The sequence below is a fragment of the Henckelia pumila genome, chromosome 3 (genome assembly GCF_033568475.1).
Source record: "Henckelia pumila isolate YLH828 chromosome 3, ASM3356847v2, whole genome shotgun sequence".
Classification (NCBI taxonomy): Eukaryota; Viridiplantae; Streptophyta; class Magnoliopsida; order Lamiales; family Gesneriaceae; genus Henckelia; species Henckelia pumila.
Window position 1 is genome coordinate 91,343,507 of NC_133122.1, and position 72,089 is coordinate 91,415,595.

The window sequence follows — 72,089 nt, forward strand, 5'->3', positions numbered from 1 at the left end:
CGTATGTGGCTTGCTAAGTGTCAGCACTAAAACATGGACATTCCTACATCATTACCTCTACTGATGATTTCTTGAGGTATGTGTATGTGTATTTGATGAAACATAAGTCTGAAGCATTTGAAAAGATCAAAGAATTCAGATACGAAGTAGTGAAAAAATTAGGAAAAAATATTAAAACACTCTTATCTGATCGAGGTGGAGAATATTTGAGTACTGAATATTTGGACTATCTAAAATAAAAATGAGATTCTCTCACAGTGGACTCCACCAGCAACACCACAATTGAATGATATTTCTGAATGGTGCAATCGAACTTTGATGGACATAGTTCGATCGATGGGATTTATTGAATTGCTGACATCTTTTTGGGGCTTTGCGCTTGAAATTGCAGCAATGTTGTTGAATAATGTTCATACAAAGACATTGGATAAAACACCATATGAGATATAGATAGGAAAACCTCCAAATATTCTTACCTAAGAATATGAGGATGTCCTGCTTACATGAAACAGATAGTGAGAGAAAAATTGGATAGTAGATCTATTTTGTGCTATTTTGTGGTATATCCAAAGAACTCCATTGGATGTCATTTATATCATCCCAAAGAAACAAAGATGTTTATTTCAAGAAATGCCACCTTTTTAGATAAGGAGTTTCTATTAGATAGAAATGGTGAATGATTTAACTTGAGGAAATTCGAGACACACCCAAGACTGTAGAAGTCGAACTTGATCCCCAACAACCAGTGGTTGAAGTAAACACACCCAGAAGGTCTGATAGGATCATCAAACTGCGTGCTGGATATTCACTTCTTCATGAGAAAGGACATGATGAGCCTAGTGATGGATGTGATCCGAGAAATTTCAAAGAAGCTATATCAGATGCTGAATCATCTAAATGGCTTGAAGAAATGTAGACCAAGATGGAATCCATGTAATCGAACCAAGTGTGGACAATAGTAGATCCACCTGAGAAAATTGTTTCCATAGGATGCAAATGAATTTACGAGAGAAAACTTTGGGCAGATGAGAAGGTATTGACCTTCAAAGCGAGACTATTAGAAAAAAAGGCTATACTCAAAGACATGGAGTTGAATATGAGGAAACCTTTTCACTAGTTGCTATGTTCAAGTCCATCGACGACCCCTGCTCCCAGACCCTAGTCACCGACCATACACTGATTAAACTCCTGGATAACGTGCAAACCTGCCGCATCAAATGAGGTGTCCATGATAACAACACAGACGTGAGTGCTAACGCTTTGAACGAAAAATATGAGTACACAAGTATATATGATGCATTCAAGATGAAATATGAATGCTATGGTACACTAGGTCAAGATCTTGAATATCATGGTAAAAAACATAGGTGTATCCAGAATGTGCACGCTGCTCCGATGATCCAGTGGATTCCACACATACTGAACTCGATCTTGGAATATCATTGCCCTGAGTAAACCACTGATAGTTGAATTTTGTATGCATTAGTTTGTGAATTTTTTATGTCTATTTTATGTGCATTCATATTTTTTTATGTGTTTTTATGTGTTTTAGTTTATGTATGTGTATTTTACTCTCCGGGTTAATTTTGTAGAAAAATTGATTTTTGAAGAGTGAATTACGGAGCAGCCTTGATCGAAAAATCATATTTAATTTTAGAGAGATCCAAATCCTATCTCTACCCTTCATAATGAAGTTCAAGATTTTTTTAAAGCTGCTGTCCAAATTTCAGCTCGATCCGATGGCTAGATCTCGAGATATGAATTTTTCAAACTCGTCGCTCGCAGTAGAAATTTTGTACTGCGTGCGAGAATCAAGGTCGCCCGCACGCGAATAAGAGTTTCAGAACTCTGTTCTTTTGTTCTGCATGCGCGCGAGGCCTATTCCGTGTGCGCGCGTGTTTCGGCGTCAATTTTGTTCCGAAAAGTCCTATTTTGTGAAGGAAATTAATTGGTACAAGTTCCAGACCATATAAATAGAATATATATCATATTTTTGAGGGTTCGGAAGTTCCAGAACGCAGACAACGCAAGGAAGACGGCTACAAGGCTTGGGAGAGAAGATTTCTCTTTTCTTTTCTTCTTCTTTTTATTTTTGAATTATTAATTTTAATTATTGAGTAGTTTATTTTCAACCAAGACGGCGTGATTGAGCCGAACAAATTTATGTAGAAAACTTGGAAGTTTGTTTGGGATTTTTCAGAGTTGATTTTATTTTATTGATTGCCAGATTTATATTTGTCTTGTGAATAGTCTGATCAACTGTTTGCTTGCATGTTAATCGATTCCAAGTCGACAGAGGAGGTATTGACTTTGATCACTTTGATAATCAACATATTGTAAAACCGACTAGAAATAGAATTCGGTTTCAGTGTGCGGTTTGGGTGTAAATTGAATTTTTATAAATATTTAATGCATTCAAATTTGATTAGAATTACGAAAGATTATTTCATCAATATTTGAATAGGTTTGATTGTTCTAGAAATAGTCCTTTGGTAGGAGAATTCCCGTGAATTAAGATTAAATCTGAGTCCTGAATCGACTACATGTTACATGATTTGTTCGGTAACTACGTGTGTCTTGGTTGTCTCATTTTAATTAAATTTTATTTTCAGCTATTTTAATTATTATTTCTTAAGCAGTTTTTATTATAAATTCTTATTTTATTTAAATCAAATTGCTTTTTATTATTTTGTCTAGATTAAGTAAAATAATTAATTCTTGAGAATTGACAACAGTCCCTGTGAGATCGATACTTGGACTTTCAGTCCACTTTACTATTACTTGACCTGGTACGCTTGCCAGTAGATTCATATCACACCGATTTAGTCGGTCAAGTTTTTGGCGCCGTTGCCGGGGACTGTTTAGTTAATATTAGGATAGATTATTTGCTTGAGACTAGACTTTTTTTTCCCTTCTATCTTTTCGTTCATTTTGTTTTTTTTAATTTTAATTTTGATTTTTTTTTTTACTTGTGAAGTACTTGGAGATGGATCATCGACATGTGTTCACAAGATTTGGCCAACAATACTCAGAGCCATTCTATGCTGTTTGGGGGAGATTCAATGAATTGGCAATAATTTTCGATGTCATCAGTTTTCGAGCTACACCCTAACTCAGATTTTTTATGGTGGTTTAGATGAGATAACAAGATGTTGGGTAGATGATAGAGCTTTTGCAACTGGCAGTCACTTGTTCAACAGAGATGAAAACAATGCGATGCACTTGTTAAATGACATGGCAGATTTTGACTAACATTGACATTGTGATCCTTTACTGCAGGGTTGGAGTCAGCAATATCCTCCAGATATCAACTCTAAAAATTTTGCGAACCAACCACCTGAGCATCAAGAAGAGTGTATAGGGCGTCATGAGGATCATGTGGCTCAGTTGGAGAATATTGTGCGACAACAGACAGAGATAAATCAGTTCTTGGAAAGCCACATCAACTCTTTGAGTCTTCTGGATGAGCAGATTGCGCTTCTTAGAGAACCAATATTTGAGATCTGCCAAGAGAATGAAATAATTCTTGAAGTGACATAATTTTTGAGGAATCTTCTTGTGAGGATGAGCTAGAAGTGACAGTGGAGGATGAGGAGAAGGAAATATTCAAGGTGAAAGATTTGACCTCGTCAATGGACTTTACATGCACACCACTTGAAGATCCATTCTTTCCATTGACGCCACCTCCAACATATTACATCTTCAATGAAATTCAGCCTAGATTCGGAGTCTCCCTCCATAATAATCAGTTTCTGCCGAGTGTTGTTGGACCGACAAGCTTAAACTGCATATATCACACCAAGCTTGAGGGCATACACAATCAAGACCCATACGTAGAGTCGTATGATTCTTACTATGGGCGGCAGCCGCTCTTTGATGGTTGCTACTGCACAGTCGGACATTAGACTATAAATTTAGCGCCGACTGGGAGGCAACCCAGTGTTCTTTCCCTTGTTTTTTATTTTATTTTATTTTTGGTTTTTGTTTTTGTTTATTTAATTTTTACTTCTTTCTCATTCAAGTTTTCCGAGCCTGCCGATATACACAGTCTGCTGCTGCTGTCCCAGCTGATACTGTTAAGAAGGAAGAGGATGAATCGAAAACCAGGGAAGTTTTATTTTTGTTCTCATTGTGTTTTTGTTCGTCTTTACATTTGTGTGTTTGTTATGCATTCGGTTCATTGTTCTGAAGCATTGAGGGCAATGCTTTGGATAAGTATGGGGGTAGACTAGTTTATTGTATTGTTTGTTATGTTTGTGTTGCATCTGTCATGTTTTGTGTTTGTTTGCATATAGTTTATTTTTGTTGTTGTTTGTTTAGTCTTGCATGAGTAGGATGAGTCATAATAGCCAATGATGATGAATTTTATTTGAAAAAATTGGTTTTTTGAAAAAAAATTTCTCTTAACTTGACATGAGAAACTGTAGGTTGAACCGTGAATATTTATAAGCACTTGTGTTAGACCAGTGGACTGTAGCGAAAGATTTGATGAAGTTTCTGTCTGTTTGACCATTGCACGGCGATAGGTGGTTTGTGGATCTTGATTGTGTTCTATGAATTTTGATGAGGCTCTAGTTTATACTTATGATCTTGGGCGCACCTAGAAAAAAAAAATTCAACTCCATCCAGGCCTTGAAAGGATTGTAATCCTAAAAGATTTAATTCATGGATAAGTATGCGAATTAAATGGGGTTGATACTCCATTCGGGCTATAGACGAGGGGATTAGAAAAGAAATAAATTTTTGTATCCTAGCCAGTTATAGCTAAGTCAGTGGGTAATTATTGGGGCTAAAGCAATACCGGGTGCAAAATTCGTAGGTGCGTAATTCATTATCTCAAGGGAGGTGGGTTTAGTCTAGAAGTCGTTGGAAGGAATGGACACTTGAAGAGTGAAAATTGCACTGATTTGTCATAGGTCGCTAAGCAGTTTTGAGACGAATTATGTCTAAGTTGTATGAAACTAGAATGACAGTTCACACACACACGTTCACGTTAAACAGAAGGTATATTATGAAAAGTTGAGAGCGTGTGTGATTTTGTTTTGTGATTGAACTTCTCGGAGGTTGTGCACATTCATGATTCGTCCTCACTTATGTTTTTGTTTGCATGTTGTTTTTGCATGTCTTGCACGAGGGCGAGCAAGGTTTAAGTATGAGGGTGTTGATAAGTGCATTTTTTATGCATTAGTTTGTGATATTTTTATGTCTATTTTATGTGCATTAATATTGTTTTTATGTGTTTTTATGTGTTTTAGTTTATGTGTGTGTATTTTACTCTCCGGGTTAATTTTGTAGGAAAATTGATTTTTGAAGAATGAATTACGGAGCAGCCTTGATCGAAAAATCATATTTCATTTTAGAAAGATACAAATCCAATCTCTACCGTTCAGAATTTATTTCAAGATGTTTTAACGCCGTTGTCCAAATTTCAGCTCGATCCGCCAACTAGATCTTGAGATATTAATTTTTCAATCTCGTCGCTCGCAGCAAAAATTTTGTACTGCGCGCGCGCAAGAATCAAGCTCACCCGCACGCGAATAAGAGTTTCAGAACTCTGTTCTTTTGTTCTGCACGCACGCGAATCCTATTCCGCACGCGCGCGCATGTTTTGGCGTCAGTTTTGTTCCGAAAAGTCCTATTTTGTGAAGAAAATTAATTGGTACAAGTTTCGGGCCATATAAATAAAAGATATATCATATTTTTGAGGGTTCGGATGTTCTAGAATGCAGACAACACAAGGAAAGCGGCTACAAGACTTGGGAGAGAAGATTTCTCTTTTATTTTCTTCTTCTTTTTATTTTTGAATTATTAATTTTAATTATTGAGTAGTTTATTTTCAACCAAGACGGCGTGATTGGGCCGAACAAATTTATGTAGAAAACTTGGATGTTTGTTTGGGATTTTTCAGAGTTGATTTTATTTTATTGATTGTCAGATTTATATTTGTCTTGTGAATAGTCTGATCAATTGTTTGCTTGCATGTTAATCGATTCCAAGTCGATAGAGGAGGTATTGATTTTGATCACTTTGATAATCAACATATTGTAAAACCGACTAGAAATAGAATTCGGTTTCAGTGTGCGGTTTGGGTGTAAACTGAATTTTCATAAATATTTAATGCATTCAAATTTGATTAGAATTACGAAAGATTATTTCATCAATATTTGAATAGGTTTGATTGTTCTATAAATAGTCCTTTGAACAAATTAGGAGAATTCCCGTGAATTAAGATTAAATCTAAGTCCTGAATCGACTACATGTTACATGATTTGTTCGGTACCTACGTGTGTCTTGGTTGTCTCGTTTTAATTAAATTTTATTTTCAGCTATTTTAATTATTATTTCTTAAGCAGTTTTTATTATAAATTCTTATTTTATTAAAATCAAATTGATTTTTATTATTTTCTCTAGATTAAGTAAAATAATTAATTCTTGAGAATTGACAACAGTTTATGTGGGATCGATACTTGAACTTTCAGTCCACTTTACTATTACTTGACCTGATACGCTTGCTAGTAGATTCATATCACACCGATTTAGCCGGTCAACCACACATGCTTCCTCTTTTTTCAATAGGTGTCACACGGTACCCGATCTTACAATGAAAACCCAAGGACTGAGCGACCCTAGAAACAACTGGCTATCTCGAAAGAAAAACAAGTTCAATATGTTATGCCAATTCCGCATACAAATCATGAACAACAATATCATGCATCTCATGAAGGATAATAATGCAACACATAATAATGCAGCACATAAACATGTATACTCAGCTGACTTTTTCAGTCAGTACTTACGTACCTCAACTCACTGGCCTAGCAAAAAAAAAAGGCTACAATCCAAGCATACAAGTCAAGACAATGCCATATACTATAACTTATCTAAAAGCCTTAACTAGACTACTAGCTACTCTCAATAGCTACTAAGAGTCTAGATTTATACATGCGTCCGTCGTGAGCCCGCTGATGTCAAAGCCCCTGACCTAAGAACAGCTTCGCTACAAGCCCCATAGCACCTTCTTATCGCCCGCCCTCAAGAATACGACTAGAAACCATTAAAATATATACTGAATCAAGATACACACACACAAAACACACATGCATGGGTTTGGAAGCTCTGATCTTAGGTTCAGAAGCACAAAACATACATGAATTCTAAGTCTCGTAAAATCAGTGATCGGAAGCTCTGATCTCAACTTCGGAAGCTCCGATCATCTTTGGAAGATCCGAACTCCCACTTTAGACATTCCGAACTCTTGCATGCATCTACGTGTCCAAATCCTTTCGACGCCTCAGTAGTGTGCATGACCTAACTCTTTGGAAGCTTCGATCCTAGGTTTAGAAGTTCCAAACTCGACCCTCAGCTTCCGAAATCCAGTTTTTCTCCGAACAGTTTGGATCAACCGATCTCGACAAGCTTGTAGTTTGGATCTTTTGAACTACTCGGGTCTTTGATACCTTTCGAACCATTTTTGGAAGTGCTGAATCCGATTTTATACTTATTTTTACCCAAATAAGGAATTCTTAATCATTTTTAACCATTTAAACATGCTTAGTAAATTTAATTACTCAAAATAGAAATCGGGTTACTAAATTCTCCTCATCTTAAGAGATTTCTTCCTCGAAATCATGTTTAGATCGTACTTGAGAATGTACTGAAACACTTAATAGTTATAACACAACCTTAAATTGCTTATCGTGTACAAACAATCTTAAGTCCTCTTCTAGCTATTTTAGTTCTTTATTCAGTCACGAGATTAAATAAGAGAACAACCTGGTTTCGTAATACCTGAGCTTTTCTCGATTCAATATACAAACCAATCTCTTACTTCAGTGACAACTAATTACAAATCCAACTAGGAAATCGAAGATTTTGAGACCATAATCTAGGTCATTGACAATTAACCAACATTGGGGTCATCGGAGGAGAAGATGTGACTGATACAACCTCTAATGAACATCTTTTAGAATTGACACTAATACCTCCAATGAACATCTTTTAAATTCATCATGAACTAATTTCTTAGTCTAGAGGGTAGACGGATCTTGACTTTAACCCATGATTTTGATATTTTGATTTAAATATTTGTTTCTTTGTACAATTTATTTGTGTTTTCTTCTTTTTAATTCTTTCAATTTATTTTCCATAGATTTAATGATTTATTATTTAGAATTCATCACTCGGGAGAGGGGATTTTGAGTACGACATACGAATATATGTTGTTGTTGTTTATATTATCCAGAAGGAATATAACTTCATTGAAGTCATTAGAAGAATTATTGTTTTATGTAACAGATTTAATATTCAAACATTGACAAGAATATTGAGTTTAATATTTGAGACTTCTACTATCACATGGGAGATGGATTAGAAAATAATATGGATTTTTTGCTAATAAACTAGAAGAATTTATAATTAAGAAATCAAAAGGGATTAATCATGGTGGATAATATAGTGAATTCGAATCTCTAGAATTTGTCTCTCATTGTTTAATCATCTTGCGAACTCATCGATAGTTAATTTTATTTACTATAAGTGGATCGAGCTTTTCTTGCACTGTAAAATCTAAAAATAAATATGACTTTCATTCTCGAAATAATCGCAAGTGCACGATTCAAGTTATAATATAATGTATGAGTACGAGTATCGTCCACGGAGACTGTGTTGAAAATTCCTACTTTAATATTCCACTTTATCACACTTTAACGAAAATTTGAGTTTTGTTTCTACCAATCTAATATTAGCAAGTAATTAATTGCTAAATCAATAAAAATCAGGGATAACTCTTCAAAGGATTAAATTCAAATGTTTAAATAATATGTTAAGATTTTGGTTCACCTTCCCCTATTTGACTCTGATAATCAATTCCAACAATTGACTCATGTTTTTTACAAGATTCCCTAAATTATTAACACAATCTTTCAAGTTATGCTAAACTAATTCAATGCTATGAAATAATTAAATGTTTTCAATTATTTATCATAGATGATTGCATGAACGTTTCTTGGAATCCCTTAGCTTTCTACCTATTGAACTATCACTATCAACATGTATCCAATTTCATATGTTTATGTAAATTGTAGATCCATGAATTATGTTATTTTTTCCTATCATAAATTTTTCTTTCGAAATAAATCACAATATAAAATACTGAAGAAGTTAGCTACGCTCCAACAATTCAAATCAAACCAATAACATAATTAAACACTTGTCAAAAATTGAAAATCAATATTCAAGAGTCAAAAGTCGGGGTTGGATTCCCTAATCTTAACAAAATAAGTTTAGCTACGCATCAAATCCATAACAAACATCAAAATTTAGAAATATTACTAAAAATTAACTAAAGGAAGTTTTAGAACACGAAGAAACGCTGCCCGCAGTTTCTTTGCTTTTCCTCTGTGCGTCTCTCGATCCTCTCTAATTTGCAGCCGTCAAAATTTGGGATTGGATTCCCTAAATATCAACAAAATAAGTTTAGATACGCATCAAATCCATAACAAACATCAAAATTCAGAAATATTACTAAAAATTAACTAAAAGAAGTTTTAGAACACGAAGAAACGCTGCCCGCAGATTCTTTGCTTTTCCTCCGTGCGTCTCTCGATCCTCTCTAATTTGCAGCCGTCAAAATTTGGGGTTGGATTCCCTAAATATCAACAAAATAAGTTTAGATACGCATCAAATCCATAACAAACATCAAAATTCAGAAATATTACTAAAAATTAATTAAAAGAAGTTTTAGAACACGAAGAAATGTTGCCCGCAGATTCTTCGCTTTTCCTCCGTGCGTCTCTCTCTCTTCTCTGATTTGTAGCCATAAAAAATTGGGGTTGGATTCCATAAATCTCAAAAAAATAAATTTAGCTACGCATCAAATCCATAGCAAACATCAAAATTCAAAAATAGTACTAAAAATTAACTAAAAGAAGTTTTAGAACACGAAGAAATGCCGCCCGCAGATTCTTTGCTTTTCCTCCGGGCGTCTCTCGCTTCTCTCTGATTTGCAGCCGTCAAAAGTTGCGTTTTAAACCCTATTCTCGACTATTTTATGTGCCAAGAGTCCTCACATCCCATCTTTCCTTACTTAATTTCCGAAATAATTTTTCTTCCCGAAAACACGTATCGCGCCTAGGCGAAAATAATTCCCACCTAGGCGGGAAAACTTATGTCCCAGCGTTCTATTTTTCCAACAAATCGCGCCTAGTCGGAAATAATTCCCGCTTAGGCGTGAAAACTTCTGCCCAGCTTCTATTTATTTCTTCTTATCCTGCATAGGCGGTAAAAATAACATGCCTAGGCGGAAAAATTCTGCCCAAAACTCCAAAATAGCACTTCCCGTGCTCTGATTTCGTCTTTTTCCTGCCAAAAGTCTTAAATGCATTAGTGGATACCATAATGCTCAAAAACTCAAATTTTAGACGAAAATACGGAATAGTAAAAAATCACATGCTCAGTAAGGCCAAAAATATTCTAACTTAGCATGCATTTTTGTGTTATATCATAAGTTTTAGTTAATTAGTTTCAAATCATTTTCGTTGATCTAAATAGGATTGATATTTTTATTAGTTTCAAATATATAATAATATTATTTGATTAATTCTCTGTGAGATCTGCTAAGACTTACTTCTCAGAATATATACAACTTGACAACGTACGCTTGCAGACGAAAAACACGCAACATGAGGTCCTGGGAAAAGAGCTGATGACAGACGCAAATATAAATCTGGACTCTTAGTAGCAATTGGGAGCAGACATTAGTTTAGTTAAGGTTTTTAGATAAATTATAGTAATGTGGTGCTCACTTGACTTGTAGGCTTGGACTTTAGTCTCTTGTACACCTAAAACAGTGAGTCAAGGTACGTAAATATTGACTGCGTTATCCAACTGAGTATGAATATTTATGCGTTGTATGAATATTTATGTGTTGTATTATTACATTTCATATTATTTGTATATATTGTCATGATTATGTATGCGACATTTCATACCATGTTACGACTATTATCCTTTAGAGATAGCTATTTTTGTAGGTGTCTCAGCCATAATTTTTCTTGTATTATTGGGTGCCATGTCACACCAATTTTATAGATAGGGCAACGTGTGCGGTGACCCAAATTGGTGACAGTCCAAGATTGAGGTCAGTATGTGTTGGCACCAACTGTATCCTTGAGTGCAACGTGCACATACTAGTGGCGTCTTCGATCTGAGCATGATGTTTCAGATTTTGATCTCTGGTTACCAGATCATTCATGTTTCATGTTAAATTCATGCATAGACCTATATATATTCATATTTACGCAATGGGTGTTAGTCTCTCACGTCCCTGATTTTATCATGGACAACCCATGTAGTAGCTCGATTTCTAATTAATTTAATCAACAACCTAAATATGCTCAATTAGACAAAACATGATTAAGGGGCTCCCAATTGGAATTAAAGAGTTAAAAATCGGATTCAAAACGATCAAAAATGGTTCCGAGGACTTCAAGTTATTGAACAGTTCGGAAGTTCCGAAGAGCAATTCGGAACCAACAATGTACTTCAAAGAAAGATGGTGAGTTCGGAAGCTCCGAACTCACGATCGAAAGGTCCGATCACCTCCGGATAAGAAATTATGGGCTTTCTGATTGGTGAATTTACGTGAGATAGATCGGATGTTCCGAACCCCAGTTCGGAAGGTCCAAACTCCGTCGGCAATAGTGTGTTATCCAATCAAGGACATGCGTTCGGTGTCTAGAGATCGGATCCGAACGTAGGATCAGTAGTTCCGATAGTTGCCTATAAATAGGGGCCGAGGAATTCAATTTCCATCGCCAATTCATAATTATCTCTCTCGTTTCTTGTTTATTTGGAAGTCTTCCAGATGTCATCTTGAGGGCCATTCGATAGCGAGACGCTACCAAGATCGTAGCGGAGTTGTCCTTGAGTTTCAGGTCATATCCATCAAAGGGATGATGATGAATGCAAGTATAAAGTCTAGATTTTGATTAGCTTCTGTGAGTAGCTATTAGTATAGCTAAGGCTTTTAGTAAGCAATAAGTGACATGGTGATTATCTGCTTATAGACTTAGACTAGAGAGCCAGTGTTTCTAGGTTGCTTGTATTGAGGTATGAACTTACTGTCTGAGATATCCTGGTTGAGTATGCATGTTCTTTGTTTTCATATTAATATGACATGGCTTATGTGCAAATGTTATGTCACGATTATTATGTTGCATGCATTTATCATGTTGATCATGTACCTTGACATTACATGTAGTGGGGTCGCTCAACTACGAGGTCTTGAGTGGATGGTTGGACCCGTTTGGTTACGGGATCAGGTAACCTATATCCACATTTCTATTCTGGTGTGTGAGCCAACTCCTGATACGATGGCTCTGCGTACTACATACTATGACGCCTTTGTTGAGCAGTGTTTTTACTTTGATTGGTTTTCGATACCCGTTCATTTGCATTAACATTCATAGCATATGTATACTCATATTTTCGTATTGAGTGTTGCTATCTCATGTCCTCGGTTTTTGGTTTCGGACACCCCATTCTACGGGGCAGGGCTTAGGTTGGACGGATGGGGAGGTAGCGATCGTTGAGTTGCTGCAGTGCTGTGAGTTGTTCCATATCAGGTTTCCGTTTGTGGATTTCAGTATTACCCATCGATTGGGTTTGGTAACACTCATTTCAGTTGATTACGATACTGGTTGTATTTCGCTGGTTGGCTTGTTGAATAGTTTTAGTTTCCGTTGGTTATTAATTGAATTATTTTTCTTTAGGATATTTATTGCATGCTTAAACTTGATTAGTAGATGATTTCGGAGCGGTTCACTACACCCCATTCAACGAGGCAGTTCGCAGGATACTCATGATTTGGATCAATGATTAGTCGGTGACCAGAGCCTGGGAGCGAATGATACCGTAGGTGTTAGCTTAAGTTTATTTGTTTTTTTTTTAATTCCCTTGGGTTGTATAATTTATTTTCAATTTTCAATTTTTTTTCGTTGTCACATTAGTAGGTGATTCTGGTCGGGTGATTACACAAAATAACTTTTTGGTCCATTAACTTTCGCTATTATGGGTTTTGATCCACAACATTTTATAAGTCATTTGGTTTCTTGTAACCCTCGGATTTGACGACTGTCCCTACGATATCAACACGAGTCTTTCCAACGTTCTTATGTCCTCACTCACATGCACCCTGAGAAAATTCTCATGGGAGCACCCATCCTATATTCTCCAAGTCAAACAAGCTTAACTTTTGAGTTCTCACGTGATGAGCTCTTGAAAAGAAGATTCAACTTCTTGATATGAGTAGTACATATCAAATATTTTATGTACTCCTTATCAACCGTGCAGTTTCATACTTACACAGGCTCAGAATCCCTCTCATTCCGATACGAGATCGATTTATTCATGTTCACCTTCGCCTAGAAGCTTGCCAGGAGCCGCTCTTTGTCTGTTCAACCTCTTGGTACCAGTTGATCACTTCCCTCCAACTTGTCAGCCTCGGATGTACAGTTTTGGTGCAATATCTTTCATCTTTTTAAGATTTTATCATATCATTGATGTGCCGAATAGTTATGTGACACTTGAAAATGTTTATATGTGATTGTAAATTATTTAATTTCCATGTCACACGTCAGTAACAATTCCAAAATGGCAAAAGATTTAGTATATCAAAACTAAAATTTAAAATTTAATGGAACAAAAGCTTAAAAGAGCTAGCGCTCGACTTAGGGATACTTAGCCTTGTCGATCTGAGCTAGCCATCCCCTACCTCACCTCTGCTCACCATTAACGAGGCAAGGAGGGCCGGTCAGCCATCTTTATATATTGGAAAAAACCCCAACCTAGCTGCCACATGTTGCAGGTTAGGTGAGTTAACTCTCTAAAAAAAGTTTCGAAAAAAATAAATAATTTGGCAAAAATAGAAAAAAATACATAAACAATGATAAATAATACACAAATTTAAAAATTTATTAACCGTACATAAATAATAATAAATAATATAATTTTTCAAAGCTAACCATCTATATATAAACTATTAGAAATCACATAAATCATTTAAAACTTGTGAATTATATATTTACGTCATTTCAAATAATATAAATCATTCAACAAAATTCGATCATCACATATCACACAGTACAAACTATATTTATATTTTGTGTCGGACACGTACAATTTTCATGTCCACTTCAATACAATAATTATATATACATAGTTTCCTCGTGAATTTAATGTATGACAATGCATATTTAAATATATTTATTTATTATTTATAGGTAGATAATATACATTGAATGTTTATGTTCATATATTAAGGGCAATATTTCGACGTTATAAAAAGACATCACCAAAACATATTGGCCACTGTGCTATCATGTCTGCTCCAACAATACCTTTCTTCCTCCTCGTAATCACAATGTTCCTCTTCATCAACTCGAGTAAGTATATTATTTGACCCAACCCGACTCGACCCGTGTTGGAACTTATAAACCTCTAAATTTCTTGATGTTTTCTGAATCCTAAGAGTCATGTATTGTTTTCTTGAATATTCCAGGGGCTGATGGAGTCATCCCGTTCACTTACACCGGGTCCACCGGCCCGAACAGCTGGGGGCACCTGAGCCCGAACTTCTCCTTGTGCGGGACTGGGAAGTTTCAGTCTCCCATCAATATTTTGACAGATAAAGTGGTCGTCAACAAGAATCTGAAGCCATTGATCAGATTTTATGGCTCCGCAAATGTTACTTTGGTTAACAACCAATACAACGTTGGGGTTAGTTATAATAATATTAATTTCGCTTAATTAAATGAAATAAGCCTTGGTTATTATTACAAGTAAAATATATTAATAATACAGAAACCTGAATTATATTCTACCTATGCATGTCATTAACAAAGTGGGTATGTATTATCATATATATATTTTGATGCAGGTTCGTTATCCCGACCATTCGGGAGGGATAATTGTGGACGAGAAGATGTATACTTTGAAGCAAATGCACTGGCATGCCCCCTCCGAGCACAGAATTAATGGCCAACGGTACATATAATCTATAGATCAATTTACTTTGTTTTACTTTATTTGTCTCAAATATATATTTTTTTATATATATAAAAAAAAATTGGAAAGCCAATTTATATACATCCTTAGTATTTTATCTCTGGCTGTGTTGTTAAATATTTAATTAATATGGTATAGTAATAAAACCGAGAAAAAAAATTAAATGCGACTAAATATAAAAAGTTGACTATATAACAGAACAATAAAAAAAAGAAAAGAAACCTATATAATTGGGACGATGTAATAAATATTTTTATGAAACATCGGCGGATCGATTCATGCATGTTCTAAGATTGAAAATGGGTGGTCAAAAACTCTCTCGATAGATAATTTCTTATGGTGCTCTCATTTCCAAGCTGGGAAATTTTAAAAATCTCCGGTAAATTGGACTATTTGTGATTTTGATCTTCTAATGAATCATAATTTGGTCTTAGTATAATAATTACTTTTCGCACATCTTGCTCAAGTTTTGTTAGATTGTCAAACATGTCTGTGTCATATCGTCATTAATTTCGGTGAGAACAATTCAAATATTAAAAAAATCAATTTATATTATTGTCGATCTTCGGACAAAAATTTAACCAAAAGTTTATGGAGATCAGTTTACAAAACCAATTTTAGAATTTTCTCTTTTTATGTATAAATATAAATATAAATATATATTCTGTATATATATATATATATTCTGACTCTTAACATACTCTTTGAGTTCATAGAGATCAATTTATAAAACCAATTTTTGAATTTTCTCTCGTCGTCATATATAAATATATATTATTTTTTTTCTTACTTTAACATATCGTTTTTCAACTTTAATTTGAGCATACTTTTTTTTTTTTTTTTGAGAAAGATAATTTGAGCATACTCTTAAAAAAAGAGTATGTTAAAAGTAAGAAAAAACTAATATGTCTCATTGAGAAGGATATTTTTTAATTTTTGTGAACTCTAAGCATCGATTTTGCTGACATAACTCAACGCTAAAAACTAGCTCTAGGGGAAGGGTTGTCCAATCCCATATATTGGATTTTCAGGATATTTACTCAATCGATATGGGACACAACTAACAAACCAACACACCTCTCTCATGCCTAGGAATAAAACGACTAGAGCATGGACACATTAACGGGCAAGAGCGTATCCAGAGAATTTAAAACTGGTGGGCAAACTTTGTCTCCATGTACACTTAATAGACATATAAAAGCAATATGCAGCATATTAATATATATTACCTCGAGTAAACAAAAATGAAAAGTATAAAAAATATACAATAAAAATATATTAAAATCCTATTTAAGTCGTATCCTACTATTCTTCAAAATATCAATTTGGCCGGAAATTGCATATTTCACCTAATTTTCGGCCATCTTCACATTTTCGACCACCGAGATTGAATTTGTATTGTATGATATATCATTGGATTCGCAATTTTGAGACGTTTCTACCGTAAAAAGTTTTAGACAATCGAAGTTGTTTTGGGTACGGGTGCACGTGGATCCCCCGCACCATAGGGTGCGTGAGATCAAAAGAGTAGCCCACTTTTGCCCCAATGAATATACGCCTTGTTAACGGTGGCTCAACTATAGGACGGGTGGCCCATTAAGAGCAGTCCATCACATAATGGTGGGTCTGAGCTCTGATATCATCTTATGAAATGAGATTTGGACATAACTCAATCCCAAAAGAGAGAAAATGTTATAAATACACTTTTTCTCTTTTTTGACAGTTAATTTTTTTATTTTTCTTAGAATGTTTATGTTATGTTTTAACTGTCAACAACATTCGTGACACTCTAGAAAGTCGGACTAAATATGCTTTTCTTTTCTTTTTTTTTTTTAAAAGGACTTGTATGCTTAAAATCCAATTTTTGCACGAAAGAATAAATTTTGATGAATTGGAGCTAGGACCAAAATTTTATCTAAATCAAATTTCTAGATAAAACACAAACTGTATATATATGCGCATGCAGGCATGCTGCAGAGCTTCATCTGGTTCACATGGCGGAGGATGGTAGTGAGACAGTGGTGGCCATTCTTTTCAAATTAGGAAGACCTGATCCACTTGTTGATAAGGTACACTTTTCGACTAATAATTTCAAAGTATGAAATAAACCAAATAAAATATTTATTGAATTTCGTACTTTAATTAATATACCGCAAATAATAGAAATTTCATGTGGGGATGCATGCAGATTCAGAGCCAGTTGAATGAGCTCGCATATGAGGTAAAGATTCATGAAGATTTCCCCATCACATTCGGGCCTTTCCATCCCACAGAATTGAGGAAAAAAACACACAAGTATTATCGATACATTGGCTCATTTTCTACCCCACCTTGCACTGAAAATGTCATATGGCACGTTCTTGGCAAGGTAATCTATTCGATAACACCTGCGTACGTTTTGTGCACATAATACATATGAATTTGTTAATGCACATATATATATGATACCTTTTAGTGCACTTGATAAAGTTGGGATGCAAATTGTTGCATAATTTTTGCTCGTAAGCATATGATATCAAGTTTTAGTATAAATATTTGAAACTAATGCGACCTTAATCCTTTTAAAATCAACGAGAATCAGAGATTTTCAAATAACTAAAATTAAAATGAATAAAATATGAATTCGTGCAATGAAAAGATCAAGAGTGATAAATTTTAGAGGTTTGATTTCAATTAATGTCAGGATCATTGTGCTACTGGAAATGAAAGAGTAGTGAGATGCTATAGTCCTAGTACTAATTTGTTGAATCAGTTGCCTACTGATTCAGTATTGAGTTCAGTAGTGTGAGCCACTGAACTCTCCTTTCTTCTGTTTCTTCTTAATAGTTAACCAACAAACATAAGAATGTGAGGAACAAGGTCAACTGAGAGATTGAACTTGGATCAAAGCGACTCTATTAGAAGTGTGTGTGTTCAACAGAAAATAAGCAACGAATGAATTTTTTTCTTGATGTTCGGAGACTCAACTGCTCCTACGTCACCCCTTCTTCTGTTACAAGAAGGTATCATTAGAAGGCTTTGAATAAACTGCCAACCTCAGCTAGGACTTATCTACTGCCTACAACTGAGACTCCTAGTCATTCTATTGGCTTCAGCCCTCGACTGAAATCAGGTTACAGATGTTTGCAGCACCTCAACTGTATGAATATAATGTTAACAAACAACACTTAACACAATTTGGTCCTAAAAGATCTGCTTTACTTGAAGCGTGTGCTCAGTGTTCTTCGGCTCTTGATATGATCTGCAATATAAGCTTGGAACTCTTCTACTACTTGTATACGAACAACTGAAAGTGTTCAGTTGTTCTTTGGCATGATGTGAGTGATTGTGAGTTCTTGTGAGCTGGATGGTTCTCCTACTGTCTTGTGGTCTCAATTTATAGGAACGGTAAAACTGTCATCTTGATTCAAACATATTCGTTGTACAGTTGTTGTTTTCTTATCTTTTAGTTTACTGTGAGAAGGTACACTTTTGCGACTGCACAGTTCTGAGTTCATCAGTGTACGAGAGACTTTGTCCAGATATTAATAGCTTTGACTGGTTACTGGAGAGTATCTGTTATTCTTCCACTCTTCTTCTGCTGACTATTTCTGCTTTCTCTTCGACTGGTTGCTCTACTGATCTGCTCTTATGATATGCTCATGTTTATCGATCAGCTACTGCTTTTCTAGTGTATTGCTTCTTAGTTTTGTCAAACACCAAAACTTAGATATTTGATATCCTAATAATTTCTCCCTTTTTGATGTTTTGACAAAACTTGGCCAATTAAGTTATTTTGTCATTTTCCTCATATCAATTCTTGTAGTTTGCTGGACTTGTTTTTCATAGTTTCTCAATTTCTCCGCATCTACTGTTCTGCTACTACTTCAGTCAATCTGCTCTTTTGCTCTTCCTTCTTGAGTAGTTAGCGATTTCCTCTAGCAGTAATTACCTTTAATGGGTGAAGCCTCACTGGTTCAGTAGTGAGAACTGAGCGTTAAGTGGGTTCTTGAGCTTATTAATTCTCAGAGCATTTATGCTGATATACTTTTTTCATGTTTATGTTCTGCTATCATTCCCCCTTAGTTACTACTTCTGCTAAAGTTATGCCACTGATGTCTTCCAAATAGTCTTGAAATTTCCTTGAATTCTGCTTCTGATAGTACTGCTGCAGATAGGCTTCTGCTGGTGTCATCAGCTCTTCTGCTACTGTTGATTAGATAGTGTCCAGTTCCTTTAACTTCTTCCGTTGAATAATGTCTCTTCCATCTTGCAGCCCATCCATAGTATAGAGATTTCTTAGACTCCAAAGAATCTTTCTTGTCAGAGTCGGTGAAGTTAGCAGTTTTCAACGCAAGGGAGTCTATTCACATTCCTGACTGTACATGTCATGTCATTGAAAAGAGTGAGCATTTATGTGCAATTCTTAGTATACCATGATATATCTATAAAATGAGTGCTCAAGCTAGAAGTCCAGATACACACAAATAGATAAGATTAACAAAAATGTATGCCGAGATTGAAGCAAGAATGAAGGAATATGAAGATTTTATCTTGCAGAAGACAGAATCTCTCTGGGCTAAAATATCGGTACTCCAATCTCGCAATGCTGCACTTCTCCTGCCGAAGGAGAAGATAAGGCTGGAGAAGTATAAACATCGACTGCAGACGACCAACTCTGAGGACGTCTACAATGTTGAGGGTGTTCGTCTTCTGATGATCATGAAAGATATTCAGATATTGAATCTGTTCTCACTCTATGTTGAGTTCCATTCACGTGAAATGGGCACTTGGATGAGCTACTGGATAATTTCCGTAGAGTGAGAGATAAAAATTGTAAAGAATCATCTATGAATAATAACTATCTTTATTTAACTGAGTTTTTCCTTTTTATTTTATGCAAATATTTTCCTATCAATACCAATGTTGCGTGAATATATGTTGCACAAAAACAAATAATAGAGTAGAAGTGAAGCAAACTGAAAAATTAATGCCAAAATTAAAAGTTAAGAGATAAGAAAGCTTAGTCATGAGCCAAAATGAGTGATTGTTGTTTTTCCAGATTTGTGTTGTCCTTACCAGAGTTTGTGAGGTTGAAATTTCCCCTCACTCCAGTTCCCTTCCAATATTGATTCTGGTTTGCTGATTGTCGGCTTCTGTTTCACCATAAATTCTTATATATGCTTGATCATCATGCAATGTTAAGAACATGGTTTTCTTGTCATTATTTTAGCTAGTTAAAGATTTTGAGTAGCAAGGTTCATCTGTAAATTGGTCTGTTAGCTTCTGTTCTGCTCAAAATATGCTATTATTCTACTCACTGAATCAGTTTCTGTCAAATATCCTTAACAGTAGGTCAAGCCTTGATCTTCTTGAAATTGCAGTTGTTTGAGGGTACTAAACATGATGTTCTACCATTTGATGCATCTTTCAGAGGCGATAAAGTAACCTTGCTCTGATAACACTTGTGAAGATCGTTGTGCTACTGGAAATGAATGGGTAGTGAGCTGCAAGTGTCCTAGTAATGACTTGTTGAATCAGTCCCCTACTGATTCAGTATTGAGTTTAGTAGTATGAGCCACTGAAATCTCCTTTCTTCTGTTTCTCCTAGCAGTTAACCAACAAACATAAGAATGTGTAGAACAAGGTCAACTGAGAGATTGAACTTGTATCAAAGCAACTCTACTAGATGTGTGTGTGTTCAATAGAAAATAACCAACACGTGAATTTGTTTCTAAATTTTCGGAGACTCAGTTGCTCCTATGTCACCCATTCTTTTATTTCCAGAAGGTATCACTAGAAAACTTTGACTAAACAACCCATCTCAGCTAGGACTTAACCTACTGCCTACAGCTGAAACTCCTAATCACTCTACTGCTTTCAGCCCTTGATTGAAATCAAGTTACAGAGGTTTGCAGCACCTCAACTGTATGAATATAATGTTAACAAAACAAAACTTAACACAATGTGATCCTAAAAAAAAAGATCTGGTTTACTTGAAGTGTGTGCTTAGTGTTCTTCAGCCCTTGATATGATCTGCAATATAAGCTTCAAAATCTTCTACTACTTGTATATGAACAACTGAAAGTGTTCAGTTGTTCTTTGGCATGATGTGATTGATTGTGAGTTCTTGTGAGCCGGATGGTTCTCCTACTGGCTTGTGGTATCTATTTATAGGAACAGGAAAACAATCATCTTGATTCAAACATATATGTATTATTGTAGCCGCTTTCTTGTCTTTTAGTTCACTGTGAGAAGGTACACTTTTGCGGCTGTACAGTTCTGAGTCCATCAGTGTACGAGAGACTTTGTCTAGATGTTAATAGCTTTGACTGGTTACTGGAGAGCATCTGTTATTCTTCCATTATTCTTCTGTTGACTATTTTTTCTTTCTTTTCTACTGGTTGCTCTGCAGATCTGCTCTTATGATTTGCTCCTGTTTATCGATCAGCTACTGCTCTTCCAGAGTTTTGCTTCTTAGTTTTGTCAAACACCAAAACTTGGATATTTGATATCCTAACAATTAACTATCAGCCAGTTTAATTCCTAATTAAATATATCTATATCAAAAATTCTTATAGTTTACTAGCCAAAATTCTCAATATTTTCTACTTTTTTTCCCAAGTGATTAGTAGAAATTCATATCTAATATCTAACTTTAAATTTCTCAAAGTTTAAATATTAAATCCAGTAATGGCACAACAATTCTTATAACAGTCAATGGAGTTATAGATCTCCTGAGCTCTATAAACACCAATAACGTATTCTTCCATAGTATTATTTAAAATCTCCTCTCCGGAGTGTTAAATTTTAAATAAATATAACGACTCAACTAGTGATCAATTAACTGAATACAATCAATATAGGAAAACACAAATTAATAAACCGATTGACGAATTCTAATATATCTATCAAAATATCAAAAACATGGACTAAGTCATGCTACGTCATCCCTATAAACAAAACAATTAGTTCATAACGAAAATAAAAATCAAACAAAGCATGTTCTTGAACATCTTCAAAAATTATGCGAAAGAAAGCAATAAAAAATGTAGGTAGATGATGCTTCTCCGTCCCTAAAAATCATTTCATCTCACATCAAAATTTCTTGTTCTCAAATTCTCCTTCTTCGCTCGGCCGTCTTTCCTCTCGAAATTTCATCCCTATGAAAATTGACCTAGCCTCCTTTTAAAACATGTAATAATAGTTTCCAAAAGTTGTATAGCAGCGAGAACTGGGTTGCCAATCGTCCATTTTTAATTTTCAAATCCCCCAAACTTAAAATTTTGATAGCCTCGAGCAAAATAAAATAAAAAATACAAAGAAAGGGAAAACAAAGAATCATAAACATGAATAAATAATTCATGATCATGTTGTAAAATCTTGTAACTTTAATCGACCTCAGAAATTCATGTTCATTTTCAAATCAAATGTTCACCAAAACGTTCGCAGGAGTTATCATGTATGTGTGTGATTTGTTAATCTCATTTACCCAATAGAAAACCTAAATAAATTTATGTAACTAGTGACGTTCACAAATTCATTAACGCAATACTAAAATTTCAAAAACACATTCAACTCAGTTTAGAATTTATTTACACATATCGAAAAGACTTTTTCGAGATTCAAAATATTTATCAAATCTAGCGTACCTAAAAAAATCAATGCAATGAAAAATGTATAGGTGTGATCAAAACCATATTCATTAAAAGTGTTTCTCGAGTACACATAGACTCAACCCTCACAAATCTTCTCCACTAGTATATTTAACGAACATGACTCGGTTAATATAACATTCATGCTTATAGTTTAGGCATCGGCTCGCTAATGGCTACAATCAAAATATAGGAATGCAACGTGTAAGGATTTGACGTCGTGACAGGAATAAACACTTGTATAAATTTAAGTATGCTTTTCACTGGTGTTCTCAACACCTAATACAACATGCAGCAGAAATTTAAAATGTGAATAAAACTTAAATGCACAGATAACTTAAAAATAATTATGGGGGGCCAAATAATCACTAGAAAAATAATCTGTTTAGGAAAAGCAATACTAGTTATTTTTTTATGAAAAAATTATTTTTCTCAACATGAGGAATTCTTCAATCAACACTCTTGAAAGTTTTTTCTTTCGATGTTCTCAACACGCCATGGTAACACAGAAACACGACAAAGATCGACTGGACAATTACTCCAGAAAATCTTCTATGGTCTTCAATCTTCAAAGCTCTTGATTTTCTGTAGTAAACTTCTATTCTTCTATCTTATTTAGCCACGTTCCCTTATCACATATATATAGAGTATAGAAACCCTATGGCACTTTCCTTGATTAGATTCCTACACAAGATGGAACCAAGAGTTTATTAGGATTAATACTTTTTAAATAGAAGATTATATTTATCCATTAAGTTTAAAATTAAAGTGTCTTAAAAAGGCAAAAAAACTAAGTAAGTATATTTTATCGAAAAATAAGAAAAAAATCTTAAATGTATACTTATTACTTTAAATCTCCGCCTTCTTTCTTTTTTGGGCAAAAAACACATAGACAATTGAAAATAAATCCCCCTGTGTTTAAAAAATAACGCTTCCCCTGAATCTGACCATGTGAGTAAAGAGTATTGTTGATGGCTTGAAAGACTCAAATGGTTCAAAAATAGACATTGACAACACTTGATCACAACACATTTTAGATCAGAGCAGCATTTAATATTATATCATATCCGAGCATATAAGAGAAAAGATGGACCAAAAATAGATATATTAAGACTGAATGAACTAAATAAACGATTTCAAACAATCTTTAATAGGGTGACTAATGATTAAACGGTGTTATTTGATGGCTTGAAAGACTCAAATGGTTCAAAAATTTTCCCATGTCATTCTTAAGCCACATATTGTTTGTATTTAACCTTGAATGACATTCAAGCAAGTTCTAGACTTCCTCTTGATTCCCAATTAAATCATACAGACGGATCATTGCGCTTAATTATTTCTCATGCATATATACCAAAAAATATGTGAATGACTATTAATAAATAAATTTTCAAGCAAATCCATTCCTTTTAATTGAGAAAACTACATTTTTGGTCATGTTATTTGCATTTTTTTTCATTTTTTTCTTGCTAACGTTAAATTTGTATTTCCAGTCTTCTACATTGCATGTTTTTTTTTCTTTATTTTGGCCATTTTACGGTGAATTTTCATTTTTATTCCTGTAACTTGCATATATTTTGTATTTTTTCCTTTAAATTATAGTCATTTTCATTTTTTATCTTTTTTTATCGATCATAAAAGGATTGAAAATAAAAAAAATATACGTTAGGATAAAAAAGGAAAAAAATACACAAGTTAGAGGACTAAAAATGAAAATTCACCATAACATGACCAAAACTTTAAAAAAACATGCAAGTTATAAGATTTAAAATAAAAATTCACTGTTAATAGAACCAAAAATGAAAAAGTGCAAACAACAGGACTAAAAATGTTGTTATCCCATTTTAATACTAAGTTTTGTGCTCGTAAAAATCTATCTCGATATCAAGTTAAAATTAATAAATGAAAATAGGCCAAACTATTTCAATAAATTTCTATATCATCTTTGTGCTCATAAAAATCTATCTCGATATCAAGGAAAATCACAAGAGTCTAGAATCTATATATAAAAAAATCTATTCGGAATCACAAAACCCGCATAAAGATTCTCTAAGTATCAAGAGTATTGATGATCAAGGCATTAAGTGCATGAATTTTATGAGAACTAAAGAAAAAAATTTCGCACAGTTGGTTTCAAAGTTTTTTTTATAGGCCACAGCAATAACTGTTAATTTAGCACGACAATAAATTTAATTAAACACAAGAATGACTAAAAAATTTCTTTATAGAAAAAATAAAAAAACTATAAAAAAAGAACTAAAACTTGAACACAACAATAGGAATAATCTAGGTTCCTCAATGTACAGTAAATCAATAAACAGAGAAGATGAATGCACCAACCTGTGGATTTTCACGACGAACATTAGTGGCCGTCATGCTCATCGTCGTTCCTAGTTCAAGGATGTTGGTGCATGAGATTCTCACTATTTTAAGGATCTAAAAAGTAAAAATTAAATGTTCGCGCATGAACAAGACATGTTACCAATAAAATTAAAAATATTAAATAAACAAGAACACAAACAACTTAAATGTAAAAAAAAATAAATAAATTTGGGTTTTCTTCCAAAAAAGCGCTTCGTTTAAAGTTGTTAGCCTTATTGTATGCTGATCTTAGGCCTTCTCTGTCACATTTTTGGAGGTTTTGTTCGTCTATTTCACCCTCCAAACATATTAAACAATCGTCTAGGACTTTAATATCTTTTTCACTTTCTTTATCTCCTTTAGATCTTTCATTCTTTTAATTCCTTTTCAGCCTCCACTATGCAACATTGTTTCATCTTCTTTTTTTACTCAATCACGACCACATATTCCTTGGATGAGTTGCTAGCCTCCTTAAACAAAGTAAAAGAATTACTTTCTCACCTTCAAATTCCATAATCAACTCTAGTCTTTTGTCATCTATCTTGGATTTATCAGTAGCCAAGAAAGGTATCCCCGAGATAAAATGTATGCCGTCCTTTACATTCCTCTATATCTAACACCACAAAATCAGCAGGAAAAAAAAAATAAATTTATCAATTTTTTTCAGAACATCCTCAACTAATCCACGAGGATATGCGAGGATCTATCCGCTAGTTGCAAAGTAATGATAGTGGACTTCACCTCTCCAAATCCTAGGCTCTTGAAAATAGAAAAAGATAATAAATTAATACTAGCTCCTAAATCATATATTTTTTTATTAAAATAAGAAGAACGAATATTGCAAAAGAATAGTAAAACTCTCTGGTTCTTTTAATTTTTGAGTTATCATCTTTTCAAGGATCACACTGCACTCCTCTATCAACTTCATAGTCTCAAACTATCCCATCTTACTCTTCCTCTTCTTAGAGATCACCTCCTTTGAGATTTTGGCATAATTTGACATTTTTTCCAATGCGTCCTCAAATGGAATGTTAACGTGAATTTTCTTGAATGTATTATGAAATTTTGAAAATTTTTCATCCAACCTTTTGTCTTAAAAAGTTGAGGTTACGGTAAAAAAACATTCGGCGTAGGCAGATTCTTATGCACAATCACAGGCTCACTGCTGTCTTAAATCTTGGTTGCTCTTCTTCGACCTCAGTTTATTCAACTGCTGAATTTAAAATTCCAAATTTCGTCTCAGTTCTCAAAGTAATGTCTTTGCAAAGATCTATTTGGTTCACCTCGGTGTTGCTATGAAAAACCTCTCTCGGTTGATTATTCAATTAATTTGCAAGTTGACCCATTTGGATCTCAATATTTTTCATAGACGCACCCATATTAATCATGTGTCTCGATGGTATCTAGTCTACTCTCATACTTCTTAAGTCGATTTGATGATTCAGACACAAAACTTTTCACCAAGTCCTTTAAAGATGGTCTACCCTCACTCTTTTGATTACTGAACCCCGGAGATGATTCACATTATGAAAAAATCTCATGATTACACAAAATAGGATGATTATGTTTGGGTAAAGTGTTAATTCTATGGCCATTGAAATTCCTATTGTTCAAAAAAAATTTCTTGCTCTGCATTTTCAAATCCTTCAGTATCAGTAATTGTAGTCACTAGTGATGTAGATTCAGTTGAAGTTTGTTTCCCTTATTGATCACAACCAATTGTGTAGAAATCACTTCCATTTGGGTAGCGAATGTCGCCAAAGTATTCGAATCATGAACTCCAGTAGGCTTCCTAATCATCAGCATCTCACTCGGATATTGATAACTATTAATCGTCATATGCTCAAGCATCTCATAAGCATCCTGAAGAAATTTAGAAAATATGGATCCTCTAGAAGTGGCATCCACTGACATCTGGATTGTACTATTCAAACCATTATTGAATAATTCATTTTGCTCCCAATCTTCAAAGCTATGATTTGGGCATCTCCGGATTAAATTTTTTTAGTGCTATCAAACCTCATACACTTGCACATAATCTTAATTCTTGAAAGTAGTGATCTCCATCTTCAGTTAAGCCGATTTGGCAGGTGGAAAATACTTGATAAAAAATTTAGAAGTTATGTCCTCCCATGTCGCGATACTACGCAAAGGCAATAACTACAACCAACTTCGAGTACTCTACGTAAGAGAGAATGAAAACAACTGTAGTCTGATGATGTTCTTAGTAGCGCCATGAATGTTCACAATATCAGCAATCTAAGGAAAATTCCCCAGATATAAATTTGGATCTTCAATAGCAACATCCCTAAACTGAGTTTATTACACCATATTGATCAAACATGCTTCAAGTGAAAAGTATTGGCATCCTAAAATAAGGATTATTTATCATAATTTTAATTGATCTCTGATTTGCACTGGACCGTTATTTTCACCAACATATCTATTTTCTCTATTTTTAGCCATTTGTATCAACTCTGATCTCCATGATTTTTAAATTTTTAACTGTCTTTTAGATTTCTGAATTGTAGAGCAATGAGCCAAAATTTTGGTTTTTTTCGCATAAAATGCATAACAAAGATAAATTAAATTAAATTAAATTAAAACAAATAAAAATTCTCTTAATCAAAATTAAGAATAATTAGCACAATTTAATATAAATCAAATAAAATTCATTCTTCGGTCGGTGCCAAAATCTTGTTGCATAATATTCTCTTGCAAGTGTACGATGTCTAGTTTTAATATAGAAATTTGTGTCCAAGTCGATCCCACAGAGAATGAATTAAATGATATTATAATAAATATTTGAAACTAATTCCATCTTAATCCAATTCATAGATACGAGAATCAGATATTTTCAAATAACTAAAATTGCAATGAATAAAATAGGAATTGACACAATTAAAAAATCAAGTGAGAAAAATTCTATAGTTTCGATTTTACTCGACCACTATCAACTAATTTAATTCCTAAAGTTATATATATATATATACATATACCTATTTAAGAAGACCTTAGAGAAACTAACTTGGTCTCTTGGTATGGTCTTAATTTGAATTTCAAATTATTTGAAAAAACATTGTGGGAAATAACTAATATAAATATATAATTCATGATCTTTTAATTACTTCTCATAGACTTATGACTAATATTTAACCCAAAAAACTTTCATTCTTGTTACAATAAATTTATTAGATTTTTTTCCAAAATTAATTTTAATAAAAAAAATCAAATTTTTCGTCACATACAACGGGTGTGCAAATACACTAGTATATATAATTCTTCTAATTTATTATCCGAAAATTCTCAATATTTACTACTTTTTTTCCCAAGTACAAGTAGAAATTCGTATGTAATATCAAACTAAATATTCTTCTCAAAATTTAAATATTAAATCAGGTAAATAACACAACAATTATTATAACGACTTTAAAGGAGTTATAGGTCTCTCGAATTCTATAAACACCAATGTTGTATTCTCTTATAATTATATTCAAAATCTCCTTTCCCGAGCGATATATTTGAAATAAATATAACGATTAACTAAGGACTAGTTAATTAAACCCAATAAATTCAGGTAAATACAAATAAACCGAATGCAGAATTCTAATATATCATCAAAATACCGAAATATGATCTAATCCAAGTTACGTCGTCCCACTTGACACAAATATTAGTTCATAACGAAAATAAAAATAATACAAAGCATGTCATTGAACATCATTAAAAAATTAGCAGAAATAATGAAATAAAAACGAAGGTAGATGATGTTTCTCCATCCTCGAAAGCCGCTTCGTCCGTCTTCACACCAAGATTTCTTATTCTCCAATTTTTCTCCGTCTCTCAGCCGTGTCTCCTCTAAAAATTTCGTCCAAGTTTCTTTAAAAATTGACCTAGATAGCCACCTTTTAAAATATGTAATAAAATGTTTCAAAAATATTTAAATTGTGTCTTGGCACACCATCAGATGTTGGGGATCCATTGTAATTTTCTCAAATTCAGCCTTTTTGAAGAATTGCTGATGGGGTGCCCAAAATTGGGCACTGGGGTACCTACTTGAAAAATTAATTCCTCCTTTCTCGCTTTTTTTTTTTTTTAATTTTTTTAATTTTTTTAATTTTCATATCATTAGCATCTTTTATTCGCATAAAAATGGGTTTCACCTGAAATCCTACAAACGACACAAAAAGAAAAACAAAAGACTCATAATATTATTCAAGAAAGCAAACCAAGATTAAATCATATAAAATAGAAGTGCAAAACTTTGCACTTATCCCAAATAAATGTTTTATTATTTCATGTTTGTGTTATTATTATTTTTTTTGATCGAAATGTTTGTGTTATTTTTAGTTGCAATAAATTCATTAATTTTTATGGGATGACACTATATGTGGGACGTTGCATTAGACATATATCTCCACCTACATAATAAGCACATGATATGTATTATATGAATGGAATTTTACAATATATATGTTTGGCACTCATTTTTTATTTAGACTTTTCAAGTGCATTTATGATATTATAGAATAGTAAACACTGTAAGGTTTGGACAGTATGAAATCACAGAAATACCAGAAAACTTTTTGAGTATGTGTTATCTTTCAGTGTTGTCAACACTTCACGATAACACTATGTAGCAGAATAATTAACTAACAGTAAAAGTAAATAACACACAGATATTTATGCACAAGTACTAAGTACTTGTACAATGCCTCATGACGAAATAATCACTAGAAAATCAAATCAGTTCACAAAAACCAACTAGTGATTGTTTATAAAAAATCTACTTTTTCTCAATAGATTGAAAAAATAAAAGACTTCCTAAAAACTAGTAAGAACTAGAATAAAACAACAATAGGAAGTTCTAAACCGAAAAACAAAAACCAAAGAACCACTTTCAGAACAACACTTCACTCGTGTGTTCTTCAGTGTTTCCAACACTACTCGGCAACACAATGTAGTAGTAGTATCTCTTCAAAAATTCTTCAATGATCAATCTTCAATACTCTAGAATTTCTGTAGTACTTTTTCTATGTATTTTTCTCTCTACGTTTCACTCTCTGCTCTCTTGATTGTCTCTTCTGATCGGTCCAAGCACTCCTATAAATAGATCTTCTATATGTTTTCATAAATAAGAACCTACAAAGCATGGAAATAATATATCATTAGAATCAATTATTTCAAATCAAGATATATCTGATATTACCAATTTTAACACTTGTTCTAAGAAAGGCAAAACTATAAATATGGAAATTGAATGCAATAAGGAAATAATTTAAAAGACATGTGCACAACATGTTCTTTCAAACCCCCCCTTTTTGCCTTTCTGCACAAAACACACACACTTAAGTGCAAATAACTCCCCCTATCTTATGCAACTAAATCTCCCCCTGAATAATCATCTCAGAACATAGTGTTGTGCGGTCGTGTTGGCAACACCAACTCTCAACACTTACTAGATCAGAGTAGCAAATAGTTTAATATTATATCAGAGAGTAATAAGGAGCAAAACCTAATCAACTCAAAAATATATTACTAACTCAGAGCAAAATAACAAAAAAATAAAATAAAAGATAAGGATAAGAAAAAAATCCTAAAACCAATTACGATCAACCACAACTAATCATCTTCCTCATCTTCACTTGATCCTACTCCCCCTTTTTGTCCAGAGGGCCCTAGTATTCCAAGTTTAGTCCTGTACTCAGCCATTAAGACTTCATAGTACTCGAGATCAGCTTTGGATTGTGCAATTTTTAGTTCAGCATGAGCCATTTGAGCACGAATTGCAGTAGAATTCAACATAATCACAACAGTGTTATGAATAGTCATAGGTGGAACAGACTCAATGTTGGAGACACTGGGTACAACACCAGTCCATGGTAGATCAATCATCCTATTTCCTTTCAGCAAACCAGGTGCGATCTTGATAAGCTCATCTCCTCCAATCAATTCTTCATTATCCTCTTTCGTGAAGCCTTGAGATTCCAGCATACCATAGATCAATGAAGGAAACGGAAACTTAGTTGCTTTTCAACCACCTTCTCTAAAAGTCATAATATTTTCAAACACCAAATTTCCAAATTCCAAAGGAGCTTGAGTTCCAATGGCAAACAGCGCAAGGACTTGTGGCTTAGTTACCACTGTTGTATTGGTAGATGGCGTCCAATTCCTGATCGCAATTTTGTGAAGCACATAAAAGAAAGAAGTAAGCTTTGCAGCTGACAACCTATCTGGGTGCAGTGGAAATTTTAGAACCATTCCTCCAGTGATCACTTTAGTGACTTGATCAATATCCTCAGTAACTACATCATCATCTACATCAGCAGTCTTGAAGTGTGATCAGAACAGGAGTAAAATCATACACCTTTCCCCGGATGTACACTCTTCCAAACTTAAATGATTCTTCATCTCCAGTCTTTATGTTCAGATTGCAGTAAAATTCTAGCACAACTCTTCTTGAAAATGGTCCGGCAGTGGTGACATTAGAAAATAAATTCTGTTGTTTCAAAAAAGTCACCATGTTCTGCTTTTCAAAGGACACTTCATCAATATTTCTTTCTTCCCAACAGTCTTTTCCAGACAGAGCTTCCCATTCATCAGCAGATTCCTTTGAATAAAATTGAATATTATATGCCTTAGCAAGATCAATATCAAAGTCAGATTCAGCAGCAGTGTTGTCATGAGTGTTGGCAACACTGTCATCAGCAGCTTGTTCCTCAGTGCTTCCAGAACCATCAGAAGCAGCATCCTCATAGTCTTCTTCCTCATAACTCGAAGAAGATGAACTATCAGAGTCCTGGGGCCGGTTATTCTCAAACTCTTGCATCATTTCAGCATCTGGTTCATCACCATCAGATGGAACTTGTGAAGGTGTAACTGGTTTAGCCTTGGTTTTCCGAATATTCACCATGAAAGTGGCCAGTGAAATTTCCTCATCAGTAGAAGTTGGAGCCGCTGTGGTTTTCTTTGTGGTATCATCAACAACAACAGCACTAGATGGCTCTTTCTCGGTAGAAGCCACATCAGTAAAATCTTCATCAGTTGAATCATCACCAGTAGCTGAATCTCCTTTCTTTGATTTGGCCTTTTCAGCAACAGAGGTTTTTGTCATAGCAACCACCTTAAAATTCTGATCCGCAGAATCATCTCCAGATGAGAAATTTGGATCATCCAAAATAGGACGTGAAGTCTCCCCCTTACCACGAAATCTCTTATTGGTAGTAAAATCGGGGTTGAATCCCGCTTGGCGCTTTGACCTTCTTGCTATTGGCTGTGTTGGGAACACACGATTCAACACCGAAAAATCAGGAGGAGTCTCAATGTTGATTTCATTCTCGGGTTCTCCTGGAGCAATTTCTGCCAACGGTGTAGGTTGAACGACAACAGGTACAATCGAGAGAATAGGATTTTCAGAAGGTGCCTCCGAGAGCTTGTCTTCCTCTTGGTAACCCATCTCTGATCGTATGTCATGGTAATCGAAAGCTTTGCCTGCCATTATCCAAAAATTTAGAAATTAAGGGTTTCAGAGAATTTTTGCAGAGAGAGTTAGAAAAGATTGAAGACGATAAAATCAATTTCTACAGTGCTTAGAAATATATAGGGAAAAGGGGTTCAAACGGTAAAAAAAATCAAAAGCCCCTATCTCTCATATCAGACTAAGAATCTCCCCCTAACGGTAACAAATCTTCAACGAGTAAAAAATCTCTCTAATTAAGGAAATTAAATTTGAGTAATTAAGGATACCCTGAAAACTCTCACTTAAGAATATATCAATATTTCCCAAAAATAAATAACCCCACATCGAGTTTTAACGCCACTGAAACATATTTAATCACAACCAATTCAATTTTCAGCAAGTTGAGCAATTTTTCCAATTTTTGTTCGTCTTTGAAATTTTAACCTTGAGCACGATATGATCATAATAAATGCAAAATGCAAGACCTAATTTATATCTAAAACAGAATGTAATGAGATTAGATAAAAAATTCATGCAAAGTGTGTGCAGACGTGTTAAGCACCAGTATTGGCAACACTTTCCAACAAAATTGTATTCTTCAAAATAATTTTGAATTTGTCACACTTCCAGAGCCATGTTTTTCTTCTTTTTATATTGATTCAGAAATGGTAGCCTGCACACTAAAAAAACGGTCTTCATTGGACTCTCTTAGTTAGATTTTTCCAATTTTCTTCCGATTTTAGTTTGATTTTCAAGACATTGGTCACTGAAATTTTATCAAACCATGCTTTTTAATTTTTAAAATCACTTTTCACATGGGACAAGATCATGGAATAAACGAACATCCCTCAACTACTTCGTGGTTTAAAACATATTTTCATGGCAAGTGTGTTCTAAAAATACCTTTGACAGAAGAACTACAAAGTGTCAGTCAGTGTTATCAACTAGTGCAAAACATAGAACAATATGAATATGCAGTATGCCTAAAGTCCTAAAAATGCACATGCATGTTTGGTGTTGTCCGTCAGTGTTGGTAACACTTAAGGACAGCAACCGTGAGAACTTATAAAGAACACATGTTGAGAGATTTTCTAAGACTGGAGAATGTCTCGAAGTTTAATGCTTTTGTAAAAATATCGGCCAGCTGGTTATTGGTCCTAACAAACTCCATATGGATCATGTCCTTCTCAACTAAATCTCGAATGAAGTGATGTCTTATGTCAATGTGTTTAGTTTGAGAGTGTTGTACTGGGTTTTTTGATATATCTATAGCACTTGAGTTATCACAGTACACAATTGGTGTTTCACTTTTAAGACCATAGTCTTGTAGCATTTGATTCATCCAAATTAATTGAGAACAACAACTTCCCGCTGCCACATATTCGGATTCAGCAGTGGAAAGGGACACACAGTTCTGCTTTCTACTATACCATGAAACCAAGTTGTTACCCAAATAAAAACAACCACCCGTGGTTCTTTTCCTCTCATCAACATCTCCTGCCCAATCAGCATCACTATAGTCTACCAAATTAGTATTGGTTTCTTTAGTGTACCATAACCCTAAGTATAAAGTGCCTGCAACATACTTCAAAATTCGTTTTACAGCTTTCATATGTGTGACTTTAGGATCAGATTGATATCGGGCACACAAACACACACTAAACATAATATCAGGTCAACTTTCACTCAAATACAGCAGACTTCCAATTATGCTTCTGTACAGAGTGTTGTCAACACTGTCAGCAACACCGTCTTTTCACAGTTTTTCATTAGTTTCCATTGGTGTTTTCATATGTCTAACATGATCAGTACAAAACCTCTTCACCAAATTCTTAGCATATTTGCTTTGACACAAAAAAATTCCATCACTCATTTGTTTTACTTGTAATCCTAGAAAGTAGTTCAACTCACCTACCATGCTCATTTCAAAGGCAGCAGTCATGCTTTCAATAAAATCATTTACAAGTTTTTGAGATGAAGCAAAGAAAATTATGTCATCAACATAGATTTGACAGATAAGAATGTTACCTTGTACTTTTTGAACAAAAAGTGTTTTATCTATCTCACCTCTTTTGAATCCAATGTCAAGCAAATACTCCGCGAGCCTTCCATACCAAGCACGAGGTGCTTGTTTCAATCCATATAAGGCCTTCTTCAACTTATAAACATGATCAAAATGATGTCGATCCTCAAATCCCTTAGGCTGCCTTACATACACTTCTTCATTCAAAATTCCATTCAAAAATGCGCTTTTTACATCTATTTGAAAAAGTTTCATTTTCATGTGACATGCAATAGCCAACAATAATCTAACAGATTCTATTCGGGCTACAGGAGCGAAAGTTTCATCAAAGTCCACCCCCTCAACTTGTGTATACCCTTGAGCTACCAACCTAGCCTTGTTCCTTACAATATTTCCTGATTCATCAGTTTTGTTCTTAAAAATTCACTTTGTTCCAATGATATTACTATGATCAGGTGGAGGAACTAAGATCCACACATCATTCCTAACAAATTGTTCAAGTTCATCATGCATAGCATTGACCCAAAACTCGTCTTTTAAAGCCTTACCAACATTTTTTGGTTCAATACTAGACATAAAGCAAGAATGTCTTATCCGAGAGTATGCGGAAGTCATGCACACTAACCCACTCATCTTTCGATAATCAACTTTTTCTTTTCTTCGGGTCTGCATCCTTCCTTGCGCATCTCCTATGATTTGTGAAGTAGGATGGTTCTTCTGAATTTTGCTAGGTACATTATGTCCAGCATCTTGTATTTCATCTTCAAAATCATCCCGATCTTCTGTACTCTGTTCATTCATATTCAGTGTTGGACTCAGTGTTGTGCTGGGTGATTTTTCAAGTGGGACAACACTATTGACAACACTGGAATCAGTCTGGGGTGCAACAGTATCCAACAGATCATCAATATTGTCCTCAATTGTTTTCCCCTTCAGATCTGCATAATCATCAAATACCACATTAATAGATTCAATGATAGTTCTAGTTCTCAATTGTTAAACACACGATAAGCTCGACTATTTAAAGCATATCCAAGAAATAAACACTTATCGCTTTTTGAATCAAACTTAGCCAACTGCATCCTGTCATTCAAAACATAACATATGCATCCAAAAATATGAAAATATTTAAGGTTAGGCCTCTTTCCCATGAGAATTTCATAGGAAGTCATAGTAGAACCTTTCCTTAAATACACCCTATTGGATATGTGACATGCAATATTTAAAGCCTCAGCCCAAAATATTTTTGCAATATTTTTGGAGCATAACATAACCCTTGCCATCTCTTGTAGAGTTCTGTTTTTTCTTTTGTCAATGCCATTTTGCTGAGGTGTCTTAGGTGCTGAATATTCATGTGATATACCTTCCTTTTCACAGAATTGATCGAACAATGAGTTTTCAAATTCCTTACCATGGTCGGTTCGAATCCTGATAACCTTCAAAGCATACAGATTAGTAATCTGTTTTATCAATTTTTTGAAAGCTTTGAATGTTTCTGACTTTTCTCTTAGAAAACTTACCCATGAGTACCTTGAAAAGTCATCAACATACACAAATGAATACCTCTTACCTCCACAGCTTTCAACCTCCATAGGTCCCATTAAGTCCATGTGTAGGAGTTCAAGACATCGTGTTGTCCCACAGTGTTGTAACACTGGATGTGACACACGAGTAAGCTTACCTTTTTTACAGTCTCCAGACACATATGGAACTCCAGAAGTTGATTTGGAATTCCCCGTACAGCATCATACTGGCTTAATTTCTTCAGTGATTTGAAGTTGGAATGTCCTAACTTTTGATGCCATAAATTCAATTCATCAACCTTGGTGAATTTGCAAGCAAGTTCCTCTCCAAGTTGATAACAGTTGTCCGATGATCTAGACCCTGTCAAAACACACGAATTACTCTTATCAAATACTTGACATAAATTCTTATCAAATTTAACATAAAGATCATCATCACAAAGTTGACTAATGCTAATAAGATTTGCATTTAATCCTTCAACATGTAGAACATTGTGAAGCTTAGGCAGTCCTTCTACATTCAAAGTTCTTTTTCCAACAATCTTTCCATTGGCTCCTCCTCCATATGTCACTTTTCCTTTATCCTGTTCAACATAGTCAGAAAGATACTTCTTTAATCATGTCATGTGGAATGAACTACCACTGTCGAAGTACCAATGACCTGCAACATTAGTTTTCAAGAAAGTATAAACGACATTACAACTAGATTTAGGTTTTGGTACCCAAACCTTTTTCTTAGAATTTTTCTTCCTGGCAGTGTTCTGGTTCAGTGTTGGCAGCACTGATGACAGCTCTTGCCTGGAATTCCAGTGCATATAGTCATACCAGAGTTTGAAATAGTAAGGCTTGATGTGACCTTGCTTGTGACAGTAATGACAAACAAACCTACACTTCCTTTGCTTTTTCCTCTGAACAGGAGCTTGTGCCTTCAATGAAATTGGTTTTTCCTTTGGTATTTCAATTTGAACACTAGCAGAGTTACTGTTCTCTTTGACAAAAATAGTTTGTGATGACTCCCCAACTTCAAACTTGCTATTATGAAATCCTAGACCAGCTCTATCATCTTTTCCCATCATCAAAATTGAATCCAGCTTGGTATTGCTCGAATTAAACTTTGCGAGAGTTGCATTGGCTCTTCCAAGCTCTTCTTTGACCTTGCCTAGTTCTAAATCCTTCTTGCTCAGAACAACTTCAAGTTTAGCCACTGAAGCTTTCAATTCACGGTTCTCCTTTGTTAAAGCAGAATTTTACTTGTTCCTTAATATCCAGTCATTATACAATTCTTCATACATATTCTGAGCATTATCCCAAGAAAGTTCTACTTTACAAGCTTCCTAATTTGAGTCTCCAGAAATAGATGCATTCAGACAAAGTACCTTTTGGTCAGTGTTGTGACCAAGTGTTGTGACACCTGTGATAACATTGTGTTTTTTCTGCAGCACCAAAACTGAAAGGGCATTGTGAGTCTCTTCTTCTCCTTGTTCTGTTCTTTTCTCATCTTCATCATCACTTAGGGAAGCACACATTCCTTTGCGAAGTCTGGTTGGGCACTCATTAGCATAGTGACCGAAGCCTGTGCACTCATGACACTTCACAGATTCAAACTTCTTCGATATATTCAGTGTTTTTCCTTCTTTCTGAAAGTGATTTTGACTCTTTGAAGGGATGGTATTCTGTTCTGGTCTGCATATCCTCAATGGTTTTCCAACAGCAGGAGCATTCAAAACTTTGGGTTTCTGACCAGGTTTCTTATAATCTCTCATTCTCTTCAAGTAGTTACCAAATTGTTTGGTAAGAGAGGCGATTGAATCATCTCCTAAGTTAGACTCGTTGACTCCCTATTTCAGATCAACAAAATCATTGTATGAGTCATTAGAAACTTGAAGTGCAATAGAATTACCTTTGTCCTTTTTTCCAAAATTCATCTCTAACTCATATGTTTGAAGTGAACTCATCAATTCATCCAATCCTAGAATTGATGTGTCTTTTGATTCATCAATGACACAAATCTTCATTTGAAATCTTTTCGGCAGTGATCTCAACACTTTGCTCACCAAGCGTTCGTTTGAAATAGCATCACCAAAATCAATTGCCTCATTCTCGATCTTCCTCAAGCAGCGTTCATAATCATCAATTGTCTCACTTTCTTCCATTCTCAGATTTTCAAACTGAGTAGTGAGAATCCTTCTTTTGGTTCAACGCACACTATCTGATACTTCACAGTGCATTTGAAGATTTTTCCAAGCCTGTTTAGCACATACACAGTTAGTGACCAGTGAAAACATATTAGAATCAAGAGAAGTAAATATAGCATTAAGGGCTTTATTGTTCATATTCGAAGCAGCAGTCTCATCGGCATTCCAGTCCGTTTCTGGTTTGAGTGGAAAGTCTCCTTCTCCATTAGTTCTCCTTGGTGGATTCCATCCTTGTAGCACACGCTGCCATGCCTTTTCATCAATCGATTTGATGTAGACACGCATCCTAACTTTTCAGATAAAATAGTTGGATCCATCCAAGATTGGAGGACGTTGAGCAGTTCCTGAGTAAGGTATCTCCATTGTGATGTCCTGTCAAACACAAACACAGAATCACACTTAGTATCGTCAAGTGAATGTCTCTGACGCCAATTGTAAGGTTTGGACAATATGAAATCACAGAAATATCAGAAAACTTTTCGAGTGTGTGTTATCTTTCAGTGTTGTCAACACTTCACGATAACACTATGCAGCAGAATAATTAACTAACAGTAAAAATAAATAACACAGATATTTATGCACAAGTACTAAGTACTTGTACAATGCCTCATGGCGAAATAATCACTAGAAAATCAAATCATTTTACAAAAACCAACTAGTGATTGTTTATGAAAAATTTACTTTTCTCAACAGATTGAGAAAATAAAAGACTTCCTAAAAACTAGTAAGAACTAGAATAAAACAACAATAGGAAGTTCTAAACCGAAAAACAAAAACCAAAGAACCACTTTCAGAACAGCACTTCACTCGTGTGTTCTTCAGTGTTTCCAACACTACTCTGCAACACAACGTAGCAGTAGTATCTCTTTAGAAATTCTTCAATGATCGATCTTCAATACTCTAGAATTTCTGCAGTACTTTTTCTTTGTATTTTGCTCTCTACGTTTCACTCTCTTCTCTCTTGATTGTCTCTTTTGATCGGTCCAAGCACTCCTATAAATAGATCTTCAATATGTTTCCATAAATAAGAACCTACAAAGCATGAAAATAATATATCATCAGAATCAATTATTTCAAATCAAGATATATCTGATATTACCAATTTTAACACTTGTTCTAAGAAAGGCAAAACTATAAATATGGAAATTGAATGCAATAAGGAAATAATTTAAAAGACATGTTCACAACATGTTCTTTCATACACAATAATCGAGTTAGTTAGAAACATATATACCAAACAATATATTATTTATATTTATATACAGTGGCGGCTCCACTAAGAGGCAAGGGGGGCAACTGCCCCCCTTAAATTTGTAATATAAAATTATCAAAATACCCTTAGAATTAAAAATTAATATTTAATAAATATAAATTAGGAACAAATTCTAATGAAAGGAAGAGTCAGACTCATTACCGCATGTATGCAAACAGCAAATTGGGCCGGCCAAATTTTGTGTCCATATTTCGTAAAAAAAACTTGTGGCCCAGCTATAATGTTTTTTTGCTTAAAAACTAATAGGTTTTTTTTAACTCTTATAATTGCTTTTATTTTGTGATCGTCCATTCAATCTTCTCTCTAGCCTACCCTACAGGTACGTTCTCCATTGATTATTCTCGTTTTCTTTTTTTTTTTTAGATTTGTCTCTTTTCTCAATTTTCCTTTGGCTCTGATTTTACCAATCGCAACCGCTACAGTTGAGATAACATTTTCTGCTATAAAGATTATTAAGAATCATCTTCGTAATCGAATGTGAGATGAATATTTGAATGATAGTTTAATTACTTATATTGAAAAAGATATATTTCGTAGCTTGTCGAATGAATTTATTATTAATTATTTTCAGAAAATGTCAAATCATAGAGGTCAATTGTAATTTAAGTTTGAAATTTAAAGATACTATTTAAATTTCAATATTATATTTTGACTTATGTTACATGATGATTTTATATATATTTGAGATATTTGGTTCTCCGCTTGGTTGCCCCCCTTAACAAATTTCCTGGATTCGCCCCTGTTTATATATTGTTTATCCTTACTTTATTCTTATTTTATCACACTTTAACTCTTCACTTACTCATCTCGTCATAAAATCAAACGGTAAGAACATATTTGAATTAGGTGCACACATTTATGTGCAGGTAAGAACAATATCAAGAAAACAAGTAGATACCCTTAGGGCACCCCTGGATACGAGATGCAAGAGTAATGCAAGACCATGTCAGGGAATGAATGGAAGACGCGTGGAACTCTATGAGGAGGAGACCAAAAAGTTAGTATACTAGACCAATGTTATTCATACTCCAATTTATGTGTAAAATTATTTCGCATATAGTTTATGTTATATTGATGAAGAATGTGTATCATATAACAACAAAATAACAGATTGTAACCACATTGTTGAATTTTCGATATATATTTCATCATTTTAATTTTTTACAATCCTAATCGTCGTGATCCATGCATATTCATTAGCTTAGAACAATGACTCGTGTTCTTTTTCCACGAATATTCATCAATATAAGAGTCCGAAGGTCCCCAAAATTTAAATTTTTTTTAAATCAATTTTTGAGGACGAAAACCTCTCTCTATTAAGAATGTACTAAGGGTAACTACAATGGTTGTGACATTTCCCCAACCATTTGTGGGCCCACTGTTCAACATCACCAACTAACGACATGAAAGAAAAAACTAAAAACAATGCGATAATAATAAATTTTTGGGTTACCTCCCAAAAAGCGCTTGGTTTAACGTCGTCAGCCCGACTTCCTGGTGCTTTTAGACAGGCTCGATCAATGCAACTTTCTCAATGTTCCGCACTTCATTGCCAAAATAATGTTTCAACCTCTGACCATTGACTTGGAAGATCTGTCCATCATGACAACTCAGTTCAATGGCTCCAAGAGGGTGCACTTTTACCACAGTGAACGGGCTAGACCATCTTGATTTCAACTTACCTGGAAATAATCTGAGTCGAGAATTAAATAATAATACATGCTGTCCAGACTCGAATTCTCTCTTCAGTAATATTTTTTCATGACACTTTTTTGTCTGTTCTTTGTAGAGCTTTTCATTTTCGTAAGAATGATTATGAAACTCCTCGATCTCATTCAACTGCAACAGTCACTCTTCGCCAGCAGCTTTCATATCAAAATTCAACTTTTTCACAGCCCAATACACTCGATGCTCTAACTCCACTGGAAGATGACATGATTTTCCAAAGACCAACCTATATGGAGACATGGAAATCGGAGTTTTGAACGCAGTGCGGTAAGCCCATAGTGCATCATCCAACTTAATTGTCCAATCCTTCCGGTTAGTTTTGACAGTCTTTTCCAGAATTTTCTTGATTTCCTGGTTGGAGATTTCAGCTTGCCCATTTGTTTGTGGATGGTATGCTCATGCCACTTTATGCCTAACATCATATTTTGTCAGTAATGAATTAAAAATTTTATTGTAAAAATGCGTACCTTCATCACTGATAATAGCCCTTGGAGTTCCAAATCTCGTGAAAATATTTTTCTGCACAAATTTCACCACTACACGAGCATCATTAGTGGGGATGACGATTGCTTCCACCCATTTTGATACATAATCAACAACCAATAAAATATAATATTGATCAAAAGAGATAGAAAACGGTCCCATAAAATCAATACCCCAAACATCAGATAATTTAACTTCTAAAATATTTGTAAGGGGTAATTCATGATGCCAAGATATATTTTCCATCCTTTGACATCTATCACATTATTTTACCAAGGTATAAATGTCTTTAAACAGAGTTGGTCAATAAAAACCAGATTGAAATACCTTGGCGGCTGTCTGTGAGGCTCCAAAGTGACCGTCATACGGTGCAGAGTGAGATTGTTCCAAAATTTCTCTCGCTTCATCTTTATCCACACATTTTCTTACCAATTGATCCGAACATTTCTTGTACACAAACGGATCATCCCAAAGATAAAACTTGACATTGAAAGGAATATTTTATTCCTAAAATTTCTCAAGTTTTGAAAAAGATTTTATTAAATATATTTTTCCTTTCTTGGACATGAAGTAACTTTTATATAAGTTATTTATTTCCTTAGGTAAGTTGATTTGAGATATTGTTAAGATTATTATTATATTTATCATATCATATCTAAAATGTATCTTTATTTATTTGTGTAGATTTGATATGATCAAATCAAAAGAATTCTACGCCTACAAGAAAACATGTTGAAGAAGGATTCTTGTGCTATTTAAGGAGATGGACATACAACAAGGGAAGAGACCGAAAAACAGAGAGACCGATAAATCGAGATTTTCTTAATAGCTTCATGTACGTAATTTGAGAGAAGAACTGAAGATCTTCTGAAGCTTGCATCGTTCGTGATTGCTTGAAGCCTTGAAGAACACTTGAAGATCATTGATTGAGAAGTGTGTTGCTCACGTGTTTTGGCTTCAAGGATTTTTCTCCTTGTCTCGTTTTTATTCTATCTTGCATAGAATTATTTAGGAGAACTTCTATTCGTTTATTTTCTCACATGCTAGAAAAAATTGATTTTTACAATAATAACTAGTTTTAGGGTTTGTAAAACTCTTTGAATTATTTTCTAGTGAAAGTTTTGCCCTGAGGCGCTGTAAGAGTATTTTATACTCTTGCTTAATAATCTGAGTCTATTTATTTGGTTGCTTGTTTATTTTATTCATGCTTAAATAATATTCCACTGCAAATTACTCAAGGTGTTATTGAAGGTGTTGTCAACACCTTGTGACAACACCTCAAACTCTTTATGTGCAACCCATATTCCCTTTCAAGTGGCATCAGAGCCAGGTTCTTGATACACTAAGAACTGATCCTGGTTTGTTTATTTTATTACATGGAATAAGATGGAAAAATCGTCTATTGCAAACTCATTTTTGAAACCTCCGGTTCTTGATTACATGAATTATGCGTTGTGGAAGACAAGGATGCGCTATACTATCAAAGTGATGGATACTCGTGCTTGGCAAAGCATTCTGACTGGTTGGACTCCTCAAAATATGCTAGATCTAGAAGGAGAATACGTTCTCAGGACAAAAGCAACTTGGACCGATGAGGAAACACAAAGTTCAAGCTACAATGCTAAAGCAATCAATGCAATTTTTTTCATCTGTGGATATGAGAATGTTTAGACTCATAGCTGACTGCACCATTGCTAAGGATGCGTGGAAAGCTCTTCAAGAACACTGTGAAGGATCTAATAGTGTGAGAAGAACAAGACTGAGATTTCTAAACACAAAATTTGAAAATATCAGGATGGATGAGAATGAGACTATTGCTGAATAGGATAAGAGACTTAGGGAGACAGCTACAGAGGTGCATGCTCTTGGAGGACCTATTGCTAGTGAGAATATGGTTAATAAGGTTCTTTGATCTTTACCAAAGAGATTCAATGAGAATATTTGGGCACTTCAGGAATTAAAAGACACCTCAAAGATGAAGATGCCTGAATTGATTATTATCCTCCAAGTTTTTGAGATGAACTTTACAGCACAAGAGAAGGATAAAGGAAAATCAATAGCTCTTCAAGCTTAAAGCCCTCATACAAGGAGTATGTTCAATTCCACAAAGAAGTTCATCATTCTGATATAGAGGATGATTCGACCTCACTCATGACTAGGAAATTCAATGATTATCTGAAGAAGATGAAAGAGACAAGAAAGACGGATCAAAAACTCAAGGCTCCAATGTTCCCTAACAAGACTTTGAGAATTACTGGACCAGAAAAGTCACCAAGAAAACTTACTGATACTCCTAAGCCTCGACTGATGTTTGAAGGGAAGAAGAATTCAGTTTCAAAGAAGTTAGACATGGTACAGTGTCATGCTTGTCAAAGATTTGGACATTATGCCAATGAGTGTGCTAACACGCTTAGGAAAGGAATGAATACGTCTTTAAGTGATGAAGAGTCTGATGAAGAAGAAAATGAAGATGAAGAAAGCCACACTGCCTTATCTGCCCTACTGGAAAGCAAATAGAAGTTTCAAATCAATCGTTTAGGTGTTGCCGCAGGGGTTGCCACACCTGGTCGTAACACCTCACAAAGGTCAGTCTGTTTAAATTCCTCCATTACTGATAATGTGTGTAATAATGATTCAGGTTATGACATACTATCCATGGAAGAAGCTCAGATGATGTTTGAAGAGTTACATGCTGATTGGATTGAAAGGAATAAGATGAATACTATTCTTTCAAAAGAAAATTCTGATCTAAAGGCTGATGTGTCAAAGCTTGAAGTTATGCTGAGTACGAAAGACATGGAATTAAGTCAAGTGAAAGAAGAAATCGGAAAAGCAAGAGCTACATTGGCCAAGTTTAATTCAAGCACTACCAAGCTTGATTCTCTACTCATGATGGGAAGAGATAGTACGGCTGGTTTAGGTTTTGAAAACATCACATTTGAGGTTGGTGAAAGTTCAAAAGGCCCTGTTTTTGTCAAGGAAAGTAGTTGTATTGAAATCTCAACCAAAAAGGCCACACCAACTAATCCTCCAAAACCAAAGCCACAACCTACTGTTCCTACAAAACCTAGATGGAAAGGTAAGTACATTTGTCACTACTGTCATAGACCTGGTCATATCAAACCATACTGTTTCAAGTTGCATGATGACTACAGACAGAGATCTGCATCAAAGGTGTTGCCAACACCCTCACACAACATCTACAGAAACAGACCTACTTTAAGAAAAGTTTGGGGTACCAAAAGCTGATATTCACTGTTATATGATTTATACTGCTTTGAGAACCAATGTTTCAGGTGCTTGGTACTTTGATAGCGGTAGCTCACGCCATATGACAGGTTCCAAGAAGTTTCTCACTGATTATGTTGAACAGAAAAGTTGAAAAGTAACCTATGGAGGTGGTTCAAAGGGAAACATTGTTGAAAAGGGAACACTGAATGTTGCTCGTTTGCCTAAGCTTCGCAATGTGCTTCATGTTGAAGGGATTACCGCAAACTTAATAAGCATCAGTCAACTTTGTGATGTTACTTTACATGTGCAATTTGATAAGAAATTATGCAAAGTTTTTGATGATTCTAATTTGTGTGTCATGACAGGTACTAGGTCATCCGATAACTGCTATCAACTAGGATAAGAGATGGCTTGTAGACACACGAAAGTGACTGAATTTGACCTATGACATAAAAAATTGGGTCATGAAAATTTCAAGACACTAAAAAACTTGAGTAAATTAGATAATATTAGAGGTATGCCAAATTTGAAATCAAGTGTTCCATTTGTATGTCAAGCTTGTCAAAAAGGAAAGTAGACTAGAGTGCCACATGAGGTGTTGCCAACATCTGTGACAACACGCTACCTTGAGCTTGTACATATGGACTTGATGAGTCCAATGAATGTTGAAAGCTTTGGTGGTAAGAAATATTATTTTGTTTGTGTGGATGATTTTTCAAGATATACTTGGGTAAATTTTTTGAGAAAAAAATTAGACACATTTGAGGTATTCAAGAAACTGCTCACTAAGATTTCGAATCTCCACAATCTGAAGGTAATCCGGATTTGTACTTATCATGGTAAGGTGTTCGAAATCTCCTCTTTTGCTAGTTTGTGTGATAAAAAAAGGTATTTCTCATGAATTTTCTGCTCCTAAAACTTCACAAAAAAATAGAATTGCTGAAAGAAAAAATAGTACTTTGCAAGAAATGGCAAGAGTGATGTTAAGTTCGAAAAATATTTCAGAACGCTTTTGGGTTGAAGCCTTGAATACTGCATGTCATATTTCAAATAAAGTTTATTTGAGAATGGTACCACTATGACATCCTATGAAATACTCATGGGAAAGAGACCAAACCTTAAATATTTTTCATGTTTTTGGATGTGTATGTCATGTTTTGAATGATAGGGATCATCGTGCTAAGTTTTATGCAAAGAGTGATAAGTATATGTTCTTGGGATATTCATCGAATAGCCGAGCCTATAGGATGTATAACTTGAGAACTAGTACTATTTTTGAGCCTATTAATGTTGTATTTGATGATTTTCAGATCTAAAGAAGAAAATAATTGAGGATGAAGTTGATTATCTGCTTGATAATTCTGGAAATTTAGATGTTGTCCAAGGTGTTACAACACCTTCGACAACTCCTCCTGCAAAAATTCCAGAAACAAAAGTTGAGAAACCTACTGATGAGAATACTGATGAGGACAATGAGGTGAATAAAGTTGGAAAGAATATTCCAAGAAAAATTCAGAAGAATCATCTAACCTCACAAGTCATTGGAGATGTACATGGAAACATGCAAACTCGAAGGAAAGAGAAAGTGGATTATCAAAAGATGGCAGGTTTAATGTGCATGAGCTCTATGTATTCTTAGGTAAGATTTTCTTGTTTCGTGTCAAACATTGAACCCAAAAAGGTTGAAGAAGCTTTAAAGGATGAATTTTGGGTCCATGCTATGCATGAAGAGTTAGAACAGTTTGTTAGGAATGATGTTTGGTACTTGGTACCGTGTCCTACTCATGGTAATGTTATAGGAACTAACTGAATTTTCTAAAATAAAACTGATGAGTTGGAAAACATTATTAGAAATAAAGCTAGATTGGTAGCTCAAGGGTATACACAGGTTCAGGGGGTGGATTTTGATGAAACCTTTGCTCCTGTAGCCCGCATTGAGTCAGTACGACTTTTGCTTGCTATTTCATGTAACATGGGAATGAAAATTTTTCAAATGGATGAAAAAGTGCCTTTTTGAATGGGATCCTAAATGAAAAAGTTTATGTGAAACAACCTAAAGGGTTTGAGGATCCAAATCATCTTGATTATGTGTATAAGTTGAAAAATACATTGTATGGATTGAAGCAAGCACCACATGAATGGTATGGAAGACTAACTGAGTACTTGCTCAATATTGGCTTCAAAAGAGATGAAGTTGATAAGACTTTATTTGTGCAAAAGTCTCAAGGTAATATCTTAATTTGCCAAGTTTATGTAAATGATATAATCTTTTGTGCTTCAAATGACAAACTTGTTGATGATTTTGTGAAGTGCATGTCTTCTACATTTGAAATGAGCATGGTTAGTGAGTTAACTTATTTCTTGGGTTTGCAAGTGAAACAAATGCATGATGGTATATTTTGTGTCAAAGCAAGTATGCTAAAAATTTGGTGAAAAAGTTTCTGAATGACAACACTAAACACATGCGTACACCTATGGGGTTTAATGAAAAACTGTCTAGGGAGGATGTTGCCGAAGGTGTTGACAACATCCTCTACAGAAGCATGATTGGTAGTCTTTTATATTTGAGTGCTACTAGACCTGATGTAGCGACCCAACCCAGATCCGCTACCTAATCAGAGTTAAGAGCATAATTAAACATGTATTAAATAAATCGCTGCGGAAGACTTAAATAAAAACAGACCGGCAGAATACAACCGGTTAAATAAATTCGATTATACAACCCAATCGAATAAATAAACCCTAAAGGCAAAACTTACAACTATCTCGCTGTCCTCACTGGTCTCTGGCCAATCCAAGCTCCTGGTGCTCCACCCTGCACCTACACCTGCCCCGTCGAATGGGGTGTCCAGATACACAGAAAAGACTGGATGTGAGCTCTAAGCTCAATACGAAAGCACTGGGTAAAACATACAAATATGATGTATGCAAATGATAGGGTATCCATATCTGGGATAACTGTATATAACTGCTCAGTAATGGCGCCTAGGACATGAGTGGTACAACCCGGGGAGCAAACCCTGTCGACACTGCTCATTCCTATAGGACTTGGACTGTGTCCCCAGATGCTAACTACCCATGACCCGTCAGTCACTGGGCACTAGACATCAACCATCCAGACAGGGCTGAGCGGCCCTACATGGCTCATCTCACAAGATGGACAGGCACAATATGATATGCACATGCTGCATAATAATATGACACACAAATGCAACATATAAGCATGCAAAACCCACTGGCTATCTCAGTCTGTACTTACGTACCTTACTACAGGCAGTCCTAGCAGTCCCACTCTAGGTTCCAAGCCTATATTAGCTCTATAATTCAAATACCCATGCATCATTAATTAAGCTCTAAAAGCCTTAACTAAGCTATTGCATACTCCTTAATAATTTAAGGAGACCATAGCTATACCTGCGTCCGTCGTCAGCCCGCTGATGACAATTGCCTCAAAAATAGGCCACAGCTCCGCTACGACGCCTAGATCGCTATGCCACTTCCGGATTCCCAATAGGATGCCTAGAACTCCCTAGATCTGAGTTAGAAGGCCTAGGAATCAGAGAGAAGAGAGGGAAAGGTGCACTTGAAAATGAAATCTCGGCCCCCTATTTATAGACGAAGTTCGGAGCCTCCGAACCCGGTTCGGAATGTCCGAACACGATCGGAACCTCCGATCCCATCTTCGGAGCGTCCGATCACCCAATATTACGTCAGCCATGACGTCACTTTGCTGATGTCAGTGATGACATGTGCCCTGGTCCTGATCGGAACGTCCGATCTCACCGACGGAGCTTCCGATCTCGATCGGAGCCTCCGATCCGAGTTCGGATCCTCCGATCTTTGGTTCGGATCCTCCGATCCATCCGAACCCTCGGAACCTTTCCGACCATTTTCGAGTATCCTGAATCCATTCTCGGACTCCGTTAACCCATTTGAAATTTCCTTAATCATGTTTTACTTAATCTAAACATGATTACACGATTAATATACTCATTAATCGCTAATTCTGGATACGGGTTACTACATTCTCCCACCCTTAAAAGATTTCGTCCTCGAAATCTAGGATAAAACCTCGAGAATGTACAAGAAACCCTTGCTCGAGTGTCTGGTCGAAATATCCTCCGACACACTCAGACTCCCGTCGAATTCTCTGCAAGCTTCATTAATGCTTAACCGCATTAATATTCTTTCTTTGAAGATTACTGCGCTACTGGTCGACAGTCGAACTTTCCTAGAACTAGCGTATCGTAACACTGATACATCTTTCACTCAGATCACGATCTTCCTAACCACGAAGGATACAATACCCGCTTGATCAAGATTATCGTCTCAAAGGAAATCTTATACTGACGAGGACCAAGTCATAACTTGACTGGCTAACGACAATCGTCGAATCACTAATCGAATCTAACCATCTAATGGTTTCAAAATTTCTCGGTGCTCAACACCTCTAGTCAGGAAAACACTAATCCCAAACATTGTGCTGACATATTCTATCATGAATCTTGCTTTAAGATAATCTAGTTGACTCAAGTCTATATTTCAACGTAACTTCTCACAATGTTCCCTAGACTGGTTACCCTCCCCATTCTCCCTGAAGCATAACCGGCTTCCCAAGGAATACTGGGAACTTAAACCATCATGTCTAGTACATTCTGCTGTCCACGTTTCTTAGTATAACTCAACACTATGCTCTAATGAAAACTATCATCGATCACTAATAATGACACTAAGTCATCTCTTAGCCATTGGCCTGCGAAGTCACGCATACATTGCAATAGAAGTTATTACACCTTTAATGTTCTACATCACCTCGATCATAGGTTATTCACCTCATGAATTCAATCGATAGACATCCTCTGGTTAGTTATACATACTCGCAATCACTGTATACACATCAAGACTAAGGCAAGCTCCCACCAATATGCTCGACTGGGACATTCCACAGTGCACAGACATATGGAAACACTTCCTATTCCGTCTTGAAACTCGACAGTCATTGCACCTGGTATAACTCAATTCAGAGTCTCTGATAATACCATCAGCTCATACCAACCTCCCAAGGTCGAATCATAAAGATCCTGGAAACTAAATTCCAACAGATTCTCAATAGTCAAATCGCTCCCTTGCCGAACGCATCAGTCTCAGCACTGAACGATCTAATTCGTCGATTCCCTAGTCAATCCTGGAAAATACTTGTGCTCGAAGTAACTTGCCACCCGACGCACATCCAAATATCGTCCATTGCTAAAGCACATATCCTTGACGAATGGTCCGCACTGATGTGGCTTGTTGACTGGAAAGAACAAAGTTGTTTCATCGCTATCTTGCGAAATCTTCAATTCCCACAATAATCTTGTTGGCTACTAAGTCGATCCTTGACTATCTCAATCACATATCGCACATCACTCGCTGGAAGATTAGTGACACAACCTGCTGGATCTTGAGAATTAGATCCCAGCTAATGTCATACCACACGATTAAACAACTAACGTTCCTTGCTAATGTCCATTAGCATTTCTAACTACTCGTCGGATCCAAACACAACGGTGTACATAGATGTCCTCACAGGAACACTTCATCGAAATGTCCGGTTGACACTCTGCACTATTGTTGTTCAATGGAAAACTCTCACATGAAACAACAACATAATCCTTTCCTGGCCTATTGCTATCACTAAGCAATTGATTGGATCAATATCAGCTTCCTTCTTAATAAGAATGCACTATACTGGAAACTACCAACTCCCTTGCTTGTCTCCACTGTCAGGTTAGCACCTAACTTGATCATACAAGTCCACTTGCAATCTTTCCCGATTACAGCAATCCCAGAAGATTCATTTCTGGTGATCATTGAGACTAAATAACTCAAATATCCGATTTCTCTGAGATGGTATTCAGTACTTATCCCATAAGCATTACTCGACAAAATACTATCCCAAAGTATTTCTTAATTGCTACATCCTGATCAACCTTGATTGGCTCAACCAATCAAATTCGTCGATCTACTTAAGCTCACACTTATCAGATCAGACCATATCACCACTGATCTTCTAAACCTACATGGCTCGGTCAATAACCATGACTCAGCTGCCATAAAGAACCATTTCCAAACGATGTCAGATCACGGTACATAAGTAGTTTACTTGGCACAAGTCCCGCGCCTTTTCAGCACTACTAACCGCTGCTTCGTATTCTGAACTTAATCATCCTAACTCTGACAGAGTTAGCCAATAACCACTAGTAGTCACTAGCACAGATCCCGTGCCACCTTAGTACTACCAATCGTTGTTTTGTTCACCCAAGGCAAACATCAAGATAAACTAAGCACATTCCATCCCATGGAAAATCCTATGCTCAACCTCTGAAAATGTCAGACAGTACTTAGCGCAACCACTGGACTCACTATCCTTACCTCATTCATTCAGAATGAACACCACGGCTCGTCAAGTCCAAGAAGAATAACTAAAGAATCCCAAAGAATTCCACAATCTTCGAATACTCTCCTGATTATATCCCTCGTTAAGATTGTTCAACAAATTAAGACCGAGGTAGCCTACCACCATGTCCAACCTAGAATCACCACCAAGTGTATACTTGCATCACGCTTCCCTCATGCCTCAATTAGTCTTATACAATCCTTAGCGTCTGATACAACCCCATTACTGATGAAAGACTAACATCGCTGGAAATACTCACCTCCGAGTCAACGTCTCAGATAGTCTTCATTCTCCCATCCTGAATAAGTCTCATATCAGGAGAATCCAATCATATTTCTAATATGATACTAGTCAGATGATATCCCCAATCATCATGATGTAGTCCTCGTATTTGAGTCGAAGTCTTAGAACAACATCCTATCCAAGTTCTTGGATAATTCCTATCACAAGGAAATTCTAACCACAACTCTGATGACAACCCCTAGTCATCGTTGGTAGAAATCCGTCCACCTACTAGATCCACACGTCTAGCAGTAACCCAAAGGTTAAAACCTATCTGCTCAGAGTACACACTTTTCAAGAAAATCCCTCCATGACTGGTTCCTACAACAGAATACTCAAACTATATCTCTGGCACAACAGACGATATCGAACCATCGATATCAAACCTAATATCTAATCCAAGGTCATACCTCGTCGTGACTGTCACCAAATCCCTAGACTGAGTAGCCTTCCCACCGCCATCTCCTGAAGCACAAGGCTCTCGGGTAACCTCTGAAGTACAAGGACTCCCAGAGTAATACTGGCATAGGGTCGCGCCCCATCACGTCTAGTCCTGGTCATAGTACACAACTCTCGGCATATACTAGACCTGGTATCCCGATGAAAACCCATCATCACAAGTCTCAACCTAACGAAGGTCAGACAACCTACTGTTCTCAAGGAAACAATCTAGAACAAAGCCCAAATGTTCTAAAACCGAACAATATCCCTAATGCCTCTAGATGAGTCCACTCATCGCTGGCACTAACATAGTCCACTGACTAACAAGGTCAATCCTAGGAAAACGCCTAGACTAACCACAAGTCAAATAGTCATAGTTGTCCCACTCAATTCCCATGAGCTGCAACAGTTGAATGCTAATCAACTAAACCCAATCCAAACTTCCGCGCAATCATGCCATCATCCGCGAATTGCTGGATAAATAAAACATGTATCATTGCTTCCATTTATGTACAATTTCTCAATTACAATCCCATGTAATACATACAGTATTCAAAAATACAATGAAATGTACAACCAAACTTGAAATGATACAACCAAAGTATGATGATTCATTACAACTGAAATACTATTTACAACTACATCAATACAGTATTTAAATCATCGTACTAGTCTTCGTTTCTTGAGCATGAAGCTTCTAATCGACACACGCATCGATAAAAGCATACTCCCAACCAAGTCTCTCTACATGTCCTCCTACGAAGAACTCTGGAGAAATGGCCCGTGATAGCTAACCAGCTATGCTCTGCGTCAGTGCATGTCAATCGATCTCTTTTGATCATGATCTACCATCAGCGTTCTTCTTGTATTCATATCATGCTTTTGAACATGAAGTTTTCTGTGTGCCTACCGAAAGCATCGATATCAGCATACCGACAAAATCATGTACTGCATGAGGTTAAAGACCTTACGCTCGAAACCTGTCATGCCTTAGGCACTCGAGGCATTCCCTGGTAAAGGTCTATCTGACAATCTCTCCAACTACTAGTGGAGAATCTTCAGATTAGTGTCATCATGGTAATGACTGTACAGATGCAAGCATCAAGTAAGTCCCCACCAATCCTCTGCCACTGCCTCTAGCATCCGGTACTTGATCCAAAACTAGGATCCACCTGAGTAGAAATCTCGAAAACTCGGACACGATCCATCACTCCTGTCCGCACTTGCTGGTATCCCATAAGCCAAATCTTCAGAAATCCTGCCGATGATGATAGTCTCTAGGCATCTAATTGCCGCATCATAACCTCTTCCAAGGTCTCATCCATCCTATAAGGATAACCCAAAGTCTCATTACTATATCCCAAGTCTCTTGCATGCATATGCTCTGATACCAATAAATGTAGCGACCCAACCCGGATCCGCTACCTAATCTGAGTTAAGAGCATAATTAAACATGCATTAAATAAATCGTTGCGGAAGACTTAAATAAAAACAGACCGGCAGAATACAACCGGTTAAATAAATTTGATTATACAACCCAATCGAATAAATAAACCCTAAAGGCGAAACCTACAACTATCTCGATGTCCTCACTGGTCGCTGGCCAATCCAAGCTCCTGGTGCTCCACCCTGCACCTACACCTGCCCCGTCGAATGGGGTGTCCAGATACACAGAAAAGACTGGACGTTAGCTCTAAGCTCAATACGAAAGCACTGGGTAAAACATACAAATATGATGCATGCAAATGATAGGGTATCCATATCTGGGATAACTGTATATAACTGCTCAATAATGGCGCCTAGGACATGAGTGGTACAACCCGGAGAGCAAACCCTATCGACACTGCTCATTCCTATAGGACGTGGACTGTGTCCCCAGATAATAACTACCCATGACCCGTCTGTCACTGGGCACTAGAAATCAACCGTCCAGACAGGGCTGAGCGGCCCTACATGGCTCATCTCACAAGATGGACATGCACAATATGATATGCACATGCTTCATAATAATATGACACACAAATGCAACATATAAGCACGCAAAACCCGCTGGCTATCTCAGTCTGTACTTACGTACCTTACTACAGGCAGTCCTAGCAGTCCCACTTTAGGTTCCAAGCCTATATCAGCTCTACAATGCAAATACCCATGCATCATTAATTAAGCTCTAAAAGCCTTAACTAAACTATTGCATACTCCTAAATAATTTAAGGAGACCATAGCTATACCTGCGTCCGTCGTCAGCCCACTGATGACAATTGTCTCAAAACTAGACCACAGCTCCGCTACGATGCTTAGATCGCTATGCCACTTCCGGATTCCCAATAGGATGCCTAGAACTCCCTAGATCTGAGTTAGAAGGCCTAGGAATCAGAGAGAAGAGAGGTAAAGGTGCACGAAAATGAAATCTCGGCCCCCTATTTATAGACGAAGTTCGGAGCCTCCGAACCTAGTTCGGAACGTCCGAACACGATCGGAACCTCCGATCCCATCTTCGGAGCGTCCGATCGCCCAATATTACGTCAGCCATGACGTCACTTTGCTGATGTCAGCGATGACACGTGCCCTGGTCCCGATCGGAACGTCCGATCTCACCGACGGAGCTTCCGATCTTAATTGGAGCCTCCGATCCGAGTTCGGATCCTCCGAACCCGTTCGGATCCTCCAATCCATCCGAACCCTCGGAACCTTTCCGACCATTTTCGAGTATCCTGAATCCATTACTGGACTCCGTTAACCCATTTGGAATTTCCTTAATCATGTTTTACTTAATCTAAACATGATTACACGATTAATATACTCATTAATCGCTAATTTTGGATACAGGTTACTACACCTGATATCATGTATAATGTTTGTTTGTATGCTTGATACTATTCTAACCTAAAAATTACACACTTAAGGCCATGAAATGTATACTAAAATATGTGGCAGGTTCTTTGAATTTGGGTTTGTGGTACACTAAAGAAACCAGTTCGAATTTGGTAGGGTTTAGTGATGTTGATTGGGCTGGGGATTTAGATGAAAGAAAGAGTACTTTGGGAGGATGTTTCTACTTGGGGAATAACCTAGTGTCATGGTATAGTAAGAAACAAAATTGTGTCTCACTTTCTACTTCCGAGTCTGAGTATGTTGTTGTCGATAGTTGTTGCTCACAACTCCTATGGATGAATCAAATGCTGAATGATTATGGAGTTAAGAGTGATACTCCTATTGTGTACTGTGATAATTCTAGTGCCATTGATATATCCAAAAATCCAGTACAACACTCTCAAACCAAACACATTGACATTAGACATCACTTCATTCGAGATTTGGTCGAGAAAAGCATGATCTTAATTGAGTTTGTTGGAACAAATAACCAATTAGCTGATATATTCACAAAATCTTTGGATTTTGAGGGATTCTCCAGTCTAAGGAAGTCTCTCAGTATGTGTGCATTATAGACAAAACTGAGACGTTGTCAGTAGTGTTGCCAACACCCTGTGACAGCACCTTTTCATGCATGTGCATTTTTAGGATATTAGGCATATTGCATTTATGCATTCATTTTGTTTTGTGATGTGTTTGATACTTTGTAACCATCTACTTGTTTTCACTTAGGATTATTTGCAAAATATTTTGCAGTTTAATATGGAGTAATTGAAGAAGAGTTCTGACTAAGTCATGAAATAGTGGAGGGATGTTCGTGTATTCCATGATCTTGTCCCAATGAAAAGTGACTTTGCAAATGAAGAATCTCAAATGAACAAAAAAATTAAACTTGAATTGAATCAATCATCAAATTTGATTGAAAATCAGAAGCAAATGGAAAAAGCTACCTAAAGGGGTCCATTGAAGATCGTTTCCTTTAGTGTGCAGGCTACCACTTTTGTAATAATGAATTGGATACAAAAATTTTTTTTGAATGCTGAAGTGTTGCTGGAAGATGTTGCCAACATTGTTGAAAACACCTCATTTGTCAACATATAATTTTTCATGTGATCGCATTTTATTTTTATGCCACACTCTGTTTTAGACATATTTAGGACATGCATATTTTTATTTGTGAATATATTTGGCCAAAAGGTTATAAATTCTGATCGAACAAAAATTTTGATTTTTGCCCTATCCACTGATTTTTTTTGAATTTGAATGTGATTGGATTTTGTTTCAGTGTTGTTATATTCTGATGAGGAGTTTAATTTTGAAATATTTGGGACTAGATTATCAGTGAAATTCGAAGAGATTTGTTTCCTAATTTAATTTCAATTATTACTGTTTTGGAGTGTTACCATTGGGATTTTGTTACCGTTATAAGGGGTGTATTTCGAGTGAGAATAGGAAAGGCTGTGTGTGTTATATATTTGGGTTTTTATCTGTTTTTGGAAATATATTATTTCCTTGTTTTATCCCGTACCTCCTTATTCTCATTGCTCGCTGTTTCTAAATTGCCCTTGTTTTTTGATCATTCATCTTCCCTAAAATTTTCTCTATTCGAAATCTTAATGGCAGGAAAGGGGTTTGATTCTCACGACATACGTTCTGAGATGAGATTTACAGAGGATGCTGCTGAAGGTGTCACAACACCTCCTTCACCATACCTAGTGTCAGAGCAAGCGTTGGTTCCAGCTGTTGAGGAACCCGTGCCTCTGGACTCCATTGCTCCAGGAGAGCCTGGTAATGCCATTGATGTGGAAATTCGCCTGACATGTCCATGCTAAACAAGGTGTTTCCCACAAAACCCTTGACTCGCCGATCCAAGTCGTCAAGTTGGATACAATCCTGACTACACCGCCTCAAAGAGATCCCAATGGAAAGGGCAACCATCAAGACCCTCTCTGGTAGACACCAAATTTTTTCCTTTGGGGATGCTAGCTATAATGAGGATTTCAAGCTGGTACATCGAAAAAGGGGAAAAGTGTAGTGACCCGTATCCGTGATTAACGATTAATGAGTAATTAATCATGTAATCATGTTTGGGTTAAGTAAAACATGATTAAGGAAATTCTAGGAGGATTAGCGGAGCTCAAAAATGGATCCAGGACACTCGAAATTGGTTTAGAGAGTTCCAAGACTCGAGTGGGATCGGAAGCAACGATCTAGGATCGGAGCGTCTGATCGACGATCGGAACATCCGATCAAGAACGGAGCTTCCGATGGCTGTCGGTGACAGGTGTGTGGTTGCATGTGGACTGAATTGACACGTGGCAAACGGATCGTCCGATCGTGGAACGGAGCTTCCGATCTGCCGGAACGGAGCTTCCGATCGACGTCTATAAATATAGGGTCCGAGCTCCTCATTTCTTGCCAATTCCGAATTCCTCTTCTTCGCCCTAGTAGCTCTATTTTGGGCTTTGGGTACTCTTATTTTAGATTTGGAGTAGGAAATATATTTTAGTATAGTCAGACAGTGTCTGAAATAGTAGCGGGGCAGTGCTCGTGTAGCGGAGCAGTGCTCGAAGCTGTGGAGCTGCAGTAGGGGTGTGCCCCTAGTTGCGGGATAGTCTCCATCAGTGGGCTGACGACGGACACAGGTATAGCTATGGTCTCCTTAAATTATTTAGGAGTATGCAATAGCTTAGTTAAGGCTTTTAGAGCTTATTGAATGATGCATGGATATTTGCATTGTAGAGTTGATGATTAGTTGGAACCTAGAGTGGGACTGCTAGGATTTGCCTGTAGTAAGGTACGTAAGTACTGACTGAGATGGCCAATATGATATATATTATATGTGTTGCATGAGTATGTGCTATATGTTTTACCATGTTTTACGGCTTTATCACATGCATATGTTTTTACGGAGACTGCATCGGGATGATGTGAGTCATGACAGTTTCCATCAGTCGAGGCGATTCTTCCTGAGGATTCGTGTCTTGGGAATATACGAGTACCACGCGGAGTCGCTCTCTAGCCCGGTACTGTGTATTCCAGGCGCCCAAAGAAAGTGATTTAACCCTGAATTTTGAAGTCACTTATGTGTTGCATATAAAATATATATCATTGCTTTCGTATTGAGCTTAGAGCTCACGTCCAGTGTTTCTGTATGTCTGGACACCCCATTCGACGGGGCAGTTGTAGGTGCATGGTTGGGCACCAGGAGCTTGGAGTAGCCAGTGACCAGTGAAGACATCAGGATTTAGCTGAAGGTTTTGCCTTTAGGGTTATTTATTTCGATTGGGTTGTATAATCGAATTTATTTATCCGGTTGTATTCTGCCGGTCTGTTTTAACTTAAGTCTTCCGCAGCGATTTATTTAATGCATGTTTAATTATGCTCCTAAACTCTGATTAGGTAGTGGATCCGGGCTGGGTCGCTACATTCATTGGTATCAGAGCATATACATGCAAGAGACTTGGGATATAGTACTAATACTTTGGGTTATCCTTGTAGGATTGGTGAGACCTAAGGATAATTTTCTTCATTGCCAAGGTCTGCGGCAGGAGTTTTCATTATAAGGAAGGCAACAGTGATGAGAACACCGGTAGTAGCATGAATATGCTGACTACAGTTCATCATTTGATGCATTGGGATGCTGATCGAAGAACATATGGATTCCAGCAGGAAAAGACTGGGAGAGAAGAAAGAGAATATCACGTCAGATATCTCTGAGGGCTTTTTGGAACGAATGGTGTGTAATAACCCATGTGGTTCGAGTCAGAAGAGATTCTCCACTCGTAGTTGGAGAGATTGTCATTTAAACTCATGCAGAACATGGTTTTGCTGGTGTGCGTGTATCGATGCTTTTGGTACGCGTACGGGAAACTTCATGTTCAAAAGAATGATTTAGTTACAAGAAGAAAGCTGACGGTAGATCGTGAGCATAAGAGGTCGATTGACATGCACTGACGCAGAGCATAGCTGGTTAGCTAACACGTTCCATTTCTCCGGAGTTCTTTGCGGGAGGACATGTAGAGAGACTTGGACGGGAGTATGCCTGTATCGATGCGTGTGTCAATTAGAAGCTTCATGCTCAAGGAACGAAGACTAGTACGATGATTTAAATACTGTATTGTTGTAGTTGTAAACAGTGTTTCAGTTGTAATAAATCATTAGACTCGGTTGTATCATTCAAGTTATTGATTGTACATTTTGTATTTTTGGAATACTGTAATTGTATTACATAGGGATTGTAATCAAGAAATTGTACATTACTTGAACAATGATACATGTTTTATTAATCTAGCAATTCGTGGATGATTGCGTGTTTTTGCTAAGTTTAGCATTTATCCTAGTTGATTAGTGTTCAACTGTGGTGACTCATGGGATTTGAGTAGGGCCAATGGTGATTGTTGACTTGCGGTTAGTCTAGGTGTTTTCCTAGGATTGACCTAGTTAGTCAGTGGACTAAGATAGTGCCAGAGATGGGTGGACTCATCTAGAGGCATTAGGCATATTGTTCGGTTTAGAACATTTGGGCTTTGTTCTAGATTGTTTCTTTGAACAGTAGGTTGTCTGACCTTCGTTAGATTGAGACTTGTGATAATGGGTTTTCATCAGGATGCCAGGTCCAATATATATCAAGAGTTGTGGACTATGATCATGACTAGACGTGATGGGGCGCGACCCTATGCCAGTGTTACTCTGGGAGTCTTTGCACTTCAGAGGATTACTTGGGAGCCTTTTGTGCTTCAGGAGATGGCGGTGGGAAGGCTACTCAGTCTAGGGATTTGGCAGTAGTCACAACAGGGTATGACCTTGGATTAGATATCACAGGTTTGATATTGATGGTTTGATATCGTCTGATGTGTCAGAGATATCAGTGATAGTGTTCTGCTGTGGGAACCAGTCTTGGAGGGATTTCCTTGACAAGTGTGTGCTCTGAGCAGATAGATTTAATTTTTGACCGGTCATTACTGCTAGACGTGTGGATCTAGTAGGTGGATGGAATTCTACCAACAATGACTTGTGGTTGTCATCAGAGTTGTGGATAAAGTTTCCTTGAGATAGGAATTATCCGAGATCCAGGATGGGATGCAGTTTCGAGACTTCGACTCAAATACAAGAATTACTTCATGATGATTGATTTCATCAAGTGTCGGATCATATGATAAGTATTGTACAAGGATTACTGAGATCTGAGGGAAGCATGTCCTATACCCGTGAAGCCTTGGTGGTTGTCCAGGTGGGTTATCGAGGTAAGCTACCCTAAGTCTTGAATTTTCGTACAGTCTTAGCAAGGGATCTGATCCGGAGCATGTTCGAAGATTGTGAAGATATTTGGTATTCGTTAGTTATGCTTCTTGGACTTGACGAATCGTGATGTTCATCTTGAAAGAACGAGGCAAGAATAATGAGTCCAGTGATTGTGCCAAGAACTGTCTGATATTGCGGAGTTTGAGCGTAGGATTTTCCCTGAGATGGAAATGGTCTAAGCTGATAAGATCGCGAGAAGATCTTGAACTTGGTTTTTCTTGATGATCATCTCGAGTGAACAAGACAAACGAGTAGTAGTGCTGAGACGGCACAGGATTTGTGCCAATGACTACTAGTGGTTAATGATTAACTTTGTCAGAGTTAGATTGATTAAGTCAGTGTACGAGATAGCTGTCAGTAATAAGACACGAGATTGTGTCATTAGATTACTAATATCTATGTTTCGGTTACCAAGCGCGGGTTTGTTGTAACCAGAGAGTTTTTGTGTAATTTGGAATAGTAGACTTGGATCAGTCGAGTCAAGAGTAATTGATCGAGCCACTTAGGTGTTGACGATCAGTGGTTATCTGATTTGATAAGTGTGAGTATCAATCAACAAATCGACGAGGTCGATGAGTAAGTCCAATCAGCGATGAATTGGATGTAGCAATTGAGAAATGCTTAAGAGATGAGTACTTGGTACAGTATCGGAGCAGGTGGTGCTTTGAAATCTCTAGGTGGCCGGAGATGAATTCACCAAAGAGTTTAAATTGACTTGAAGGGTCAAGTTAAGGGTTAACTTGACAGGAGACACAAGTGAAGGAATTGGTAACTTCCAGGATAGTGCTTTTGTGATGATGTCTTAAATGTACCATTGGAGTTTGGGATCCAACGAGGATTGGATACTCATATGGACATCAGTTGTATGATCGCGAGGTGTGACATTAGCTGGGAATTAGTTCTCGAGATCCAGAAGGGGGTGTAACTAATTTTTAGCATATGGTGCGTAAGATTATTGAGATGATCGAAGCAGTCGTTGATCGACTTAGTGGTCAACAAGATTGTTGTGGGAATTGAAGACTTCGCAATACAGCGATGCAGCGACTTTGTTCTTTCAAGTTAGTAAGTCACATTCGTGCAGACTGTTTGTCGAAGATATTACGTTGCAGCAGTAGACAATAGTCGGAGGTGTTATATGTGACACACTACTCTAAGCACAAGTGTTTCCCAGGATCGGCTAGGGAATCGACGAATTAGTCTTTTCATTTGCTGAGACTGATGTGTTCAGCAAGGGAAGCTATTTGACTATTGAGAATCCGTTGGGATTTAGTCCCAGGATCAGTGTGATTAACCTTGGGAGGTTGGTATGCGATGATGGTATCATCAAAGACTCCGAGTTGAGTTATACCAGGCACTTACAACTGTCGAGTTTCGAGACGGTATAAGAAGCGTTTCCATATGTCTGTGTACTGTGGAATGTCCCAGTCGAGCATATTGGTGGGAGCTTGCCTTAGTCTTGATTTGTATACAGTGATTGCGAGTATGTATAACTGTCGGGGGATGTCCATCGATGGAATTCATGGGTGAATAACCTATGATTCAGATGATGTTAATCATTAGAGGCTAGAAATGACGTAGCGTCATTATTGGTGAGTGATGATGTTTTCATCATAGCAGGGTGCTGAGGTATACTAAGAAACATGAACGGTGATTGGTATTAGACTGGATAGTTCCCAGTGTTGCCCTTGGGAAGCTGTTTTGCTTCGGTGAGGCATGGGGAGGATAATCAATCTATGAAATCATGTTAAGAAGTTATATTGCAATATAACCCTGTGTCATTTAGATTCTCTTGAAGAGGATTAGAGCTTTGTTGTGTTAGCACAGTGTTGAGATTAGTGTTTCCTCACTAAAGGTGTTGGGCACTGAGGACTTTTTGTGACCAGTGGATTGTTGTATGCTTCGTGATCAGTAAGATCGTGATTGTGACGAAGGACGTATCAGTGCTGTGGCACGTTAGTGTCAAGCGAGGTTAATTGTCATCAAGTAATGCAGTGGTTTCCAACTCGGAGAATGCTATTGTGATTTAGCATTTATGCAGTTTGCATATAATTCGACAAGAGTCTGAGTATGTCGGAAGCTATTTCGACCAGGCACTCAAGCAAGGGTCTTTTACATGTTCTCGAGGTTTCACCTTAGATTTCGAGGACGAAATCTTTTAAGGGGGGGAGAATGTAGTGACCCGTATCCATGATTAACGATTAATGAGTAATTAATCATGTAATCATGTTTGAGTTAAGTAAAACATGGTTAAGGAAATTCTAGGAGGATTAACGGAGCCCAAAAATGGATCCAGGACACTCGAAATTGGTTTAGAGGGTTCCAAGACTCGAGTGGGATCGGAAGCAACGATCTAGGATCGGAGCGTCCGATCGACGATCGGAACGTCCGATCAAGAACGGAGCTTCCGATGGCTGTCGGTGACAGGTGTGTGGTTGCATGTGGACCGAATTGACACGTGGCAAACGGAGCGTCCGATCGGGGAACGGAGCTTCCAATCTGCCGAAACGGAACATCCGATCGAGGAATGGAGCTTCCGATCGACGTCTATAAATATAGGGTCCGAGCTCCTCATTTCTTGCCAATTCCGAATTCCTCTCCTTCGCCCTAGTAGCTCTATTTTGGGCTTTGGGTACTCTTATTTTAGAGTTGGAGTAGGAAATATATTTTAGTATAGTCAGACAGTGTCTGACATAGTAGCGGGGTAGTGCTCGTGTAGCGGAGCAGTGCTCGAAGCTGTGGAGCTGCAGTAGGGGTGTGCCCCTAGTAGCGGGATAGTCGCCATCAGTGGGCTGACGACGGATGCAGGTATAGCTATGGTCTCCTTAAATTATTTAGGAGTATGCAATAGATTAGTTAAGGCTTTTAGAGCTTATTGAATGATGCATGGATATTTGCATTGTAGAGTTGATGATAGGCTTGGAACCTAGAGTGGGACTGCTAGGATTTGCCTGTAGTAAGGTACGTAAGTACTGACTGAGATGACCAGCATGATATATATTATATGTGTTGCATGAGTATGTGCTATATGTTTTACCATGTTTTACGGCTTTAGCACATGCATATGTTTTTACGGAGACTGCATCGGGATGATGTGAGTCATGACAGTTTCCATCAGTCGAGGCGATTCTTCCTGAGGATTCGTGTCTTGGGAATATACGAGTACCATGCGGAGTCGCTCTCTAGCCCGGTACTGTGTATTCCAGGCGCCCAGAGAAAGTGATTTAACCCTGATTTTTGAAGTCACTTATGTGTTGCATATAAAATATATATCATTGCTTTCGTATTGAGCTTAGAGCTCACGTCCAGTGTTTCTGTATGTCTGGACACCCCATTCGATGGGGCAGTTGTAGGTGCATGGTTGGGCACCAGGAGCTTGGAGTAGCCAGTGACCAGTGAAGACAGCAGGATTTAGCTGAAGGTTTTGCCTTTAGGGTTATTTATTTCGATTGGTTTGTATAATCGAATTTATTTATCCGGTTGTATTCTGCCGGTCTGTTTTAACTTAAGTCTTCCGCAGCGATTTATTTAATGCATGTTTAATTATGCTCCTAAACTCTGATTAGGTAGTGGATCCGGGCTGAGTTGCTACAAAAAGCCACTGCCATGGAACCATCTGTTCCAACTATCCCAATTCCGTTTGAAACAAAAGAACCATCAAAGAAAGATTCCTCTTCTACTGATGATTCATTAGAGTCAGTGACTCCATCTGCTGCTGATGTCAAGGAAGATGCATCTGCATCTGTGCCTGTTATTGAGGAGACCCCCACGGTTGAGCCTCTTGTGTTTTGAGATGAAGAGGAAATATCAATAGCCCAGTTCATGGCTAAAATAAAGAAATCAAAGGGTAAAAAAGCAGCAGTGCCTGCTATTGAATTTGATGAAGATCCAAACAAGGAGATGCTTAAGGAGTTTGCTGATAACCGTCCTCATCCCTCTGATAGTTCCAGCACTGACTCTAGTGAAGACTCAGATGCCGAGAAAGAATTGGAAGATGAGTCTGATTCTGATGACTCTGGTGAAGATAATGAGGATGCTGAGGAAGGTGTTGCCAACACCCTGGACAACACCTTGGGTGAAGAATATCGGGTAAATTCTTCTTGCTCCTCTGCTTTTTATTCCAAGGAAATAGTAGATTGCTGGGTCAAGTATGCTGATTGTGATTTCCTGAATGAGCACAAAATTGATTTGGAGAGCTATGGAGCTTAGAATATGGTTTGATTCTTTGAGGTAAGAAATTTACTTGCAATAGTCACAAATGCCGGACCATATTGCAGAGAACTCGTGCGGGAGTTTTATTGCAACCTTACTGAAGCCGTGAAGGATCCAAGGTACATGAAATATGGGAAAGTGTATGTGCGAAGACAACTCTTCTCCTTCAGTCCTGCTGTGATAAATGGATTTTTTTCATACTCCGGCTAGTCATGATGATGCTCTACCTACTTTGGATGAAATGACCTTTGTTATTACAGGTGATAAAGTCATTGTGTTTCCAGCTCATCCTAAAAAATTGCCAGCTGCCAAGCTCACTTCCATGTACTTTGTTCTGCACAAGACTTCGGTGAAGACGTGGACTCCTTCTGGAAATTCCACTGTTGTCACTAAGCATCGGGCTCTAGTCTTGTATGCCATTGGAACAGGAGTAAGTTTCAACTATAGCCGACTTGTGTTTGAAATGGTCATGGCTTTTTCAGAATGCGCACAAGCAACTTTGAAGCTGCCTTATCCATCCCTAATCTATTCCATGCTGATGTCTCAAGAGATTGAAAAGGATGATGATGAGGTTCTTATTGAACCAGGAGAGCTGCTGAAGATTGCACCTGCTTTGCTGCGAGACAACATAAAGATAGAACTACCTTGGTCTGAATCAGGTGTTGCTGCAGGTGTTGTGGCAGATGTTGCCAACACCTCCTCTGCCACTGCAATTTTTGTACCTCCCTCTGCTGCTCAAACCATGGATTCAGCTTTTATTCAAGCACAAATACTGCATGCTGAGAAAAATCACATAGGCTAAGGCTGATCTAGCCTATTATGAAGGGTTGAAGACTCACTATGAGTCTCTATTACGAGGAGCCGACCCTTCTGAACAAAAAGGGGGAGAAGAAAGTGAAGAATCTGAAGCTGATAGTGATGGCTCATCTGAGAGCAATCAATTCTAGATTAGCTTTAATTAGTTGGTTTAGTTTAATTTGTTTCTTGATTTGATGTTTTTGTTTTGTTGTTGCTGATAAGTGTTCGTGCTATGATCTTAATCAAAACTGCCCTTTGTGATTAAGTTCTGAGATGATGTTTGTTTCTATTTTTACTTATGCCTATTGTTCTAGAGTGTTGTAGCTAGATGTTGCCAACATCTCATGACAACACCTCTGCTTACACTTAGGGGGAGAACCTAGTTTAGTATTCTGGGGGAGTTTTGATTAAGGGGGAGTTAAGTTGATTTGTTTTTGAATAAAATATGTTTTGTTCAGAAAGACAAAAAGAGGGAGATTGAAAGGAATATTTTATTCCTAAAATTTCTCAATTTTTGAAAAAGATTTTATTAAATATTTTTTGCCTTTCTTGGACATGAAGTAACTTTTATATAAGTTATTTATTTCCTTAGGTAAGTTGATTTGAGATATTGTTAAGCCTATTATAATACTTATCATATCTAAAGTATATCTTTCTTTATTTGTGTAAATTTGATATGATCAAATCAAAAGAATCCTACACCTACAAAAAAACATGTTGAAGAAGGATTCTTGTGCTCTTTAAGGAGATGGACGTGGAATAAGGGAAGGGACCGAAAAACAAAGAGATCGATAAATAGAGATTTTCTTAATAGCTTCACGTACGTACTTGGAGAGAATAACTGAAGATCTTCTGAAGCTTGCATCGGTCGTGATTGCTTAAAGCCTTGCAGAACACTTGAAGATCATTGATTGAGAAGTGTGTTGCTCACGTGTTTTGGCTTCAAGGATTTTTCTACTTGTCTCTTTTTATTCTATCTTGCATAGAATTATTTAGGAGAACATTTATTCGTTTATTTACTCACATTCTTGAGAAAATTGATTTTTACAATAATCACTAGTTTTAAGGTTTGTAAAACTCTTTGAATTATTTTATAGTGAAAATTTTGCCCTAAGGCGCTGCAAGAGTATTTTATACTCTTGCTCAATAATCTGAGTCTATTTATTTGGTTGCTTGTTTATTTTATTCACGCTTAAATAATATTCTGATGCAAATTACTCAAGGTGTTATTGAAGGTGTTGTCAACACCTTGTGACAACACCTCAAACTGTTTATGTGAAACCCCTATTTCCTTTCAGACATCATGGTAAAATTTCTTCCTTTGGTGATGATTAAGATCTTGAGGCAAAACACCACAAGAAAGAAAATTAGCAAAATCGGCAAACCAAGGTAGTTTAGCATTTACCTCAAAAAGATGTTCATCAGGAAATTGTTCCTTGATGATTTCATATTCGGCTTTTCTTTTCAACTCCGAACAAGACAGATGATCCGCCACTAAATTTTCGCTTCTTTTCTTGTCTCTAATTTCAAAGTTAAACTCTTGTAATAAGAGTATTCACCGAATCAACCTTGGCTTGGCATCCTTCTTGGAAAAAAGATAACGAATTGCTGCATGGTCAGTATAAACAATTACTTTTGAGCCAATTAGATATGACCTGAATTTATCAAATGATAACACCACAACCAACATCTCTTTTTCAGTAGTAGTGTAATTTTGTTGGGCTCCATCAAGAGTGCGGCTGACGTAGTAAATTGCCCGAAACACCTTATCTCTTATTTGCCCCAAAACTCCTCTCACAGCATAATCACTTGCATCACACATCACTTCAAACGGCTCTTTCCAGTCAGGCACAATCATAATAGGCGCAGAAATTAATGCTTTCTTGATTTTTGTAAACAACTGCAAACACGCATCATCAAAATAAAATATTTATCTTTTTTCTAATAAATTACATTAGGGCTTAGTAATTTTAGAAAATTCTCTAATAAAGCGACGATAGAACCCGGCGTGTCCCAAAAAGCTTCTAATGGCTTTAATATTATTTGGTGATGGAAGCTTTTCAATCGCAACCACTTTTGCTCGATCCACCTCAAGCCCTTTAGATGACACTTTATGTCCAAGTACTATGCCCTCTTGAACCAGAAGTGGTATTTTTTACAATTAAGTACTAGATTATTTTCTTGGCAGCGCTGCAAAACAAGGGTCAGATTGTGAAAACAATGATCAAAAGAAGACCCAATCACAGAAAAATCATCCATAAAAATTTCTATAACTTCCTCCACCATGTCGAAAAAATTGCCATCATGCACCGCTGAAAATTAGCCGGTGCATTACACAAACCAAATGGCATTCTCCTAAAAGCATAAGTACCATAGGGACATGTGAAAGTTATTTTCTCTTGATCGTCTGGCGCTATAGCAATTTGATTGTAACCAGAATAGCCATCTAAAAAGCAGTAATGTTGGTAACCAGCCAACCGGTCAAGCATTTGATCAATAAAAGGAAGAGAAAAATGATCTTTTATAGTAGCTTTATTCAACCTTTTATAATCAATGCAAACTCTCCAACAAGTGACAGCACAAGTCGAGATCAACTTGTTTTTCTCATTTTTTTTACCACAGTCATACCTCCATTTTTCGGCACAATCTATACTGGCGACACCCAAGAACTGCCAGATATAACATAAATAATACCAGCATTCAATAATTTAAAAACCTCAGCTTTTACCACTTCCTTCATCGCAAGATTTAACCTCCTTTGATGATCAACATATGGAATATATGACTCCTCCATTAAAATTTTATGGATGTAAATATTGGGACTAATTCCCTTGATATCAGAAATTGACCAACCCAAAACAGATTTAAATTTTCACAATACTCTTAACAATTTATCTTTTTCATCAGGAGTAAGAGAGGATGAAATAATTATCTGGTAAGTCAAATTATCTCCCAAAAATGCATAGCATAAATGACCTGACAAATCTTTCAAGTCAGGAGTAGAAACTGGTACCTCTTTGATGGACTCTTTAGGCAATTCTTCAATTTTTTCTTGGCCATTTTTTTCCTTTGGGAAACTTTCAAGAGCGAGAAATTGCTCTCTAAGTTCCCAATCATCACCATCAAACTGGGTTACAAAATTTATTAAGAACCTCGCCAATGCATCCTCCAACTCTATTCTGCACCAAAATTATTCTCATAAGAATTAAATAACTCAATGCAATGACAAGAATGTACCTCATCTTGGTATTTCATGGTTTTATAAATATTAAAGGTGACCGCTTCACCACAAACTCGTAGAGTTAATTCACTCTCTTGCACATCAATTAACGCTCTGCCAGTCGCCAAGAATGGTCTCCCCAAAATTAGAAGGACATCTTGATCTTATTCCATGTCAAGCACTACAAAGTCAGCAAAAAAAAATTTTTTATCTACTTTTACCAATGCATCTACAAAGTCAGAGAACGGTCAGCCAACTGTAGAGTAATTGTGGTCGGTTTCACCTCGCCAAGCTCCAAAGACCTGAAAATAGACAAAGACATTAAATTAATACTTGCATCTAAATCACATAATGCCCTATTAACAGTTGCACCACCAATAATACAAGGAATAGTAAAACTCTCTGGATCTTTCAATTTTTGTGGTAGTTTCTTTTGCACGATGGCACTGCACTCCTCGGTCAACTTCACCGTCTCAAATTCTTCAAGCTTTCTCTTTCTCTCCATCACATCCTTCATGAATTTTGCGTAGTGTGACATCTGCTCCAAATCATCAGTGAATGGAATATTTATATGAATTTTCTTGAAGATGTCAAGAAACTTAGAAAACTTCTCATCCAAATCTTTTTTCTCGAACCGCTGAGGATATAGCAGAACAGCTTTTGGCATAGACGGTTTCTCAGGCACAACTGCAGACTTTTTGGAATTATCACTGATAGATTTTTCAAACTCCACTACAATCTCTTCACCTTCTTCATCATCCACTACGTTCGGGTCCTCGACCCCAACTTCCTTACCACTTCTCAAAGTAACAGCCTTGCATTGCTCCCTTAGATTAACCTCAGTATTTCTAGGAAACGCCCCTCTCTACTGATTATTCAATTCATTCACCAGTTGAACAATTTGAGTTTCAAGATTTTTCATAGAGGCGCTCACATTGGTCAAGTGTGTTTCCATACTATCAAGCCTATTCTTATTCCTCTTAAATCTTGTGGATGACTCTGAAATAAAATTATGCACAAAATCTTCCAAAGATGGTTTACCCACACCATTCTGAGTATTGAACCCCGGTGGAGGATTGAACACATTCTTATTGTTTGCATAGGAAAAATTTTCATGATTTCACAAACTATGATGATATTGATTGGAAGCAAGATTACCTCGATAGTTTTTGTAATTTCTTCTGTTCACATATTGAGCTTGCTTCACACTCTCAAATCCATCAGCAGAATTTATGGCAGTCACCAAAGATGTCGTCTCAGTAGAAACTTGATTCCCTTTTGTCAGTCCAGCCAACTGTGTAAAAATAGTAGCCATCTGAGTAGTCAGGTCAGTGAACGCATCAAGCTCATGAATTTCAGCAAGCTAGCTTCCTTATCGCAGATCTCTCACTCGGCCATTAATATCTATTAATAGTCATTTGATCTAGCATCTCATAAGCCTCCGCAGGAAATTTAGAGAATATCAAACCTCCAGCAGCACCTTCCACATAAATCCTAGTTGGCCCATTCAAACCATTGTAGAATAATTCAATTTGTTCCCAATCTGGAAAATTATGGTTCGGACACTTCCTAAGAAATTCCTTGTAGCACTTCCAAACTTCATACAACAACTCATAATCTTGCTGTTTGAAGGTAATGATCTCAATTTTCAGTTGGGCAGACTTGGCAGGCGGAAAGTACTTAGCAAGAAATTTAGATGCCATGTCCTCCCATGTAGTGATGCTCCCAAGAGGTAATGACTGCAACCAACTATGAGAATTGTCCCTAAGAGAGAACGAGAACAATCGTAGTCTGATGGTGTCCTCAGTAACACCATGAATTTTCACTGTGTCATCAATCTCCATAAAAGTACGCAGATGCAGATTTGGATCTTCAGTGGGTGCACCCCTAAACTGATTTTGTTGCACCATCAGAGCTGGCTTCAATTAAAAATTATTTGCCGTGATATTTTGCCGAGCTATTCCAGAATAATGATTATTTATCATCGGCCTAAAATGATCTCTGATTGGAACCGAAACATTGTTTTCACCTCTTTCTCTTTTGCCTCTGTTTTCTTTATTTTCAGCCATTTGTTGCAACTCTTCTCTTCTAGCTTTTCTCAAGGCTTTAGCAGTTTTATCAATTTCTGGATCAAAGAGAAATGAGTCGTAGCTTGGGCTTTTCTGCATAAACTGCATCAACAAAAGAGAAAAATTTAAAATTAGAACCAATAAAATAAAATAAAATAAAATAAAATGCTCTAAATAAAAATTAAGACTAATTAGCACAATTTAATATAAATCAAATAAAATTCAATCCTCGGCAACGGCGCCAAAAACTTGTTGCGTGTTTTTCGCTCGCAAGCGTACGATGTCAAGTTTTAATACTGAAAATGAGTCCAAGTTTGTAATGCCCCGAAAAATACTCAACTAAATAATTATGAGAATTGGAATTAAATTTCTAAGTTTAATAAATTAGAGGACTGAAATTGAAGATTTAAAGATTTGGCAGGGACTAAATTGCAATTTTTGAAGTCCTAGGGACCAACTGCAATTTTGGCAATCATTGGTGATTAAACAAATGAAAAGAAAGTTGTCCCCTTGAATTATTTCTCCTTTCAGCAGAAGAACCGATAGGAGAGAAGATAAGAAGTTCCTCTATTGTTATTCATTCAAACTCCGATCCAAGAAAATCCAACCGTTAGAATTTTGATCCAAGCACGGTTTTGCGATCCTCGCAACAAGGGCTACGTTGCAGAAGAACCGATAGGAGAGAAGATAAGAAGTTCCTCCATTGTTATTCATTCAAACTCCGATCCAAGAAAATCCAACCGTTAGAATTTTGATCCAAGCACGGTTTTGCGATCCTCGCAACAAGGGCTACGTTTCTACGTAAGTATGATTAAATTCTACCAAGTTATAATTTTTGGGATATTTTTGGATTCGAGTTTTGATGGTATAAATATGTTCTTGAGATAATAGAGATGGTATATCCAAGACGGTTTGAGAAAATACCATCATTTGAACATGTTTTTTTATTTTTGAAGAATTTTCAAAATTTTTGGAATTTTTGGATGATGATTTTCGAAAATTAGAGATGATTTTGATGATGATATTGTGATGAAATTGTGATAATATTCATGTTGATAATTTTTGAAATACCAGATTTTTAGACGTTATGTCGTCGGGTTGAATGTTGAAGAAATTGTTGAATATTCGGCTTGACAAGAATTATAAGGAATGATTTGGAGAAATTTTTATGTCCATTTCATATTTTTGAATTGGAATTTATTGAATTGGAATCGCAAGAAATCGAATTTTTTAGAGTTTGATCAAGATTGAGATTGTTTATTGTTTGAAATGCGATTTTTGGATCGAACAAGAAATTGATATGAATTCCATATTGATGTAGCTTTCAAGACTTGAGAATTTCCGGACTTGTAATTGAGGTATGGATAGACAATGAAGAGCTTGGGATTGAATCTTCGAGAAGATTTGAGATTCTTGAGCCCAATAAAATCACACACTTATTTGCTATATTATTTGAATTATATGAATTGATTGAATAACATAA

General features: G+C 36.5%; 3 protein-coding genes and 1 non-coding gene across 6 annotated transcripts; 2 read left to right on the forward strand and 2 right to left on the reverse strand.

Annotated features, from left to right (window-relative positions):
- The first annotated feature begins 14,335 nt into the window (after positions 1–14,335).
- Positions 14,336–42,565, forward strand: LOC140892687 (alpha carbonic anhydrase 1, chloroplastic-like). Of its 3 annotated transcripts, XM_073301644.1 has the most exons (7): positions 14,336–14,441; positions 14,558–14,775; positions 14,936–15,042; positions 17,030–17,132; positions 17,252–17,431; positions 40,398–40,528; positions 42,427–42,565. In XM_073301644.1, the coding sequence occupies exons 1-7, from the start codon at positions 14,378–14,380 to the stop codon at positions 42,476–42,478; spliced, it is 855 nt and encodes a 284-aa protein (XP_073157745.1). In that variant the 5' UTR covers positions 14,336–14,377; the 3' UTR covers positions 42,479–42,565. The 3 variants fall into 3 exon arrangements, with proteins under 3 accessions (XP_073157745.1, XP_073157748.1, XP_073157746.1); XM_073301647.1 differs by lacking the exons at positions 40,398–40,528; positions 42,427–42,565 and adding an exon at positions 21,458–21,534; XM_073301645.1 differs by lacking the exons at positions 40,398–40,528; positions 42,427–42,565 and adding an exon at positions 20,427–20,678.
- A 24,046-nt stretch (positions 42,566–66,611) lies between these two features.
- On the reverse strand, positions 66,612–69,852 carry LOC140889215 (uncharacterized). Its single transcript, XM_073296924.1, has 9 exons — positions 69,696–69,852; positions 69,472–69,536; positions 69,193–69,402; positions 68,871–69,075; positions 68,555–68,700; positions 68,199–68,444; positions 67,618–67,986; positions 66,886–67,217; positions 66,612–66,837 (listed from the first exon to the last, which is right to left on the reverse strand). Exons 1-9 carry the CDS (start codon positions 69,850–69,852, stop codon positions 66,612–66,614), a joined length of 1,956 nt encoding a protein of 651 aa, XP_073153025.1.
- An 82-nt stretch (positions 69,853–69,934) lies between these two features.
- LOC140889216 (uncharacterized) lies at positions 69,935–70,447 on the reverse strand. Its single transcript, XM_073296925.1, has one exon. It carries the CDS (start codon positions 70,445–70,447, stop codon positions 69,935–69,937), a length of 513 nt encoding a protein of 170 aa, XP_073153026.1.
- On the forward strand, positions 70,086–70,192 carry LOC140894152 (small nucleolar RNA R71). Its single transcript, XR_012153699.1, has one exon. It is a non-coding gene; the product is annotated as a small nucleolar RNA R71 (small nucleolar RNA).
- Positions 70,448–72,089: the final 1,642 nt, after the last annotated feature.

Excerpts from the sequence above, each read along its gene's own strand:
- LOC140892687 (XM_073301644.1), top strand. The coding sequence starts at position 14,378 with ATGTCTGCTCCAACAATACCTTTCTTCCTCCTCGTAATCACAATGTTC. Across the intron at positions 14,776-14,935 it reads ACAACCAATACAACGTTGGG|GTTCGTTATCCCGACCATTC; the intron begins GTTAGTTATAAT and ends ATTTTGATGCAG. Across the intron at positions 40,529-42,426 it reads TATGAGGAGGAGACCAAAAA|ATTTGATATGATCAAATCAA; the intron begins GTTAGTATACTA and ends TTATTTGTGTAG.
- LOC140889215 (XM_073296924.1), bottom strand. The coding sequence starts at position 69,852 with ATGGCTACTATTTTTACACAGTTGGCTGGACTGACAAAAGGGAATCAA. Across the intron at positions 69,537-69,695 it reads AAATTACAAAAACTATCGAG|AGTCATCCACAAGATTTAAG; the intron begins GTAATCTTGCTT and ends ATTTTATTTCAG. Across the intron at positions 69,076-69,192 it reads AACCGTCTATGCCAAAAGCT|ATGTCACACTACGCAAAATT; the intron begins GTTCTGCTATAT and ends GATTTGGAGCAG.
- LOC140889216 (XM_073296925.1), bottom strand. The coding sequence starts at position 70,447 with ATGGTGCAACAAAATCAGTTTAGGGGTGCACCCACTGAAGATCCAAAT.